The sequence below is a fragment of the Petromyzon marinus genome, chromosome 30 (genome assembly GCF_048934315.1).
Source record: "Petromyzon marinus isolate PM22_M1 ecotype Great Lakes invasive population chromosome 30, UKy_Petmar_22M1.pri1.0, whole genome shotgun sequence".
NCBI lineage: Eukaryota > Metazoa > Chordata > Hyperoartia > Petromyzontiformes > Petromyzontidae > Petromyzon > Petromyzon marinus.
The window spans coordinates 9887336-9943314 of NC_133696.1; the positions used below are offsets into that span (position 1 = coordinate 9887336).

Sequence of the window (55979 nt, forward strand, 5' to 3'; positions counted from 1 at the left end):
CTCAACTATTTCACCAGCACGGAAACCCACACGTGGACCCATAAACTTGGAGCTGGGAAGCAACCACCCACTGCAGAGCGGCCGATTTTGGGAGCGAGGAGGCAGCGGCGTCGGGCAGTCAATAGTGGAATAAATCACGCGTGACGGACCAAGACTTTTTACATCCACGCAGCGTCTTACCACGGTACCGCCAGCCCTTTTAGTGTTTCTGCGCAACAAATCGGTACCGTTCACAGCATCGTGAAATTAACCATGTATTTGAACAGTAGTCAAAGTTGTACAATAACAGCTGTTCCTCGCCTTCCAGATTATAACACCGTCAACACCAGCAGCCACTCGGCACTGGCAAGAAGGGGAAATGCCTGGGCCGGACGTGCTGTGGAACCGCGCACCTGTAGAGTCAGCAAGGCCCACTCGCCCATCCTACAGGACGCAGGCCACTGTTCTAGTTCTACAAGACACCTACAGAAATGTCACGCAACACCTCAGCATTCACATACAGGTAGCAATGAAAAAATACAGGAAGACATCGGCTATACCGAAAGTGAAGTATGTCATTTTAGGTACATTAATAATAAAAATAATAGTTTTGGTTACACATCTAACTAACGTGACACGGCGGACTACGGTAAAAAATGAGAAGCCACGCGGCGGCGGCGAAGGCCGTCCTGGCGACGTTGCCGAGAGGCCGCGGCCCACGCAGCGGCACGGGTTGCTGGCTCCCGTTTACTCTTAGTACCGGAGGGATGGCCTCGAGTCGTCCCGTTTCCTTTAATCGTCGAAAAGTTAATTTCTGCTCACGTGTGAGCATCGAGGCTAAAATGGTGCTCATCTCCCATTTACAGCCCCCGAGCCAGTAGTGGAAACTCCACATTCCTATGGCGGGGCCGAGTCCACCCATAGCACAACCACTGTTGACTTCCCCACGATGCGGTACTCATTTTAATCGCCCCCGGGGGGGGGGGATGATGGACTTAGTAGGCACCCCCCCCCAATCGAGATTTGAACTCGGAACCTTCGATTGCGAGCCGCTGGCGCGCTCGACCGCCGAGCCACCCGTTTGCCAGTTTTCCTCGTACGGGCTCTGTGGCGCCAAGTCTGGCACTGTCGATCAGTCTCAATTCCACAAGTCCCTGCTGGGGAGCGAGTGACGACTTGCCCCGATGCTGTGACAGGTATAATAATAATGATGATGACCCAAACAGAAGCGATCAAGTGTCCAGAGGGTGCTCCAAGACGGAGCCACGCGCTATTGGGCTGTATCTGGGGACGTGTGTGTCGCTGAGAAGTGCGTCAACTGTGTCGTGTCACTGTGCTAAGTAGGTGTCACTTTGTAAATATCACTGTGTGCCCAAGTGGCACTGTGGGTTTCGGCATCACTGTCGAGGTGTAACTGTGTGCCTAGGTGTCTGTTTGTGTTACTGTGTACGTGTCTATGTGTTGCTGTGTCTGAAACTCTGGGTGTCTCTGGGTGCTACCATCTACTGTTGCTGTGCTTAGGTGTCAATGTGCTCAGGTGTCGCCGTTGTCTAGGTGTCGCGGTCTCATTTGTCGCCGTGTCCCGAGTGTCGCTGTGTTAAGTTCTCAGGAAGTGCCGCTTTCTCTTGCGTTGCTCCCGTGTGCTATGATCGTTGCTATGAGGCCCTGGGGGGCGGGGACTGGTGAAGCCACGCGGGGGGGCCGAAGGGAGTGCGTTCGTTTTGGGGGAGGGGGGCTGCCATCAACTGCTGTCGGGCGAAGGGGGGGCACGGACACTGCCGGGGGACTGGGGGGGGCCCCCAGCATGCTTCCTCAGGCTGTCCAGGTATTCCTGCTGAGATGCAGCCATTACCGAGGCCAGAATGTCATCATCTTCCCAGTCCGTGAGACCTGCGCAGTGTCAACAAAAACAAAGATCCCCTGTATAGCCTTGAACAGACTGTGGGGGCAAGTACTGTTAGCGAGTAGCTATGGAGGCCGGAACGGTACACGAGGGGTGGGTTGCCAGCCTGTGTCTCCCGAGTGGCGATGTTTACACACTTCACCAGATACTTATTTGAGGCCGAGTCGTTCAATGGAAGGCCGAAGACCGGTTCAGATAAATCTGCACTGGTGTTGGCCATGAGCGAGAATGGAACTCGGGTTGCCGGGCTCGTAGTGCAGTGCGCTAACCACTCCCCAGCTGCGCAGTGTCAATATGCATGCACACGCATCCCCAACACACATCCACGTACACACAACAGAGATGTACAGAAACGTGCAGGTGGGTACACAGCACTGACATGTTACACAGCTCCCACGTACATTACACAGCTCCCACGTACATTACACAGCTCCCACGTACATTACACTCACTTCAGACATCACTTGCACACATTCAACACAGCACTGATACCATCGCACACAATCACCCCCTCACATCCACAGTACTCCCAGTACACACTTCACTTGCGCATCTCCAACACACAGCTACACTTCACCAATGTACAATTGCCACACACCACCCACATGCAGCCCCCACACATCGTACGCATTTAAGCCGCTTACATTACTACAGCGCCAACAAATGATTACCATGTTTTGTACAAATGACGTGTCAACTAAAACTATAAACTTTTTTCTTTTATCAGGGAAGGTCCATTGAGCTATATAGCTCTTATTTAGAACCGACCTGGCCACAGATGGTAGCTCAACGAAGTGGCTTATCATGGAGAAATTTAGAGCCAAATACTTTTAATGCATGTTTCTAAATGTGGAGGGAGGGAAAAACTGGAGGACCCGGAGAAATATCCACGCGACCACGGGGAGAACACGCAAACTCCAAATATACAGGCGTCAGGGTTGGGATTTAACCCACAACCTGTATACCGGGCGAGGTACTGAACATCTCGCCACCGTGATACAAGCCTGACATGTGCAGCAGGCGAGGGGGTCGGGGGGGGCAGGTGAGAGCAAGGGAGATGTCGGGCTCACCGAACGCCGTCGGCGACATCTGCTGCATGACGGTGCGTGAGTCGAGGGGCTGGCTCGCGGCCCCGTGGAGGCCTGTGAAGGCCTGGCTGCTCGAGGGCTGTGGGGAGTACACGTGGGAGCTTGTGCCTGCACACGCGACGGACACGAGCGTCGTTATGGCAACTCCCGTGCGCCACACGCGACATGGTTGCTTCTGCGCAAAGCGAGCGGCCACGTTACTGTCTAGGAACGGAGATGGCGCGTGGAGAAGCGACACACGGGGGCGCGTTCACAGCTCGAATCCGGCAGGCTGTCCTCGTTAATACCGTGGCGGTGTGTATTAACCATGAATACTAAGCGCCGCCTGCTTCCAGACTGTGTTGTCTCATCCACAGTTCACCACATTGCAGGTCACAACACAACTCGCCCACCCACCTACCCACCCACTCACAAATCCTTTCACTCATTCAAGCATCCACCAATGCACTCACCATAATGCAGGTCACAACCCTTCTCTTTATGGGTCTTCCCTGGCACTGCTGCACTTCAGAATTCTCTCCCATCGTCACTTTCCCAAGCTCTTCAAATAATAACTTTGCTCAATTTAAGAGATGCGTTAACTCTTTATCTATTACAACTTGTATAATAGTGCTGTTTGTTGCTGGCCACTTGATAGTTTTTGGCTTTTGAGCCTGTGCTCAGCAAGTGTATAAAAAACACATGGGGGGGGGGTAAGGAGCTCACCGGCAGTCGGGGAGGGAGGCTTGGAGTAGATGGATGGGCCGGGAGAGGGAGGTTTAGGGCCCACGGAGGAGGGCCCTCCCCTGGGCCCCGGCTCGCTGCCCGTGGCCTCCGGGGGGTCAGGGGAGCTGCAGAGCGCGACGCGGGGCCGGGGCGAGCGGCCCCCACTCTCCTCCGCAGGGCCCCCGCCCCCCACCCCAGCAGCGGCTGCTGTGGCCGAGCTGCAGGTGGCGGTGGCTTTCCTGGGCTGTGTACGCAGCACACGACGTCGCACGAGACGTCGCACCACGCATTGTACAGGCATCGCAAACGCACATCAACACAAAGGCCAAGTTCCATCGTATAGCCTTAGACTATTGAGGCAAGTGCTGTTAGCGAGCGCCTCTGAAGGCCAGCACGGGACATGAGGGGGTGGGTGGCTAACACCACGCCGGGTCGCCTTTGTCTCCCAAGTGGCGATGTTTACGCATCACACCAGGTACTCATTTGAGGCCAAGTCGACCTAAGGAAGGCCCAGAACCGGTTCAGATCATCGTCGCTGATATTGGGCATGAGCGGAACTGAACTCGGGTTGCCGGGTTCGTAGTGCAGCGCGCGAATCGCTGCGCTACCGCTCCCCACACTTAACACAGCACACACACTAACACAGCATACACGCCTGCGTGGTGGTGATGGTACGAGTGGACACCTGTGTGGCAGTGTGAGTGGAAGCACCTGTGTGGCTTGCTTCTCGTGTTCGCGCAGCCACTGCAGGTAAGACTCCCTGGCCACCTGCTCCTCAATGGCCTCGTTGGTCGCCTCCCAGTCGGTTGCCCGCTTCTTGTCCTCCAACATCTGCTGCTCGATCCAAGACTCCTCCGACGTTTTGATGGCGCTCTGCATGAGCGTCTTATCTGCATTCTATGGTGTGCACCGCCACAAACCCAAACACCCGACCACACGATCACACCACACAACCAACCACGACGGCAGGACAAACACCACCACATGCCACCCGCACCACCCATTACACCACAAGATGGCACAGCCACACGACAGAGCCATCAAAAATAACACCGACACACAACGCATTACCGCACAAACTCTGCACCAACACAAAGAAACTCGTGTACAGTCAGACTTTTGAGACCCATGCTGTTATAAACCACATTTTTGCGGCCCGTTTAGTATGTTTTCCTTCTACCACACCTCTGATTAGCACGACTGGCTACGTACGGTGCGAAAGAAGTTCCAAGTACATAGGAAATTGCAGACCTACGAGGAGTAGCGTGGCCAGAATGAGATTGCACTACGTTGCTAGCAGCTTGATGTGCGGTGCTTTTGGGCCTGAACTCGGCAACAGTGTTTTTATTAAGTTTCTCAGCTTGGTCTGCGTGTGGAGCATTTCTCCTCAAGCTTTCGCCATGCACCAACTGTATTACTGGCATCCTGAATTGCAGCAGTGCGTGGCGAAAGCCTGAGCAAAGAAATTGTCAACTCACAGCCCAACAAACAGAAGACCCCATTTCAAGTGTCAAGTTTATTTGTTTTAACCACGCGGTGAAAACTCGAGACCAGGAGGAGTCACTTGCGAGAGAGACCTGGGTCATCAAAATTACAAAGAGCAATAACATGAAAATATTCAGACGACTCAACAAATCGAACCTTGTGCGTAAACAAGTTTTTTTTTTCCATATAAATTTCCCGTCACAAGCGTTGGCTCGGAAAAAGCACTTTTAAGAACCGTTCACAGTGAATTCAAGTTGAAGAGATGGCGGCCTACCCCAGGTTTGAAGGAGGGCAGGCCCAGCCCCACACCGATGGTGGCCTTGTTGGGGTTCACGACCGAGTTGTAGTGCGCGTTTTGGTGATAGCTCACACGGATCGGCTCGTTGTCTGTCCTGTAAATGCTGTGGAACGTGTTGATTGGTTCTGTGGCAGGAAACACGATAGGCGTTTGGCAGTGAGAAAACGTGTACAACGCATCAAGTGCGCTCCAGCAGGCTCAGCTTTGCGATATATATTAAAATGTTTCACCAGGAACATCCCTCGAGGTGTAAAAACGTGTGCCCAAGGGTGTCCCACCAGAGTGTTAAGTGGGCGTACAAGGCAAACACGTGAGGACACGTGTATATACAAAATACACACAAACGCTTGCACATACACACGTGTGTATATATACACACGCACACATGTAGTACAGTAGTCCCTTAACAGTGACATTGGTTAACGTTTCACCTCTTAAAGAACCCCATGGTTTCGAGTAACGTTAAGGAACGAAACAGTAAGACTTCTCCACAAATCTGGCTGTCGCATGATGAAGCTAATTGTAATTACTGGCGAAACGTCGTACTCAGTTTGTAAATGTTGTGGCTTGGCTCTCCAACACACTGGTGTGCTGTACTAGTGACGAATTGGCATGTCCTATTTACGTGACAACCCTTACTAGTTGGCTGTGTCGGGTGGTGGCAATTTTTTTACGACACATTTATATATTTACGCGATCTAACCCAAAAACCTCTATTATGCAAGTTGTATTTGTTTAACCAGGTGGCAACTCCAGAGAGCAGGACGAGGCTCATTTGCAAGAGGGAACTGGGTCATCAAATGAGAGCCAGGCACTGGTAATCATTTCCTGTGGAAGTTTAGTAATGAACGTCGGATGGGCTCGACCTGCCAACCGACTTGCCCGTGTACACTGCTGCTGGGTGGGCACAGGCGACAGAGGGGCAATGCAGGGATCTTGGCCCCATTGTTTGACTGCTGCGCCGAGAGGTAGAAACGAACCCACGACCTCCAGATTGTCCCATTTGGTAACCATGCCACCGCTGTGGCACATTCCTCCGTTTCTCAATTCCAAATCTAAAATGCGTTATGTCCATCGCTCTAGATGTTTCTATGTGCGCGGTATTAACCGTTTTTGTTTTTTATCGGTTTTCATTTTTCATTTGAATACCGGTCATGCAGAAACAACACTTTTGACGACCCTGCAGGCAACAATGTAAAAACAAGTCCAACAAGGAAGCGGACAGGTTTGGGAGCAGCACCTGTGCTGTACTGGTACACCTCGAATGTGCGGTTGTACATCTCCGCCATGGCTTGCATCTCGATGTGGTTGCCATGGCAGTGGTTCATGCGCTTTCTGTTCACGTACGTCGTAAAGTCTTCCGTGACATAGTTGGAGAAATAGTCTGCGTTTTTCATCTGAAATGAACAAATGTCACGGTTTATGGGAGTTCATAGTATTACAAAAGATAAAACAATTTTTTTTTTACGGTGTCCTTTGTTTTGGTGCGAAAATCCAGGAATGGAAGAGTTGCAGGTGCGAGGCACTCACCAGGTAATCCATACAGTGCTTGCGCACGACATCGTGCATGTCCTGGTCCCCATACACTTGGTCTGCTGCTCGACACAACAGGCACACACGATACGTGCACATGCGGCACGCACACCCATACCACATGCACACGCGCCACACGAGACACGCATCACACGCACATGTCATGCGCACACGACACGCACAAAAAGACACGTATACGCAACATGCACGACACACGAATATAGACGCCACGCGCACACACGACATACATGCGACACACGCAAACAGAATATCCACAGACACAATTAGCACAATGCATCACGTACGATACACACACGATGCACACAGTGGCAACAGACATGACCATGGCTGATATCCCAAAAAAAAAAACCGTGGAATCATGCCCAATCACTGCGTGCCGCAAATTTCAGCAGTGAAGCGATGTGGACCACATCTTGTGCTTCAAGTATTGTGCCCAACACACACCTACTCAGAAACGTGTTCCACTAATTCAACTGTCAAATCAAACCGGCGACCTCTGGCTTGCAAGTCCAGTGCGTTAACCGTTGCACTGCCACCGCTCACTTCGTTTGTCAATTGATGCTTCCAAATACGAAGGCGGCCCCATCGGCATCGTCCAACGTCTCACCACGTCCAGCTCCCTTCAAGCATATTTATCTCTGGCTCTACAGTCCATAAACTCCCGACCACATCAAGTTCCTCGGCATCACTCTTGAACCCCACCTTATCCTTCCGACAGCCACACCAACCGCATTCTTAAGATCTGGCCACCTCAGGGCCCTTCCATCGATTGAGTCCACTCGTCCCTCCGAAAAAAACCAATATCCTCGTCCGCACCTTAGTCAGGTTTCATCGACTGTTGCCACTCCGTCCTTGTTCGATCCTCGTCGAGTAACCTCAACGCCAAAAGTAGCATAACAATGTCGCCCCCGTTGTCCTCCAAGACCTGTCATCCTCGGCTAGATTCCTTCACTTGGGCTCCGCTCCCTACTCCACTGACTTCCCATCATCGTCAACAGCAAGGTAAGCTACAACATCGCCCGCCTGTGACACTGCCGCTCTACTTATGGTTGTCTACCGTATCTCTCTCCGCTACCGTCACCCTGCACTACACCCCACGGTAGAACTCTCCGCAGCAACTGCGTTACTCGCAACCTCCTCCCTCTCTACGCCAAGGACCCGGACCATCATTGCTGGGCGTCGTTTCCCCATGGAAGCCCCCTCCGTCTGGAACGCCATCTCGCTGCAGATGCACATTCACAGCGGCACTCAATCTCCGCCGAATTTTAAGAGACACTTAGAGCCTCACCTCTCTCGCCAAGCTTTTGATTTACGCCGAGCTTGGCTCTGTGCGGCAGCCACAGTCATTTATGTCCGTGAAATAGTGTGCACTATAAATAGCATTTTATTTTAAAAATGTTACAATTGTATTTTCGTTGCTTGACATTTCGATATGTGCGGCTGCCTGGCAATCGTTTTTTTTTTCACGTGGTTACTGGTACAGTAACACTCCGCTTTATGTCGGGATGCGTTCTTGAAGGTGTGACGAATATTGAAACAATGTAAATAGAAGCAATTTAGAAGTTAGGTGGAGGCAAACACTTAGGCGACGGATATAAGACAAGATTAATGCTGTCAGCGATGTGTGGGTTGAGGCGACGCAAACCAGGAAGTGGCATTAATACATTGACGACGTATTTGCAAAATTACGTAAAAGGGGGAGAAGTAAATGGGGGTATGACTATAATCTTTTATTTATTTTACAGCCCCAACCTATACTTTTGACTCTTAGTTCACCGTGACCCAGGCTAAAATCAAGTGAACCACTGGGCAGCAGCAGAGGACCCTTCTGGACAGAGTTGATGTTAAAAAAAAACAGGAGCCAGACTGAAGATCCAAGCGCCAAAGAACCTGCCTGAGGGCGAATCCGGCGGCAGTGGGTGACCTTAAACCACACCAGGACTCCCCAAGGGGGGCGATGTGGATCACATCTGATGCACGAGTGGCGATGATGACACAACAATCCACTCTGCAGCCGTGCGGACATACTTCACACAATGGAACGCATCGTGAACATAGTCGCCCTTTATAGTGACCTTTCGGCGAGACAAAAGTCAATTCCGCATCTGATGATGTACCTAACTGAATCTCTCATCTCGACCTACCAATGTCGAGTTGCTATTCCATACAGCAGAAGACTACACAAAAGCAATGTCCCCTTCGCATATTCGTTTCTCCGCGTGAAAAAAAACGAACAAAAGTGTTTCTTACACAAACCATCAGCCACAACAAGGCCTTCTCCAAGCTTAGAGCTCAACAAGACAAGCAAACTCTGGACCGGTTTAATCAGCGGGCAAGCTTGCTTGAATCCATGCTGGTTAACTGCCAGATCTTAAGAGGCAAGGAAGAACCCTCTCCCGACATTATGGGGTGCCTGGCAAATGAAGCCGCTCATGTCTGGCGAATGCTCTGCCACTTACCAACAGCACGGAAGAGGCAGGCTCCGTCTTCTGACATGCGCTTGATGATGAAACCCTGATTCTCCTTCAGCACGTTCTCAAACCACGCCTCGCCCTGCACGCGCGCGCACACGGGAGTGGGGACTCGTCAAGACTCCCCGCCCACCCCCAACTGTGACCCGGTGCAAAGTAAGGGAAGCTGGCTGGGAAGCTGCGATGTTACGGTCGCGCAAGACAGATCGCGAGTGGAGCCCCTTCAACGTTGAAGCAGCTGCACACTGGGTTTGGCGACGCGGCCCAGCAGTTGCACGCTCACCGCTTATGGCAGTGGTTCACGCTTCGGATCCAGCAGACCACCCTGGTTAATAATGCGGTGTGTAATGTGTAATGCTACGTGCCGTCTCCTTCACCTCACAGTGAACGTTAATACCCCGTGACGTCGTTCGGAATGAGCAGGCCATCGTGTGTCGCTGTCATGATCCATTTAAAAAAAAAATTCCACCTCAAACTACTCAATTAGGCAAAATACAATGCAATTGCTGCCCCCTACTGGACGACAATTGCCCACTTGCTTGCCGGTGCCGAGTAGTCACCTTGTGCCGGCATAGGGACAGCTGTCAATGGGGGTCACCTTCGAATCGTTTGCGATGGGATGTGATCAAAAGGGCGCTTTGAGTTGGCAAAGGCATTTAAGCAAGCGCTACTCAGATCACTATTTCAGGTTAGCAAACCCAAACGCAGCCAAACACCTGTTACTCGTCAACAGCGGCCCTCAACCTCGTATGTGTGGCTACCCCCAACCAAGCCAACTTGATAATTGGGTTCCATTTCTATAGAGTCGGTGTTTCTCCCATTTCTATTTGCTTCATCGTTGTACCTTTTTTATGTTACCGTATATTGTCCGCTTTGTTCCCCAGGTCACTCTTGAAAATGAGAGACTATCGTGGTCTCTGAGTGCTCACCTGGTTAAACAAAATATCACTTGACACTTCAGTGACAAGAGACACGCGTGTGCAAGCGTACGGCATAGCCTGCGCCGATGACACCGCACGACCAGCCAAATGCCAGGGCAAGCACGACTCACACCTTGATTTGACGAGCAAGGCGACGTGAAAGCCATCTGTGCACACACAAAGACAAAGATCCACCGTATAGCCTTGACATAGTGTTTGGGCAAGTGCTGTTAACGAGCACTTATGAGAAGGCCGACACGGCACACTATGGGGTCGGTGGCCAGCACCACGCCCGACCGCCTTTGTCTCTCTAGTGGCGATGTGCCATCCGTGCACGTGCACACAAACACGCACGCACCCTGTACCTACAACCCTTCAGCCCCCGGGCGGCCCCATCCTTCCAGGAATGAGGCGGCTCTATAAATAAAAGGAGGCTTTGCGCGCAGTCGACGAGCACAGGGCCGAAAAGGCACAACACGTCCAGCGGGGCCAGCGACAGCGAAAAAAGGGCACAGTCAAAAAAGCCGCGATGGAACATTGCTTCAAGGTGGACGTTAAAGGTCTCGTGGCATCGTTCGAAGGAGACGTGGCCATCCGTGTGCCGCAGCGTCACGATCTAAATTTGTCCCAATTCGAGAGGGCACTCCACCCCAAATTATGCAACTGGGAACGCAACGCGATCATCGCCCCCTGCTGCGCAAACTTAGCAAGACCCTCCTAGGATAAAAACAAAGTCGAAGTCTCGGTGAGGGTTGCTTTTCTCGCCGAACAATAACAGAAAATCAACACCGTGGCACACGAAGCGATGGCCAGTGTCTCCGAGAGGAAACATCGCCTTCGTGAGCACCGCGACCTCGAAAGGACTTCGTCAATGTGCCGAATGAACACACGTGTCCATGTAAACAACCGTGTCTCCCCCACCGCGACACCACCAACGAAACCACATCAACGAGCCGGACAAACTCGCCACACTACTAAACCAAACAACCACTCAACTTCCATGACCAGCCCCACGCTGCCACACCATAAACATGACACCAAGGACAATACCACCACCACGTAAACCACAACCACCCATGCCACTGCCAGATACCACACCCACACAGCACAACTCCATCACATACCAAAGAAAAAGATCCACCGTGTGGCCTTAACAAAGTGTTAAGGCAAGTGCTGTTAGCCAGCACCTATGAAGGCCGGGACAGCACACCAGGTGGTGGCAAGCACCACGCTCGGGCGCTTTTGTCTAGAGGCCATCCATTGAGTAGGTCGCAAAAATCTGTCAAAACTTGACCCCTCCACCCCTCCCTCCCTGTACTCACGCTGACTTCTGACACCTCCCCCCACCTCCCCCGAATCCTATAGAACGGCCGATATTTAATCGACGCAGAAACGATCAAGGATTAATAATATTCACGTGTTTATGCAAACAGACAGTCCACCGCCGGACCATCTAACTCATTTGAAGGCCAATGTAGACAAATTATTATCGAGGCTTCACCACCCCTCCGTTTCCTATGAGTACATTGTCAGTAGACCCCCCATACACAAGCGTACGCGTTTGGGTTACCCCCCCTCCTCCATGTGTACGGACTAAATGGATGGGCCCTACCCAGTGGAGATGTTTACACACCGCACCAGGTACTCATTTAAGGCCGAGTCGAACTAGGGGAGGCCCGGGACCGCTTTAGATCTTCACCGTCAGCATTTATTGTCCGTGAGAGGGCATCGAACTCGGTCCGCCGGTTTGGTAGCGCACTTCTAGCACCAATCACTGCGCCACCGCTCCCCACATCACACAACAGCAGCCGCCATTCGCCACTGCATGGCGGTGATGCCACCACGGCGGTTGTGCCAGGCTAGGTGCACGCCGAGGCCGCGTGAAGCGTCAAGGGCTCGCCGACAGGTCACGCGACAGACCCAGGTGCCATGGGTTGACCCGACTGAGATGACCGGCAGATGAACCAGCTGTGCCCCCTACTGTTGGCACACATCGCACACCACACACCTGCTCCCCACTCGGCGCGTCCTGTTGTTGCTGCTGCTGTTGTTGTTGGGTGGGCCCGGCCCCGGCTTCATGTTCATCTTCACTGTTACATCCTCCTCCACCTCCTCTATCTCCTCCACCTCCTCCGACCACCCCGGGGCCTCGCTCCTCGCTACGCGGGGAGGCCGAGGCTCTCTGGCCCACAGCCCCCGGGCCCACTGGACCTCCGCCAACGCCTCCTACACCTCCTCCAACTCCACCACCTCCTCCTCCTCCCCCGTGGTGGTGGCTGCTGGCCCTGTGGCTCTTGCGGGAGGACCTGTGAGGGGATGCGCGGTGCCTCCTCTTGCTGTGGCTGGGGCCGCACTCCAGGCTCTCGGCGTCCTCGTAGGCGGCGCGGGCCTCTCGGGGCCCTACCCCGGGGACACCGGCCACCCCGGGAACCCCCGACACCCCGGACACCCCGGACACTCCGGAGACCCCCACTACCACGACGCCGCCGCGATCTCGGTCCACGCGGTCCCCGCGGTCTCGGTCCCCCCCGCGCTCGTCCCGCGCGGCCGGGCCGGCCCACGAGCCCGCGGGGCCCCGGGGCCGCGCGCCCCGCGCCTCGGGCCCTGCGGGGAGGCGGAGGCCGTGCGGGAGCTCGGCGCCATCGCGCTCAGCCTCCTCCTTCTCGGGCTTCTTCTTGGGCAGGATCGTCATGGCGAGACGTGGCCGCCGCCGCCGCCTTCACCCCGTGCTTCCCTGCTTCTTCCGACGCCCTGATGCCCCCCCTCTGAATGCTCGCGCTACCCGCCGTGTTGCCCTGCCGCTTCTTCTTCTTGCTTCACTTCTGCTTCAGATTCCGCCGCCTCCTGCTGCCCCCGATCGCCACGGCCCTGCTCAGCCTCCTCCTCCTCGTCCCTTCTCTCGCGACGACGACCCCCAACCACCCCCCACCACCCCCCACGTTTGCGTCTCCTCCTGCTGCTTCCCCCGATCGCCCCCCCCTCCCTTTTACACCCCCCCCCCCCGTTTCTCCTGACAACAGCCCCCGGCACCCCACCCCCCTCAGCCTGTCCTGCTCCCCCCCCCGCGAGTCTCCCGAGGGCCGCCGCTACCGCCGCCGCCGCCTCCGCTGCTTCGTCGCCGCTTCCCCGACGCTTCCCCGATCACGGCCCCCTCAAAACATGGCGGGGTGCGCGCATGCGCACGGGCTCCCTATGACGAGCGCGCGCCAGGGGGGAGGGGAATTGGGGGAATGAGGGGCTGGGGGGGGGGTAAAGAGCCCCCGCAGCCACCTCACCCCCGCCTGACCCCCCCCTTACCTCAGCCCCCACCCGCCTCACCTCGCCCCCCCCGCATCGCCTCGCCCCCCCCCGCCTCACCTGTGCATTCGTCATCGCACGCCGGTATGGCTGACGTCACGTCCACGATTACAGCAAAAGTGAATTTCCACATGGCACGATGTGTTTGTTTTTACGTAAGATTTTAATTAGACAACACGTTTAATAAACGTATTTTAAATATCCTCAATTATCGACAAGATATAAAATAACTTAATTCATCATCTTAATTATTAACATTGAATACTTTTCAAGAACTAAAACTATGACGATGTTGCACGTATTAAAATAACTCGTACATTACTAGTCTTTTGTCCGTCCCAAGGACGGCTGTATTGCAGTAAAATGTGAAACTTGCAAGCGAAAAGCAGACCGCGACGTGAGATATTCATTGCATCAATGCGTGTGCAATTTGTAAGGGTGCGGTGACACAGACCTATTTCATTTCAAGGTTATAATCCCTTGTTTATCACGACATCCTTTTTACTTTGATGTCTCAACAGCGTTACGGAGATCACGTGACGTGAGGGGTCGGTCTTTGTAGTGAGGGTTGTGAGTTGACGCCGAGAAGAGGGGAGGAGGAGCCTCGCCCCCCCCATGTGGAGTGACGTCACCCGCTAATTAATATTAATGAGAGGGGGTGTCCATTTGGAGGACGTCACCTGTTCATGATTATTAATTAGGGGCGCTGTTCGATGTGGAGTGACGTCACCCGCTAATGCTTATTAATGAGGGGCGGGTCCATGTGGATGACGTCACATGTTCATTATCATTAATGAGGGGGGCTGTTCGATGTGGGGTGACGTCACGCGCGTTACACACTGACATTCTTGGGTAAATAATACTGGTAGTAAAAGTAGTGGACTGGAAGCCCAACCGGGATTAATTCACAGGAGGCAGGGGATTAATTGTGTATGTCTGTGGATGTCTGTCCACGTGGGAGGGGTGGGGCTGGGTGGAGAGGAGAGGGTAGGGAGGGGCTGGGTGGGGAGGGGCTGGGAGGGGAGGGTGGGGAGGGGCTGGGAGGGGAGGGTTGGGCTGGGTGGGAGGGGTGGGGAGGGTGGGGAGGGGCTGGTCACCCCGTGGTGCCCTTATAAAACTCAACGTTTAACCTACTCACGCCGGCTTGTGCCCGCTCTCACGGTCGGGCATATTTGCGGAATACACCACGTGGTGCCGCCGTTGACCCTGGCCATTGACCGAGCGACCCAACGTTCCTACCAGCTCCCTCTGCAGGAGAATGTATTTAAAATGCAGGGGGGGGGGTAATCCAATGGCCAGGATTTTCAGGTAGGGGGCGCAACCCCCCAAATAGGAGTTGTTAGTAAGGACTAACAGCTCCTATTTGCGTGTGCGGCGATGGCACAGCCATCGATCGAGGGTCGAATTCGAACCGCGTTGTGTGATCGGCATCGCGCTCGCTGAAGGTAAATGCCTTCAGGGAAGTCGTGTACTGTATACGCAACTACACACAATTCTGTGAGTAACTGCTTTTCCGTTACTTGTTGCCAATTATGGACTCAGACTATTGTCCTATCATGTCATAGCGTCCCTGGCACATAATAATATGCTATACAGTGGCAGTGGGTGTCGCAAAATGCCGATTTATCTCTATATATATAAAAAGGGAAATTTGTGATTGTGTCCGTTCAAAATGTTTAGCGTACTCCGCGACGTGCAACAAACTTGAAATTTGGCATGTGGGTACTTTCCAGACTGTACACCATGCAAAAATTATTTTAAAAAATACACTTTTGGAATTTTTTTGTGGGGGGGGAGGGGTGCGCAATAATGCATATATTTTGCACGGTAAAGTAAGCGGTGACGTCACAATTCTGTCATGTCACCCGCATGCGGCAGCGTTACGAAGTGTGCCTGCTGACGTCACGCATCTCTCCCCAACCCTTCGCGTAGGCCGTGTATCCCGCACAAATGCGCGGCTGGGGGGGGGGGAATAGGTAACAAACGTTTAATTAACCATGTGGCTAGCTCCCATACTGTACACAATGTAAAACGTATAAATAAAGACTTTTGTATTTTGTGGGGGGGGGGGGAATTGCCATGAAGTGTGTGGCGTCAACCCACATACAGGACTGGCGAGAAATCTACAAACTTCGATTCCTTTGCGCGATTAAAATAATCGAATCTTGGCGCGCGTTGGGTTTTAGTTTATTTTTAATTAATGAGGTAATGATGAAAGTTTTATTTTCATTTGTATATGTTATGTTTTTAATTTTTGAGATTTTTTAAAATATATTTTACCCTCGGGCAACGCCGGGTACTTCCCGCTAGTTACTAATAAACTCCAATGATCCGATCTAAATTAGGGATTTCGATCGGATCATTGGGGGGGGGGGCAGGTGCCACCCCCCCCCCCTTACGCAATATGGAGTCACGTCAGCCGTTCATGATTATTAATGAGAGGGGGATGTCCATTTTGAGGACGGCACCTGCTAATGAATATTAATTAGGGGGGCTGGTCGATGCAACGTGACGTCACGAGCGTTAAGGACATTCCTGAGTGATTATAGTAGGTATCCTTGATCGTTTCCGCGTGGATTAAATATCGGCCGTTCTATAGGATTCGGGGGGGTGCGTCAAGCGTACGCAGATCATACACTGGGAGTGTCGTGCTGCCAGCTATGGCTGCAAGTTTGGTCGTACGTGTTATGTATGTCGTTTATTGTTGAATTTAAATCACAGTTCATATGATTACTATAGTACATTGTTTTGAGGGCTTTGTTTTGGTGATTCGAAGACATATGGTTAATCTAAATTGGCTTATGGATGTTGTTGTTGTTGACTTGCACCACATTGGGATTTTTTGCACACAGCGTTTTAATGTTTTTTGAAGATTTGTTGGCTTATTCCAGGATGTTTCTATTGCGCGTCGTCGCTTTGGGATGTTCTGTGTTCATATTTTGTTTGTTTTTCATTTCAGTTTTCATTTATTTGGTATAGCCCTGTGAGCCATTCGGCTCTTGAATCGGGTGCAACCGCAACAAACAAAAAAACATGAACAAGAAAACATCTTAAAGTGACTATGTGACTGTACAAACAGAAAATACAGGAAAAAAACAGCAAAATATTCTTGAAAAAGCACCGTACACCAACGCTGTGTGCAAAAATCCCAGTGGGATGCAAGTCAAACAACAACAACAACCACAAGACAACTTAGATTAAGGCCATCAGTCTAACTCCGTACTACAACAAACATGGCCAAACCAAAAAAACATTTTCGACATCACCAAAATAAAGCCATAAAAGCAATGTAACAGTGATCATAGTTAACTGTGACCGAGTTTTCACAATAAACGACATAAACAACATGTACCACCAAACCCTGCAGCCATATCTGGCTGCATGAGTCACTCCACAACAACAGGAGCATCAGTCGGAGTATCAAATTTTTCAATGCACCTTTAAGATCAGCACACTAAATCAAAATACAGATCATACTTTGCAGCGGTTGCACCCGACTTAGGAGCCGCATGGCTCACAGGGCTATACCTAATAAATGCAACTTGAAAGATGTGGGGGGTTTAAATTTTGATTTAAAGCTTTCGTGACTGCAGTAATTCATATTCTTAGCTCTTTCGGTAAAGTTACGTTTAAGGGAAACAATAAAATTATAAAAAATATATAAAACAATAAAAATTCTCACGTTTCGACCATAACACAAACGATCGTCATCCGGTGTGTTATGGTCGAAACGTCGTGATAATTTTTATTGTTTTCTATATATTTTATTATATTATTGTTTCCCTTCAACGTGACTTTACCGAAAGAGCTAAGAATAAGTTGTGGGGGGTGTAAAAAGTCCGCGTGCGTACAGGGAGGTGGGAGAGGGGGGTCAACGGATGACCCCTTCGGTGATCCGAGGGTAAGAAATACCCACGTGATCCGAAGGTGACGAGTGTTACGATGACGTCACGAGGAAAAGGCAAGAGAAGGCGGGGCGAGAGAGAGGCAACGCCCAGGGAGATAGAGGTGACGTCACCGGTCGAGGCGGGGCGATCGGGGCGCTTCTTGGAGGGCATCGGAGCCGGGTGTGGAGGCGTGCGGCGTGAGCTCGCGCGATAATACAGAAAAGTGCGGCCTCTCGGACTCTCGTCTGGCGGGACCCTTTACATATGTATACAGTACGCTGAAAATAAATTACAATAATTCACCACCTCATCCGTGCGGCGTGACGTCATCAACTCCTCTCCTCAGAACCCCCCCCCCCCCCGCGTCTCCTGACGTCACTCCCTCTCTTCACTTGCTCACCCTAAATTTTGATTTAAAGCTTTCGTGACTGCAGGGATTCATATTCTTGGTTCTTTCGGTAAAGTCACGTAGAAGATAATTTTATTGTTTCTGTGTTTTTATTATTTTATTGTTTACCTTGTACGTGACTTTACCGAAAGAACCAAAGAGTATGGATTCCTGCAGTCACGAAAGCTTCAAATCAAGATAACTCACACTAGTATCACGTGACGCCATCATCCCTCTCAACTCTCCAGTATGGTGTGACGTCATCACCCCTTTCCACCTCACCACCGCAGGTATCTGACGTCACCACCCCACATGCTCCGTCCGCGTCTCGTGACGTCATCACTCCTTCCATCTCACCACCGCAGGTCTCGTTACGTCACCATCACCATCGGACCCGTTCCGCGTTTCGTGACGTCGCCACCCCTCCACCTCACCACCGCAGGTCTCGTGACGTCACCACCCCGCCTGGTCCCTTCGCGTCTCGTGACGTCATCATCCCCTCTATTCACAAACCTCAGCCCAACAGCCGCCGTTCGTCACTAAGTGGTGATGACGTCACAACGGAACCTGGTGCCAGGCCCGATGCCCTTTGAAGCCACGTGAGGAGGTCACGGGACATAACCCAGCAGCTGCCATGGGGGGTTGACCGACTGAGATGACTGGCAGACTGCACCACCTGTGCCCCCCCTATTGTGCCAACTCGCTGTATATTAACCGCCCGGCGCTCCGCTCGTTGTTGTGAGCGTCGCTCCTCTGCCCTCCGTTGTTGTTGGAGGGCGACTGCCTCCAACTGTCCAGTAGCAGCAGCGTCCTTCACGAGCCTCCTCCATAAAGGTTGACACGGCTGGTACCGGTCTTCGGCAAGTCCGCTTAGCTCCACATCCTTTTTATTTATTTACACGCTTTTATTTAACTCACGCTCTCTGTTGTTGTCGTTGTATCCTCAAATCTTGTAACTCGATTTTAATTCACTTCCCAATGTGGTATCGACTGCAAACTTGACAATCTTATAACATTTTGATTTAAAGCTTTCGTGACTGCAGGGATTCATATTCTTGGTTCTTTCGGTAAAGTCACGTAGAAGGGAAACAATAAAATATAAAACATCTATGTTCGGAAAAGATGGACTCGTCCATCTGAATAACTGATAAATCGCTCTCCGTGGTGCTAACGTTAAAAAACGCCACTTTTTTCAAATTTTCTTGCTGTGGTTTTCACACCTGATGATTGCTTGTGTTGCAGTCGAAACGTCGTGATAATTTTATTGTTTTATATTTTTATCATTTTGTTTCCCTTCTATGTGACTTTACCGAAAGAACCAATAATTTGACATACTTATGTCATACTGATGACTACATATTCTATCATAAAAAAAAACATGCATTTTAAAACATTCTTTTTTATATGTTATGTTTCGGCTTGGGTCTAATTTTCCACGCTCAACTGACGTTGGCTGTAAATCACCAGTCCTTTACGTTATGGCAAGCTTCGGGGCCACTTCCTGGAGTCGTGGAGTTCTGCCATTACTCGTACGGTACATTTCATTAAAGCGTATTTTAAAAAAAAAGTTATATTACTTACTAGCTGTACTACCCAACTTCGCCCGGGACTTGGATCCACCACGCCCGGCCGCCTTTGTCTCCCCAATGGCGATGTTCACGCACCACAGCAGTTAGTCGTTTGAGGCTGAGTCGACCTAGGGGAGGCCCAGGACCGATTAAAATAATCGGCACCGGTGGTGGCCGTGAGCGGGAATCGAACTCGGGTCGCCGGGTTCGTAGTGCAGCGCGCTAACCGCTACACTACAATGCGTTGCGCTTCCACATGCGCGGGTCACATGACAGATATGACGTCACAGCTCACTTGCCGTGCAAAAAAATAAATGCATTATTGAGCTCCCCCCCCCCCCCAAAAAATGTTTTTTTCTAATTTTTGCATGGTGTACAGTCTAGAAAGTACCCACATGGCAAATTTCCAGTTTGTTGCATGTCGGGAAAGTACGCTAAACATTTTGAACAGACACATTCACAACTTTGCCTTTTATATATATGGAGATTACCGCATCAGCTTCCATCTCTTCTCTAGCCCCGTGTCGTGCCCGTTGAGCCGCCTCTGTCCGGTCAAACAGGTGCTGCTTGGTCATGCGGGCTCCATTGCCCACCCAACGCAGCCTCACCTGCCGAAGCAGCTCACTGGGAAATGTCTTCACATCTGGCGTTACAAAGGTCCCCCGTACAACCTTCACAGACTGTTGGGGCAAGGGCTGTTAGCGAGTAGCATCTATTAAGGCCGGAACGGCGCACGAGGGGGTGTGGGTGGCCAGCACCACGCCCGACCGCCTTTGTCTCCCTTACACACCGCACCAGGTACTAATTTGAGGCTGAGTCGACCTAGCGGAGGCCCATGACCGGTTCAGATAATCGTCACCGGTGTTTGCCGTGAGTAGGAATCGAACCCGGGTCGCCGGGCTCGTAGCGGAGTGCCCCAAACCGCGACACGATGGCGTTACAGACAAAAACAATGACACGAACAAGCGTACTGCATATTCCATGGGTCTTTCGGTAAAACCACGTAGATAGAAAAATAATAAAAAATATCACGACGTTTCGATCGCAACACAAGCAATCGTCTTCAGGTGAGAGAGATTGCTTGTGTTGCGATCGAAACGTCGTGATATATATTTTTAATCTACGTGGCTTTACCGAAAGACCCATAGGATATGTATTCCTGCAGTCACGAAAGCTTTAAGGGGCCGTCCATAAATGACGTCACGCGATTTAGGACGATTTTTGACCGCCACCCCCTCGTCACACGGCGTCACAAAAAGTCAGACCCCCCTCAAATGACGTCACAAAGCTCTGCCCCCCCCCCCCAATTAAAACATGCTTCAAATCGCATTAAACTATTGCCATTGTAGTGCGTATTTAATGTGGCGCTGCACTCTGATGTTGTAGGAGAAAACATTAAGTCTTTAATTAAGTAGAACGTGTTGTCTATATTTATTTAAAGTTGCGCATTTTGATGTGACGTCACATTTCTCAAACCCCTCCCCCCCTCGTCACACATCGTCACAAATGTCTGACCCCCCCCCCCCCTAGGTGCGTGACGTCATTTATGGACGGCCCCTAAGTCAAGCGTATTGCAGTCCATAGAATCGCGTCTTTCACAATGACGTTTTCATGGAGCGCTTCACAAGTAATAAAGAGATTAGAAAATAAAATTGTTGGGCTGTGTAAGATCGGCTGTAGTTGTTAGGCAGTGCAAGATAGGCTGTAGTTATCAGGCTGTGTTAAGTTAGGCTGTCGTCAGGAGTCTACGTTAGGCTGTAGTTGTCAGGCTAAGTTAGGCTGTAGTTGTCAGGCTAAGTTAGGCTGTAGTTGTCAGGCTAAGTTAGGCTGTAGTTGTCAGGCTAAGTTTGGCTGTAGTCAGGCTAAGTTTGGCTGTTAGGCTAAGTTAGGCTGTAGTTGTCAGGCTAAGTTAGGCTGTAGATGTCAGGCTAAGTTAGGCTGTAGTTGTCAGGCTAAGTTAGGCTGTAGTTGTCAGGCTAAGTTAGGCTGTAGTTGTCAGGCTAAGTTAGGCTGTAGTTGTCAGGCTAAGTTTGGCTGTTAGGCTAAGTTAGGCTGTAGTTGTCAGGCTAAGTTAGGCTGTAGATGTCAGGCTAAGTTAGGCTGTAGTTGTCAGGCTAAGTTAGGCTGTAGTTGTCAGGCTAAGTTAGGCTGTAGTTGTCAGGCTAAGTTAGGCTGTAGTTGTCAGGCTAAGTTTGGCTGTAGTCAGGCTAAGTTTGGCTGTTAGGCTAAGTTAGGCTGTAGTTGTCAGGCTAAGTTAGGCTGTAGTTGTCAGGCTAAGTTAGGCTGTAGTTGTTAGGCCAAGTTAGGCTGTAGTTGTCAGGCTAAGTTAAGCTGTAGTTGTTAGGCTAAGTTTGGCTGTTAGGCTAAGTTAGGCTGTAGTTGTCAGGCTAAGTTAGGCTGTAGTTGTCAGGCTAAGTTAGGCTGTTAGGCTAAGTTAGGCTGTAGTTGTCAGGCTAAGTTAGGCTGTTAGGCTAAGTTAGGCTGTAGTTGTATGGCTGTTGTTGTCGTCTCTCGGCGCAAGTCACGCCCCGGTTTCCACGGCGACGGGAAGCGCGGCCAGAGACGAGAACCTCAGAGCGGCCACCCGTGCGAGTTCCCGTGAGAGAACCCCCGTGAGTTAAACCCCTGTGAGAGTGAACCCCTGTGAGAGTGAACCTCGTGTGAGTTAAACCCCTGTGAGAACCCCCGTGAGTTGAACCCCTGTGAGAGTGAACCCGTGTGAGTTAAACCCCTGTGAGAGTGAACCCCTGTGAGAGTGAACCTCGTGTGAGTTAAACCCCTGTGAGAACCCCCGTGAGTTGAACCCCTGTGAGAGTGAACCCCGTGTGAGTTAAACCCCTGTGAGAGTGAACCCCGTGTGAGTTAAACCCCTGTGAGAGTGAACCCCGTGTGAGTTAAATCCCTGTGAGAGTGAACCCGTGTGAGTTAAACCCCTGTGAGAGTGAACCCCGTGTGAGTTAAACCCCTGTGAGTGAACCCCGTGTGAGTTGAACCCCTGTGAGAGTGAACCCCGTGTGAGTTAAACCCCTGAGAGTGAACCCCGTGTGAGTTAAATCCCTGAGAGTGAACCCCGTGTGAGTTAAACCCCTGTGAGAGTGAACCCCGTGTGAGTTAAACCCCTGTGAGAGTGAACCCCGTGAGTTAAATCCCTGTGAGAGTGAACCCGTGTGAGTTAAACCCCTGTGAGAGTGAACCCGTGTGAGTTAAACCCCTGTGAGAGTGAACCCCGTGAGTTAAACCCCTGTGCGAGTGAACCCCGTGTGAGTTGAACCCCTGTGCGAGTGAACCCCGTGTGAGTTAAATCCCTGTGAGAGTGAACCCGTGTGAGTTAAACCCCTGTGAGAGTGAACCCGTGTGAGTTAAACCCCTGTGAGAGTGAACCCCGTGTGAGTTAAACCCCTGTGAGAGTGAACCCCGTGTGAGTTAAACCCCTGTGAGAGTGAACCCCGTGTGAGTTAAACCCCTGTGAGAGTGAACCCCGTGTGAGTTAAACCCCTGTGAGAGTGAACCCCGTGTGAGTTAAACCCCTGTGAGAGTGAACCCCGTGTGAGTTAAACCCCTGTGAGAGTGAACCCCGTGTGAGTTAAACCCCTGTGAGTGAACCCGTGTGAGTTAAACCCCTGAGAGTGAACCCCGTGTGAGTTGAACCCCTGTGAGTGAACCCCGTGTGAGTTGAACCCCTGTGAGAGTGAACCCCGTGTGAGTTAAATCCCTGTGAGAGTGAACCCGTGTGAGTTAAACCCCTGTGAGAGTGAACCCGTGTGAGTTAAACCCCTGTGAGAGTGAACCCCGTGTGAGTTAAACCCCTGTGCGAGTGAACCCCGTGTGAGTTGAACCCCTGTGAGAGTGAACCCCGTGTGAGTTAAACCCCTGTGAGAGTGAACCCCGTGAGTTAAACCCCTGAGAGTGAACCCCGTGTGAGATTGAACCTGAGAGAGAACCCCTTTCAGAGCGAACCCGTGTGTGTATATCCCTGTGAGTGAACCCCTGATAGTGAATCCTTGTGAGGGGACCCCTATGAGAGTGAAGCCTTGTGAGGGGACCCCCTGAGAGTGATCCCATGTGTATCCCCGAGTGAACCCCTGTGAGAGTGAACCCCTGTGAGAGTGAACCCCTCAGAGAGTGACTGCCTTGCTGAGATCTGGTGTCTTCACAGACTCACAGAGGAGCCAGCCACGGTGCATGTGACTGGAGTCAGATGGTGAGTGCCTCTGGGCCACTTTGGATTCCTCTTTTTTTTTTGTACAGCACGGCGAGCAGTCGCCTCAGCATCACTTCTCAGAATATTGATTTATCCCGGATAAATCCGATGATTTACGAAGCTCTTTTCACAGATGTCCATGGCGACTTCTTCTCGTGATCTTTGCCCCTTGATTTCTCCCCCCAATGTTGAGGACTAAGACACTTGCCAGGTCGTTTGGTCTCATACAGTGTTCAACCACCACGCTCACCTCCACACCGCAGGTCACAATAAGACAAAGATCCCCCGTATAACCTGAATAGACTGTTGGGGCAAGTACCTATGAAGGCCGGAACGGTACACGAGGGGGTGGGTGGCCAGCACCTCGTCCGGCCGCCTTTGTCTCCTTAGTGGCGATGTTTTTACGCACCGCACCAGGTACTCATTTGAGGCTGAGTCGACCTAGGGGAGGCCCGGGACCGGTTCAGATAATCGTCACTGGTGTTGGCTGTGAGCCGGAATCGAACCCGGGTCGCCAGGTTCATAGCGCAGCGCGCTAACCGCTACACTACCGCTCCCCATACACTTGCTCACCAACACACTGATGTACTACTCAACCACGCACTCGGCTCACCACACTCCATGCTACAACGCTTCTCTTTCGGTTTTTCTTCCCTCGCACTGCTCCACTTTGGAATTCCCTCACCCCATCATTGTCTCTTCCCCGCCTCCACCCCCAAGCTCTTAAGAATAATAACCTGGTTACAGTTTTTGTCAAGTGTGAATTACATATCCATTACAAACTTTTGATAACACTGCTGTTTGTTGCTGGCCGCTTGACGTTGTTGGCCTTTTGTTTGTTTTGGCTCAACATCTGTTAAAACAACTGACGGCCTTCCAAATTCCACTCGCAGCTCTCAGCTTCGATGTACATACTGCTGTACGTTGAACTTCTTTCGCACCGTACGTCGCCGACCGCGCTAAACGGAGGTGCGGCGGAATGACAACAAACTTAAGCACGCACCAAAAAAAAAGCACTTCTGAAGCAAACGAGTTTTTCCAATCTCGACGATTTCAGAGTGCACAGCGGCCTCACGTTGGCTTCCCCCATCGTCTCCTTCGCAGCCTCCCAAGGGACGAGGCAACAAGGGTCGGAGCAAGAGCCGGTCGAGCAGCAGCAGGAAGAGGAGCAGCGGCAGCCGCAGGAGCGCATCGCGTCCCCGGCAGGGCGACCCATCATCATCTTCATCATCCCTGCTGAGCCCCGCCTCGCTACTCAACCTGCACTACATCGCGCATGGGGTGCAAGACGGCCTCAACATGCGCGGCTTCGCGTGGCCCCAAGGCCCCGGTGCCAAGAAGGGGGCTCGCAAGGGCAGGAGGAAGAAGAAAAAGTAGCAGCAGCGACGGCGATAACACGACGGTGTTTACGCGCGAGTGCAATAGCCGTGTTTATTTGCAGACACAGTAACAACGGAACTGTACTCGTCAAGATCCTCATGACGCGAGACACTGTCGACGGGAAGTATTTCCGATTTTTACGCAATCATCGTGATAATTAAACATTTTGGGCAAATTGATACCCTCCCCCTCCTACCCCAAATCGCACCTTTGCGCATTGTGGCGCGTTTGATTCTTGCCCGTAAACAGAGGCGTTGGTATTTAGTGGTTGTACGCAAATGGGACCGGAATCGCTCCAACACGGCTCTGGTGTACACACGTCGCGGTTCATGTCATTGTCCTTTTCTTTTTAGGGGCGAACCAATAAAGCCAGCGTCCCTTTGCCTCGAGCGCGCTGGATGTGCAACACATTAACCGTGTGTGCTGTGAAGGGCCACTGCCCGAAACGTCGCCTAATCCAGTACAGTATACACTTTTCATATTCAGGACCACGGCGCTATTGACGAGTCCATTATCAAGCGTTTGCAATGCGAAATCCCCGAGCGTCGAAACGCAACCCACCCACATCCCTGGCGCGCCTTGTGACAAGAGCTGCGTGCGCCGTCACGGCGGCCAAGGCGACCTGCGGCCAGGACTCGGGCCCACACGCCATTCCCGTGGCACGCAGATGTCTGCCTACGTCGTTTAAATCGCGACCCAAGCTTTGGAACTCGCGTCTCTGGTTGCAAAAACGCCCGCGCAATCGCGATTCTGTCGCAACGCAAAGCAAGCCGAGTTGCCGAAGGTGCGCGCCCGACCCGCCCGCCCAGCACTGCACCCACTGCGACCCCACGGATTCACCGTCACACGCCAAGCCGCGCCACATTCGCAAGGGGCCACACCGCTTTCCCCGAGTGTGTGCGCAGGGCGATGTCATCCTACAGGGAGATGCGAATGTAATTTTCACGGTGGAGGGTTTTTGTGCAGTGAATTACTGCAGGAGGCACAGAGCTTAGCTTAGGTGTCAAATATATACCAGATGTGGGGGTCTAGCAGAAGCGCTGGGTATATTGTTCGGTGCGTTGGGCCACGATTTTGGAGGTGTAGAAATATGCAATTTGCTGGTCATTGAAACGAGCCCGGTGGCTCAGAGCGTGGCTCGCAATCTGAATGTTGTTGAGTTCACATTGTGGTTGGGGGCGGCGGGTTGACTCGGCCCATCATCCGTTCCGGGTCTGTAAAACATCAACAACTGTGTTGCGAAGTCTACCAGTGGTTATCCTACGGAGAGACTCGCCTCCATCGTGGTAAACGTGGAACTTCCACCACCGGCTCTGTAGGGCTGTAAACGGTGGACGAGTACCAATGCCTCAATTGAGCTGCATGAACTCTCCACTGGTAATCGTTAGTGTAGAACGCATTATGCCAAGGTGCACACGCATGACACAGAACCTCTAAGCGGGAGTTATGAGGCGCGCCCCCGAGTGACAGAATGTGAATGTAATTTGGCACTGGAAGCAAACCGGCGGATAACGCGTTACCAAAGCGCTGCGGATTGCTGCCCCTGCACACGTGGATGTTTGAAAGGGGCTCCACTTTCATCCCGGGAAGCTAGGACTAGACCTGGGTTTTCAAGCTTCAGTGTTGGAGCGCGTCCGTGTCAGGGGCGCCCAGAAGCATATCCCAATTATGAAAAATTACTCTGAAACCTACTCAACTGGGAAATACGGCGCGACTTTGCCCGACACTGCGAAAACACGATAGGACCCTCCGGAGGAAGTCTCGAGGCCCTCAGTGAGGCTTTTCTGGGTAAACAAAGTGTCACAATTGATACGCTGCAATTATTCCACTGCATCCGGCAGTTTCCGCGCGTTAAACAGAGTGGACTCGGGCGATTTAAATCCACTACGGATCGTGCGGAGCTGCAGCCACGGGGCTGTGGTAATGTTGGGGAGGTGGCGGCGATTCCCTCGTGTGCGCGCGCAACAGATGGCGAACAGTGGACTCACGCAGGACCCTGCTGCACGGACAAGGCTACAGCTGGCTATTGGCTGACGAGGAGAGATGCGCGCAATTGCGCGCTCACGCCACTGCTTGGCAGAATGGCCTCCGCTCGAGGCAATTCTCGAATGGTATTGATCTGCTTGTCCACGCCGATCAGGCGTGTTTGGAAGAGGTGGGCGTAACCACAATTTACCCCAACACACGCGACCTGCCAAAATCGACTGTGGTGCGCCTATTTATACTGCTGGCCAGATTGAAACGGCCAGGGAGGGATAAGAGAAACTTGTCCCATTGTATCACCTGTCGCACCAACCGCGAGACTGCATGGAAATGGCGACCTCTGGATTGCAATTCCAGCGTGCGGCTAACCAACGTGCAAGGTGCGATTTGATGGGACGGAGGGGGGGGGGGCGGAGGTGATAGTGGGGTGGTGATGGGAATATAGGGGGTGATGTGATGGGGTAGGGAGATGGGGGGTGATGTGATGGGAGGGTGCGTGTTTCCCTCGGTGCTGCTCGTCACTTCGGGGACCGCTGCGCTCAGTGACTGGACATTGCCGCCAGCAGTCGGGCCGAGAGCCTGGATCGTGGTCGAGCGCGAGGGTGCTTGGGAATAGCAGGTGCTGTAGTGTCGGGGCTGGCGAGAAGATGGCAGTACAGCAATGGATTATTGAATCCATCTGGGTGGAGCTTTGAGTGTGATCCACTCCTCTGTGCTGGCTTTTCTCCAGGTTCTCTGTTTACCTCTCACAAGAAGCCAAACCTCGCACTGCTGGAATTAACCAAACATCCTAATGTAGCAGGATCCTGCAGAAATTGTGTCTTGAGACTCTGCGAAGCTTCCCAAGCTAATATGCATCAGTATAATGATTTCAAAGTGCGTATCCCACAGTAAGGCAAGATAATTCACTTGCTATGTGTGTAATAATTCTTATTGTTACTATCAGTTATGTGTCAATCTATTATTGCACAAAGGCCTCCGGTCGTACCTCCGATTAGCACGGTTGGCTACGTAAGGTGCCAAGGTTCAACATACATACATAGTTTGTTGTCCTTCTCCGCACCTCTGATTAGCACGGTTGGCTACGTTCGGTGCGAAAGAAGTGCAGCACACATACATACTTAGTTTGTTGTCCTTTGCCCGCACCTCCGGTTACCACAGCTGTCTACGTACGGTGCGAAAGAAGTTTTACATACGTACACACTGGAAATGTGACAAATCGCACCTTGTGTAACGTCGGCAGACACTGACCCTTTTGGCAGGGGAGAAGGGCGACTTGATTTGCCCTTAGCTTGCATTGACAGAAGAGTCAATTCGCTTCTCAATGCGAAACACAGCGCTAGCACTGAAACGGAGACGCACGCTAAGGCGACACTACTCTCTACGACAACATGCGCACGTCGCTGTGCTCCATCTAACCGCGAAATCGTGAACACACCCGGTCAGGCATTTTCACTTTGTGAAAACGTTCGATGATAAAATATTTTTTCCACTACTAAGCATTGCTGCATATTCGTAATAGTCCCTGAAAATGTGATGAAATGTCGCTGTTTGAGTGAGAATAGGAATGATAATTATTGTATTTGTATAAAGCGTCGTTACGGGTGCACATCGCGTCAGGACGTCGCAGAATCGGTAACGCGAAGGCGCGGGGAAACCCCAGACGAGAAAGGAAGGCAGCCAGAATTGACAATTGCCTAAGCTCTGTGGTCCTATATTGGGTTGTTTCAACAACTCCATGAATGAGTGTTGAGATAATAAACACATTCATTTAACTTGGTTCAAATGTGTCTGGTGATGTCCGGCCACCCACTTTGTCCTGGCAGTAAAGATGAAGGGGTTTTCATTCAACACATATTCAATAGTGTTCCACACACACACACGTCTTCTGTCCTGGCAAATAAAAAAAAACACACAAACCTCTCTATTGTACTAGCACAGTAGGCGTCAGTGGTGCCCCGGTGGGGACGAGGCTGCGTGAGGAAGGTGGTTACACTAAGCTGAATGATTGTAACCACCACCAGGGGGCTCATGATTACGGTCGCCGACGCAGCACACCGTGCCGAGGAGGTCGCTCCGCTGCCCGGCCTGGCGTTAGCTCCACCTCTTGGTCTGCGTCAATATCTAGAGACGACACCACACGTCACTCTTCCCATCATCGTCAGCCACGATCTATCCACTGCTGGATGAAAGCCTCACCTTGGGGAGGGCTGCCAGCTCTCGCGATGTGGCAACCCAACAATCCACCCAGCACATGCACACGAACCTCAGTGGACGTTCTCTCGGCCACGTTCCATTCCCCGGCACATAGGAAGAAAATGGCTGTATTTATAAAATGTCCTTTGTAACAACTCCTAGGTTGAAAATGTGATGTTGGTAACCAATATTTTATATATTGACTTAAAGCTTTCGTGACTGCAGGAATTCATATTCATTGGGTCTTTCGGTAAAGCCACGTAGATAGAAAAAAATCATAAAAATATCACGATGTTTCGATCGCAACACAAGCAATCGTCATCAGGTGAAAAAGTAGCGGGAGAGCTGCTGAGGCAGGATGTTATAAAGGTTTGACATGGGTGTAGCCCAAGGGTCATAAGCGAAGTGGGCGGGGCTAGTGATGAAATTTGCATGTCAATGTGAGATCAGGTAAATCGGAGAGCTACCTCCACGACGACGAAGCTGCGGAGGTGGCCATTGTCTTGTGAGAGATTAGCATGTCACTGTAAGACGAAGCTGCGGAGGTGGCCATTGTATTGTGAGAGATTAGCATGTCACTGTAAGACGGAGCTGCGGAGGTGGCCATTGTCTTGTGAGAGATTAGCATGTCACTGTAAGACGAAGCTGCGGAGGTGGCCATTGTATTGTGAGAGATTAGCATGTCACTGTAAGACGAAGCTGTGGAGGTGGCCACTGTATTGTGAGAGATTAGCATGTCACTGTAAGACGAAGCTGCGGAGGTGGCCATTGTATTGTGAGAGATTAGCATGTCACTGTAAGACGGAGCTGCGGAGGTGGCCATTGTCTTGTGAGAGATTAGCATGTCACTGTAAGACGAAGCTGCGGAGGTGGCCATTGTATTGTGAGAGATTAGCATGTCACTGTAAGACGAAGCTGTGGAGGTGGCCACTGTATTGTGAGAGATTAGCATGTCACTGTAAGACGAAGCTGTGGAGGTGGCCATTGTATTGTGAGAGATTAGCATGTCACTGTAAGACGAAGCTGTGGAGGTGGCCATTGTATTGTGAGAGATTAGCATGTCACTGTAAGACGGAGCTGCGGAGGTGGCCATTGTCTTGTGAGAGATTAGCATGTCACTGTAAGACGAAGCTGCGGAGGTGGCCATTGTATTGTGAGAGATTAGCATGTCACTGTAAGACGAAGCTGTGGAGGTGGCCACTGTATTGTGAGAGATTAGCATGTCACTGTAAGACGAAGCTGCGGAGGTGGCCATTGTATTGTGAGAGATTAGCATGTCACTGTAAGACGGAGCTGCGGAGGTGGCCATTGTCTTGTGAGAGATTAGCATGTCACTGTAAGACGAAGCTGCGGAGGTGGCCATTGTATTGTGAGAGATTAGCATGTCACTGTAAGACGAAGCTGTGGAGGTGGCCACTGTATTGTGAGAGATTAGCATGTCACTGTAAGACGAAGCTGTGGAGGTGGCCATTGTATTGTGAGAGATTAGCATGTCACTGTAAGACGAAGCTGTGGAGGTGGCCATTGTCTTGTGAGAGATTAGCATGTCACTGTAAGACGAAGATGCGGAGGTGGCCACTGTATTGTCAGATATTAGCATGTCACTGTAAGACAGAGCTGCGGAGGTGGCCATTGTATTGTGAGAGATTATCATGTCACTGTAAGACGAAGCTGTGGAGGTGGCCATTGTCTTGTGAGAGATTAGCATGTCAATGTAAGATCGTAGAGCCACCGCCACACATCGAGGAAAACGAGCAAAGGTGGCTGTGTTAGTGAGACATTTAACCTGTTAATGTAAAGACATTTAACTTGTTAATGTAACACCAGAGAGTCGAAAATAACTACTAATATCGGCAGGTAAGATGGAAACGTCACAGCCAGTTATGACTTAAACTGGTTAATAACGTCCTTCCAAGTGACCCAAAAAGATCACCAGCGTCTCTGTGGAGAATGTAACAAAATTACTTCACAGGCGACATCCTCCTGCTCCACCCGTCTGTCCCGCCAGGTAGACAGACCGATCAGACGCATAGCATTCTGGGAGTGCATTATTTAGGAGCATTGGTTCAACGTGAGCAGTGGTAGCAATGCTGTTATAAGTGTTTAAATTAGGGTTTAATATGTCTCCTTGTGAAATAAACGACGCTGACCAACATCTGCATCCAATGTGCCCGCACCTCTGATTAGTACGGTTGGCTATGTATAGTACAAAAGAAGTTAAACGTATATACAGACATTAGGCCTAACATTGCGTCAGTCACACGGACAAGGCTGGCATCAAAGGTCAGCAGCCAAAGTGAGTGATGCTCATGTTTACGGCCCTGAGCCAAGTGTCCGTGGAATTTACACATTCCTATGATGGGGGAAAGTCCATCCACAGGACACAATTACCGTTGATCTTCTTGGCAAAGTGGTACTCAATTTACAATCCCAGAGGGATGATGGTCTGAGTCAACCCCCCCCAGGATATGAACTAGCAACCTTTCGATTATGATCCACCTGATCGGGTTCAAGGATAAAACATCTATTGCACTCCAGCGACTGCGTGTGTGTGTGATGCACGTGGATCCTTAGTAGTGGGGAGTGGTAGCGTAGCGATTAGCGCATTGCGCTACAAACCCAGCGAACAGAGTTCGATTCCCGCCCAAGGCCAACACCAGTGACGATTATCTGAACCGGTCCTGGGCCTCCCCTAGGTCTACTCAGCCTCAAATTAGTACCTGGTGCAGTGTGTAAACATTGCCACTTGGGACACCCACTCCCCCGTGCACCGTACTGGCCTTCATAGGTGCTCGCTAACAGCTCTAACCCCTACAGTCTGTTAAGACCATATGGGCCGATCTATGACACGTGCATGTGCTGCCCACCTGTAATAGTTTGGCTTGAAAGGCCCATTCTTGCTCATCCCCAGATACTTGGCTTGGTCGTCTGTGAGCTCTGTGAGATGAGCATCAAATGTTGGCAGGTGCAGACTCGCCACGTACTCGTCTGTGACACGGACACAGGTTATACACACAGTCTGTTAAAGCACCAACAATAACGTGCTTCCAATAGAGACCGATTTTCTCTTCACATGATCAGGCCACATATTGCAACGTCTGGAAATATATCGGGGACTAATGTGGAACGGTGGAAGCGTGTTTGGGGATTGTTGCAGAGGTTCGCGGTGCAAATTCGGCAGGCCGCCCTGGTAAATAACTTCAGTGTTAACCATAAAATACTCCGCACCCTCTGCTTCATTCGCAGTGGACGTTCAAGATCTCTTGACATCATCGAAGAAGAGTAGGTCATTGTGTGCCAACCTCAGGGTCCAAATTTGAAAAAAAAAATTACCTGCAAATTACTTAATTGGGATGAACATAGCAATCATTGCCTCCTACTACGAAAATTTAGCAGCACCCTCCTGAAAAAGAGAGTGTTGAGACTCAGTGAGGCTTTCCCGGCTAAAAAAACATTAAATAACATTAATGTCTAGACGACACAGTCTTTTGTTCACAATGCGGTGCCCTGGCAACAGAGTTAAATTCCCGCTCATGGCCAACATCGGTAGCAAATATGTGAATCAGTCTTGGGCCTCCCCTCGGTTGACTCAGCCATATATGAGCACCTGGTGCGATATGTAACAATGTGTAAACATCACCAGTCGGGAAACAAAGGTGGCTGGGCATGGTGCTGGCCACCCACCCCATCATAGGTGCACTATACCGGCCCTCATATGTGCTCACAAACAACACTTGTGCGTTTCTGTGCGTACAATATTTTGTAGAACAGAGTATGCAAGTAAGGGCATCCTTTGGGGCATAGCGCGATGGGCGAGCCTTGAGCGTTTTGTTCTGATCCTCCCAGATATCATAACGTTTTTGAACTGTCTTTGGGATTCTGAAGCTCTTTGTCAGCTTCCCTCACTCATGTCTGAGCGTGTCCCATAGGTGCCGGTCTAATGGGAGTTCTGGAGTTCATTTGCGAAGAAGTAGAACCGTGTTAACGGCCACCATACGAACGGCTGTGCAGCGCGTAACAAACCTAACAGTATTATGAACGCTGCGAATGTCAAAGAGTGAAAAAGAATGCACAGCAGGGATGAAGTGAATGTCTCACCCATCTTCTTAGGCAGCAAATACACATCCTGTTTGTAGCGTCCGTCTGGAGCATTGTACAGTTCAATTAGAGCCAGCGCCTGTCACACACACGCGCAAAGACAAAGATCCCCTGTATAGCCTGAACAGACCGTTGGGGCAAGTGCTGTTAGGGAGCACCGATGAAGACCGGCATGGCACACGAGGGCGTGGGTGGCCAGCGCCATGCCCGACCACCTTTGTCTCCCAAGTAGCAATGTTTACACACCACATCAGGTACTCATTTGAGGCTGAGTCGACCTAGGGGAGGCCCAGGACCGGTTCAGATAATCGTCACTGGTGTTGGCAGTGAGCGGGAATAGAACTCGGTTTGCTGGGTTCGTAGCGCAACGCGCTAATCGCTAAACTACCGCGACTGCCTCCAACTGCCCAGTCGCGTCCTTCACGAGCCTTCTCCATAAAGGTCGACACCGCTGATACCGGTCTTCTGCAAGTCCGCTCAGCTCCACATCCTTCTTTACCGCATCAGCTCCATCTCTTCTCTAGCCTCGTGTCATATCCGTTTAGCCCCCTCTATCCGGCCAAACAGGTGTTGCTTGGGCATGCGGTGGCTGGGCATGCGAGCTACATGACCCACCAAACACAACCTCACCTGCAGAAGGAGCTCACTGGGAATGTGTTCAGATCTGGCGTTACAGAGATCCCCCGTATAGCCTTAACAGACTGTTGGGGCAAGTGCTGTTAGCGAACACTTATTAAGGCCGGAACGGCACACGAGGGGGTGGGTGGCCAGCACCACGCCCGGCCGCCTTTGTCTCCCTCACACACATTTGAGGCCGAGTCAATCTAGGGGGGGCCAAGGACTGGTTCAGATAATTGTCACTGGTGTTGGCCGTGAGCGGGAATCGAACTCGGGTCGCCGGGTTCGTTGCGCAGCGTAGCGCTAACCGTTACACACGCGTGCACACACAAGCACACATGCACACATGCAAGTATTGGGATCTCATATCATCACACGTTTTTTACGTTTAGCATATGCATACGCACACTTTCCAGAAAAAGAGCATGACTTCTGGTACAATCAGCACAAGTCTGACGTGAGTGTGTTGGTGTGTGTGAGTGGGAGTCTGCGTGTGTGGTTGGTGCGTGTGTGTGAGTGGAGAGTATGTGCGAGTTGTGCGAGTGGCATCATGAGTAGTATTATGAGTGATGAGTGGTATCATGAGTGTCAATGGTATAATAAGTGTGAGTGATATTGTGCGAGTGGTATTGTGAGAGTGGTGAATAGTATCGTGAGTGGTATCGAGGGTGAGTGTGAGTGATACCGTGAGCGGTGACTGAGTTTGCATCGTAAGTGTGAGTGGCATCCTGAGTGTGAGTGGTATCGTCAGTATGAGTGGTGAGTGTGTCTGGCATTGTATGAGTGGTATCACGACTGAGTGTGCGTGGTCAGTGACTGGTATCGATAGTATGAGTGGTATGGTGAGTGGCGAGTTGTACTACCAAGCACCGACGCTCACTGCGTGCCAGCTCACCTGTGTGGTGGCTGTGATGGACAGCACAAACGAGGGCACACTCGAGCTGCTACGGTTCAGGAGACGGCCCTAAAAACGTTCAGCAAAAACAGCAAAAAGCAAAGGAATTGCTTTAAAAAAATGAATCAAGCACCAGCAAAGGAGCAAATGCAGAGAGCAAAATAAAAAAGAAAGCAACAATACGCAGAGACATCAGCGAGGTGCACCCTGAAAGTACGGTCACTGAGCATCATGTCCATTAGGTGAATAAGAACGACATCCCATTATTTTGGTCAACTTCAGCAGCAGGCCACGATGCCAAACAGTGTCATGGGCGGCACCAGAGAGGTCAATCATTGCTGTGCCGATTTCTGTTGACGCTGGAAACCAGCCTCTATGAGGGTGGTGAAGGTAAAGGTCTGTTTTGCAGCAGCTAAGGCTAGTTTGACAACCGATCGTTTGGGGGTCGATAATGAGGAAAGCCTGGCAAACATGGCACGTTCCCTCAGCTTGGAGGTGGAGGGCATGAAGAATGGTGATGACTTTGGCCTGCGTCCATTCTTTCGGGAGTTGGCCTGTCCTGTGTATGACAGTGAAGAGCGGCGTGTAAGCCAGTGTTGTCTATATAGTCCCAGATTATGTAGAAACGCAGGACATAGACCATCATGTCCCTTGTTGGATCTTGTTGCCCTGAGGGTCTCAAGAGCCAGAAAAGCCTCACCGAGTCTCAAGACTCTTCTTCACGAGGGTCCTCCAAAGTGTTTGCAGTAGGGGCCGATGATTTATTGCTCTGCGTGTTTCCCAATTGAGTAATTTGTGGCGTGTAAAATTTGGACCGTGGCACCTGCACAAAATTTCCCACTCTTGAAAATGACGTCAGCCACTGTGAATAGTTATTGGCCACTGTGAGTGAAACTGATGGCACGTGGTATTTTATGGTTCATACACTGCAGTATTAACCAGGGAAACCTTTGGATTTGAACACCCACGAACCCCTGCATCAAAACTGTTCAACCACCACACTGGAGGTCACAACAACACACCTACTCATTTACTCTCTGTCCCACTCACCAACTCACTCAACCATTCACTCACCCACTCACATCTTCTTAGGCAGCCTGCTGGGCCGTGTCACAGATGTGGTTGTGTGTAATCCTTTATTGTCCTATACCTTGTGTCATAATTTATCTGATGCGATTGCTTTAATTAAAGATGGACCAGGATGATGATGAAAAATGTGTGTGAGAGCGGATTGGAATAATATAGGAAGTCGAACGTGATAACGAAACGTGGCAAAGTCCCCAAGACATTTTTAACGAGTGCGTAGAACCCACTATGGTGAATGCATGAGGCACGTGCAGACTGACAAGTAAAATGAAACAAAAGATGAAAAGTGCGCAAAAAAAGCAAAGAATGACGCATGCTGGGAATGACACCGAGACACAGGATGAACATACAGATCTGAGAAAATGCACAGGTTATAAACATCATGGCTTAATAACAGGAAGGGGACTTGGGCAGGCCACGTCACGGCAAGAAGACGAATTACGGAATGGCAGAGGATGTCCACCACGCAGATGGAGCGATGAAATCAACTCGTGTGCAGGAGCTAAATGGAGTGCGCATAGGCCATGGATGATAAAGACGATCGTGAGAGATGGTGACAGCTTGAGGAGGCCTTCATCCAGCAGTGGATTGATCATGGCCGTACCTCGGCCAGCAGAACGAGGCGCTTTCCATCGGGCCAAGTCACATGGTCCACGTGAGCTCGCACTCGCTCCCACGTGAGATCAGGACTGCGCAGACTCGCCTGCTCAAACGCACGCACACACACAGACGCATACATCAGCAAGAAAGTGCGTGTGTCGGTGTGTGTCAGCTTGTGCAAACAAGCATTCCTGTATGTGTCAGCATGTTTCAGCGAGCGTGTTCCAGCGTGCGTGTCACTGCGTGTCAGTGAGAGGGTGCCTGTGTGTCAGCGTGTCTGTCAGCGCGTGAGCATGTCAGGGTGTCAGCGTGCATCCGCGAGTGTCTCACTGTGTGTTAGCGAGCATGTGTCAGCGTGTCAGTGCATGACGGTGTGTCTGTGGCAGCGTGTGAGCATGACAGCGTGTGTCGGCGTGTGTGTTAGCGGGGGAGCGTGTGTCAGCATGTCAGCAGGAGCGAGCGCGTGTCAGCGTGTCGGCATGAGTTAACGTGTCACAGCAAGCGATTGTGTGCCAGTATGCGCCAGCGCATATCAGGGAGCAAGCGAGTGTCTGTCAGCGTTTGCGTGCCAGCGTGTGTCAGCTCGCACTCACCACGTCGATCTCCGTGTTGGAGTGGCCCATGTTGCACACGATGCAGCCGTTCTTCAGCCGGTCCAGGTGCTCTCGCGTCACCACGTTCTTGTTGCCTGTGAACGGCGCGAGTGAGTTCGGAACGGGGGCCCTCGTGGCGGCGTGTGCCGCCGGGCCCAACGCAGCTCACCTGTGCAGGTGATGATGATGTCTGCTTGACGCACGACCTCCGTGAGTTTCACAATCCGGTAGCCCTCTAAGCTGCATTCCCACAACGCACAACATGTGGTCTTTCATTATTTTCATTTCGTCCTTTAAAACAGTTGGTGAGCAAAGGCTCAAAGGCCCAATATGTCAAACAGTCAGCCACAAATAGCACTATCGAAGTAAGAAAAGGTTTCTTGAATTGAGCAAGGGTACTAATAAGAGCTTTGGGAAAGGAGACGATGGGAGGGAATTACAAAGTGTAGCAGTGCGAGGGAAGGAGCAGAAAGAGAAGTGTTGTGACCTGCAGTGTGGTGACTGGTTGGGTGAATGGGTGGAATGTGGGGGTGAGTGAGTGGGTGAGTGAGTGGGAGACTGAGTGGGTCAGTGCATTGGTGAGTGGGATAGTGAGTGGGTGAGTAGGTGTGTTTTTGCAACCTGCAGTGTGTTGGTTGAACAGTTTGGATGAGATAAAACGAGTCCTATATAGTCAGTGATTTCCTACTAAATTGAGCAGAGGCATTTTTGCTCATCTCCTGTTTAGGGTCCTGCAGAGACAGAAATGGAAATGACACATTCCTGTGACGGTGGCGAGTCCATCCAAAGAACAACTACTGTCGATCTTCCCAACAAAGTGGTACTAATTTTATTGACTCTGTAGAGATGATGGACTGAGTCGACCCCAATCAGGATCTGAACTCATAACCTTCCGCTCACTCTCCAGCTGAGCCACGCAGTATTCTTGTTTATATGGAGACACAAACGTGTGCTGTCTGTGTATTTTGTTGACTACGTGAAGTGATTTAACGCATAGCCATCGCAGCCAACATTAACGATAGCACAGTAATGTTTTTTGCGAAAGCACTGCCACTCTGTGAATGTATCGGTGCAGAGGACCGAACCACTTGACATGTTTACCAGGCCTGCAGGGCACATATTGGATCCATCTCCGTTACGTAAACCACGGCACCCAGCGCTTTCAGCGCCGCACAGCACCCCTTGCCCACCTGCACGCAAAAAGATGAAGCGCTGTCAGCGAGCACCTCCGAAGGCGAACGAGGCGTGGACTGGCCAACACCATGCGCACTGATGTTCATTACACACCGCACTGGTACTTATTTAAGGGCGAATAGCCTGCGTAAACCACGGAATGATTCAGATATTCGTCACCGACATTGGCTGAGAGCAGAAATCAAACCGATTGACTGCCCGACTGCTGATGAGGCATGGAATATTGAAGTGAATCCAAAGTTTGCCATTATGGTAACTTTGGGTGAACCACACAACAAGCAGCGAATAACATTTGCACTTGCCCACAACACTCGCATTTAGATATTTTTTTTCTTAAACACATTTTTTCTAAAGACAGCCCCAAAGCCCTAAAACATCAAGCGGCCGGCAACAAACAGCATAATCAAAGTTGTGATGAGAGTTGCAACAACTTGGGGGAAAAGAGACGATGCGAGGGAATAATCAGAAAGGGAAGTGTCGAGACCCACAGTGTGTTGAGTTAGTGGGTGCATAGATCAGTGAGTGGCTAAGCGAGTGAGTGGTTGAGCGAGTTGCTATGCCCTGCAGTGTTGGTGGTGGTTAAACACAAGTGTGGATGACATTAAGCATTCGGTGTGTGGCAGACCCGAGTCCTCAACACGGGTGCAGGAATCAACGAGTGAAGTTCACGAGAACGGTAACCACGGCAGTTGCATTTGCAGAAGAGCGACACGGAGGCGACGGACCACCGGTAAGCGAGCGATAGGAGTGAATCAATGGGTGCTGGATCATCCATCACCCTGACTGCTGTTCTACTCTGGATTCTATTGAGTGCAGTTTAGGTAGGAACTTGGTGCTCGACCCCAGATAAGTTTGTATCAGACACAAGAGCTCACCTCTCCATATCCGCACACCACCACCTGCTTACTGCCAAACATGATGTCTGTTGTCCGTTTGAGACTGCACAAGACACGTGAGGTTGGGCGACATTAATATTTTTTTTTATAACCGGATGGGATTTTCACACAAAGTAGAGACAAAGGTGTATACGTATGTGCAGTGACGTCACTAGGGTTGGCGTCACCCAGTGCGGTAACTCACGGTGTCACCCTCCCCATGGACCTCCTCCCGTACCAGACCATAAAGAATCCTTAAGTAATGTTTTTTGTACTAATGTTACTCGTAAATCGTAATTCCCGTATATCACTGAATGTAATGGCAATAGTAGTGACATAAACAACTAGCAAAATTCAAATTACACCTTCAAATTACAATATCATACGTACAGCCTAAGTGTACTTTTACATAGTTTCTTCATGTGGTTAAAGTAAATATTCGGTAAGAAAACAATAGAATTCAAAGTAAAAAAAACCGTTAAAACATTTAAGAACTACATTAATCAGATATATATTTGCAAGGCAGTGATGCTTTTAAAGAAAATAAAAAATGACTAAAATAAAAAAATTATTTTAAGATTTTAAGTTATATTTCTAAACATGTATCAAGAAACATAGCGTTTCCCCCCACTTCATGTTTTAAATTGTCAATTTCTTTATTTAGTTATCAAAGAGTTATATATTCAATAATAATTGTTCTACATGTAAGTGTATTATCAATTTTAATCATAAAATAACATGTGAAATAATTGTAAATTGCTTAAATGTAATATTTCTTAGATGATATGAATACTAACAAAATTATTTCGTACAATCTTTCTACGTTGAATGACAACATTATTAGTTACAACATTAGTAACTGAGTGGAAACCTTTTTTTATTTCTCTCCTTTTCCTTTAATTACTACCTCATTCTCAAAATAGTTATTGATATAGGTTCACAAATACTAATTACCACAATATTGTAGCTAAAACACCAGAAAATGAGACAAAATCAGCGACTATAAAAACGCCAGCAGCGACAAAAACAACAGCGCGTGCTAGTGGCGCGTGCAGACGAAACCACGTGACTTGAAGCGTAGTTGGGTAACAATGACAGCTCTGACCGGAGCGCATTAGAAGGTTCAAAAAGTAAGTTAGCACAGAGTTTTAGCCTTGTAGGTATATCGATACAGTACATGTAAGCTGGGCTTAAGAAAAATGTTTTTGTTGTTAAAACTACGGCGATATTTTTATTAAAAAAAAAATTCTGCTGAAACACTGCACACAAATGTTATAGACAGTCATTTTGGTGTCACCCCCTTTGATGGTGTCACCCGGTGCGATTCGCACCGGGTGACACCAACTGTTAGGCCTGTTTTCGATATATGTGGCCTGTTTTCGATTGCTAGGTATATGTACGTGAGTGTCAATGTTTATATGTTGATGTGTGTCTTTGTCTTTCTATGGGGAACAGTAGTGTAGCGGTTTGCGTTTGATTCCCACTCACGGTCAACACCAGGTGACGATTTTCTGAACTGGTCCCGGACCTCCCCGAGGTCGACTCAGCCTTAAATAAGTGCCTGGTTCGGTGTGTAAACATCGCCACGAGGGAGACAAAGGTGGAGGGTGTGGTGCTGGCCACCCAACCCTCTTGTGCTGTGCCAGCCTTCATTAGGTGCTCGTGAACAGCACTTGCCCCTACAGTCTGTTAGCACGGTTGGCTACGTACGGTGCGAAAAAAGTTCAACATGCTTAATAATACGTGTATTCTTTAGGCATATTTCTTTGACGTTTGCTATGTATGTGTGTATGGATATTTACGCGCAGTAAAACCTTTTCATTTGTGGAATTTTTCACGAAATTAGATTATTCGCAATTTCATATTTGTATACTGGTTTCCAGATGTTGCATCTTTTCCCCTTGACTATTTGCGATTTGCGCAACGTTGCATCATGGCGGAGGGGTGCTGGTGCAGTTGTACATTGTGGCCCCCATGTGGGTGCACCCAAGCCATTGTGTAACACACTCACTCGCCGCGCTCACGCACGGCGCAAATGTGCAGTAGACGCAGCATTGGCGTGTGCATCTAGCCGTCCACTCGTTGAGGTGCCATATGGACGCCTAGGTGGCGTGTCGTTAACGTTCAAGTGACCCCGACGTTATGCGTTGAGGTAAATTAAACTTCCAAATGTTCAGGCAAAATGTATTAATTTGTTGCATGTATTATATTTTGTTGTATTATTTGTGTTATTATCTATTTGTATCATCGTACAATTTAATTAAGTATACGGATGCTATTTATGTGCAGAGGATGAATATTTTGAAACATTTTTATTTTCTCTTGTATGTTGTCGGACACGAGAATCTAACCCCCTTTTTCCTATATAAATATACCGTGTCTATAATTCGCGAATTCTTTCTCCAGTTTTTCAACAACGAGGCCTTACCGTATTTACCATATTTGTCATTACGTATTTGCTACGTATGCATCCCTTGACACCCTGGACACCGTTGCAAATGAGCCGTTCCACCTCAAGGGATATTTTCCAGGTTAGAGATATATATATACAAATACATAGAACGCACAACACGCGTTAACATTTATCAGTGTGAGTTGCGCTCAGAGTCCCTACGCACCCATCAAGAATGGACTCCCGGCAGCTGTACAGGTTATCAAACTTCTGCTTGGTGACCGAATCATTAACATTGACAGCTGGCACGCACAGCTTGCCGGCCTTGGACAGCTGGTACAGCCTGCACACAAACACACAGCAACCACCACAAGGAGCATTTAACAATCGCGTGCAATGCCACGGTAGCATTCAGCCAAGTTCAAGATGGCGTTAGGGGCAACGTCGTTCTATGGAGCGGCAACGTGGCCCAGTGGTAGTGCTTTAACCAGCCTGTAGTAGAGATTTGTGGTTTGAATGCGGAAGGCTACTCTGGTTAACACTTAGGATCAAGTTGTCATCGTGCACGAAGATGCTGGCGCCACCACACCTCCCTTGCTACCGACGCTTTCTACCCAACGCCAGATCTCGCAGCCGCTGCACAGTAGAATCGCAGCAATCTCCAATATCTACCCAAACCATAACGCACCTGCCGTCCACTGCACTCGTTAACAATCCTGTGACGTCATGCGAATAAGAGTAGGCTGTTGTGCGCCGGCGTCAAGGTCCAAAATTGCCAAATTTGAAGAATTACACTGCAAATTACTCAATTGGGATGACACAGAGAAGAGCGATCATCGCTCTTGACTGGCAGAATAATGTCCAATTGCAGGTTGCTGCAGTCACCTTGTGCGGCAAAGGGACAAACTGCAATCAGGGGGGAGCGGCCCTAGGCAGAAAAAATACTTAAGAGAAACACAGAGCAATCATCGTCCCCTACCAGATAAAAACTTAACAGGACCCTCCTGAAATTGAGTCTCGAGGCTTGGGCGAGGCTTTCCTGAATAAAACACGCGTAGCAGTCGTGATGGTGACAATCTGTGCTATGTTTTAGGAAGGCGGCTCTCAGCCTGTGGAGAAAATTGCACATTGCTATTGCAGAGGCAAGTCTGCCAATAGGACGGCCACCATTGATCTTCCTCACAAAGTGGTACTCGTTTTTATCTAACATGGAGGGATGATGGAATGAGTCAACCCCCAAACAGGATTATACATCGTAACCTTCCGATTGCGAGTCACTCGTTCTACCACTGAGCCAGGCGGCTAAAACACAGCACAGTAGAGGGGCACAGGTAGTGCATCGTCCAGTCATCTCAGTCATTCAACCCATAGCACCTGGGTCTGTCCCAGGAACCCCTGCCAGCGGGCATTCGACACTTAACGTGGCCTGAAATTGCAAATAGCCTGGCACAAGCGCTGTGTTGACATCACCGCCACTTAGTGGCGAATGGCGGTTGCTGTTGTTGTGTATGAAGCACCTGTGCACGCCCGTGACACTCTCCTCCACGATGCCCCGCACAGTGCGGAACATTGACGGGTACTGCTTGTACATCCAGTGGGTGAGGTCCCCGCCGTCATCCAGGATCTGTCGGCACAGGCGTCACCATCTCACCGTCACCGCGCGGTAAAACACGCAAAAACCATCGCTGTCACACCCAACGACTTGGCGAGTTCCTGCTCAAATGAGCATTTGAGGCGGAACTCATCTCCTGTCCACTGCCCTCAGCCAGTGGTGAAAATTGCACATTTCTATTGCAGAGGCAAGTCTGCCCATTGACCTTCCTCACAAAGTGTTACTCGTTTTGATCGACCATGGAGGGATGATGGAATGAGTCAACCCCCCAAACAAGATTTGATGTCGCAACCTTCTGATAGTGAGGCACTCGTTCTACCGTTGAGCCAGCTGACAACACACACCAGTATACTGATGTGATGCCTAGCGTCACTGCTGTTACCAAGCTACTGACAGTTTGTAATGCACCAACTGCTCACACATGGCTACACTAATACACACTCAGCCAATGCCGTGTACAGATGACGACCCTTTCAGGGAGGGAACAGGTGCCTTGGTGTGTGTGCAGTATGTGGTGTGTGCGTATGCCCTGGTGGTCCCCATTTTTAATAAGGGCGCCCACACTGATTGTAACAACTACCGGGGCATCTTCCTTCACAGTGTTCCGGGATAGGTGTTTGAAAGGATTTTTCAACTTCGCCTTGCCAAGCACGGTGATGTGGTTTAAGGCCAGGGTGGTTTTGCATGGACCCCATATTCTATGTCCATCTGTTACAGTAGAGGTATAGGGAATTTCAACAGGATCTACATCTCTGCTTTATTGACTTGGTCAAGGCCTATGATACCATCAATAGACCTGGACTATGTGTGCGTATGGGGAATGTTTTGGTTGTGTGTTTGGGATGTGTGAGGTTTGTGTGCTGCATGTGTGGGGTGTATGTGTGAAATGTGTTGGGTGTGTACGTGGGGTGCGTGTGTTGGGCATGTGTGTGGGGAGTGTGTGTGTAGAATGTGTGGGGTGTGTGTGTGAAATGTGTGGAGTGTGTGTGAAATGTGTGTGTGGAATGTGTGGGGTGTGTGTGCGGGATGTTTGGGATGTGTGTGCGGCATGCATGGGGGTGTGGGTGGGGAGCGGTAGTGTAGCGGTTAGCTCACTGTGCTACAAACCTGGCGACCCGGGTTTGATTCCCGCTCACGGCCAACACCAGTGACGATTATCTGAACCAGTCCTGGCCCTCCCCTAAGTCGACTCAGCCTCAAATGAGTACCTGGTGCAGTGTGTAAACATCGCCACTGGGGAGACAAAGGCGGTCGGGCGTGGTGTTGGCCACCCACCCCCTCGTGTGCCATGCCGGCCTTCATAGGTGCTTGCCCCAACGGTCTGTTAAGGCTATACGGGGGATCTTTGTCTTTATTTTGTCTTTCTGTGTGGAGTGTGTGTGTGCGGCATGTGTCGTGGTGTGGGTGTGGTGCGTTGGAGACCATGTTCGGTTGCCAGCCCTCTACGTTAATGCAGCGGTCGATACACCACCAGAAGTCATCCTCTGCCTCTCCCTTCCAAGCAAACACCGAGAAGCCTGCAAGAGAAGAACATGCTGAGTCACTCTGGTGTGCTCTTCATTCGGATTCTGAGAGTACCCAACTCTGTTCCCCCACTCACTACCTTTTAAAATAAGAAGTTGCCATGCCAATGCCATTAAGGCTGTATTTGTGTTGTATAAAATAAACATTTGTAGATTGTTATGGTACAATATTCCTAAAAGTTTGTGTTTTGTTCATAAACATGTCAGAACTATCAATCAACCTAAAAAAAAAACCTCGTCTGATTATTTCTATACTTTTTTTTATGGAGACTTACTTTGTACAACCGACTCTTTCACCAAGTGTTTTTGCATCAAATAATAATAATAAAAATCTACGTGTTTATACACGCCGCACCCTTCACTGTGGATGTAAAGTTCTCTTGACGTCATTCAAAATGAGTACCCCACAGCAGCAATCATCGTTGCCTAATGGCAGGGTAATGCCAACAGGGTGCAAGGTGATTCGGGCAAAGAGCGAAACATGCACACAAAAGAAGCATGGAGAGATGCACGCACACAAAAAAAAAGGAGCACGTGGATTAGAGAAACGTACACAGGTTAATGAGATCATTAAAAACTGTGAAGCAAAATGGGCTCCGGCAGGACAAGTTACTCACAGGGGTGACGGTCGATAAAATAACAACTAAATCGTTTAGTGTGCAGGCGCTGGATGGATTGTTGCATCGTGGGAAGTGGCAGCGGCTTGCAGAGACCTTCATCCAGCAGTGGATTGACCATGGCTGACGATGATGATGATGATGATGAAAGGGAATAGTATAAGATTACACCCAAGCTCACAGTGGCCACTGGCGAGCAGGCCATCTGGCTTTTGCTAGCAGAGTGATGATGATGGAGCCCGTGGGGTTGAGGACAGAGGAATCGATTAATGTTGGAACAGGGAGGGAATTCTCCCAATTTGTATTACTGTTATTCTTACGTGTATTCACCCAGAAACGCCCGAGTGTCAAGACTCTCTTTGAGGAGTGTGCCGCGACATGTATCACCAGTCAAATAATTGTGCGGCTAATTTTTCAGCATTGGTATACAGTGAAACTTTGGATTGCGAGCAACTTGGTCTGCGAGTGTTTTGCAAGACGAGCAAATATTGTAAAATAAAAAATAATTTGATAAACGAGCAATGTCTTGCAATACGAGCAGTACGTACAGTATACGCTTTGTCTGCCGAGCGTCACGTGATCACAACTGAGCCAATGGTTCTTCTCTCTCTCGCTGCGGGATTGTGGGTAATCATCTCCAATGCTCGGTCTCAGTTGGCGTGCCTCACTCTTATAGTCAACATCCGTGCGAGCGTATACTGTTTACTATAGTGGTGTGACCACGTGTGTGTGCGTAAAGCATTTTTTTATTGTGTCCAAGTGTAGTGACTGTTCTTTTGTAACTGTACTGCAAGTGAAAGTCGTCCAACACAATAACCCTCCTCTCCTCTCTCTCGTCTCCCTCACACCAGCCACGATTAAATGTAACTAATAAATTTGATTACTTTAAATAATAAAAATATAAAAGGTATTTTGTATTAATAATTTTTATATGAATACAGTATTTTTTGGGTTGTGGAACGAATCATCTGAGTTTCCATTATTTCTTATGGGGAAATTCGCTTTGATATACAAGTGCTTTGGATTACGAGCACGTTTCCGGAACAAATTATGCTCGCAATCCAAGGTTTCACTCTTTTTATTTTATCTACGGGAGGAACCAGAGAACCCGGAGGAAACCGATGCAGAACAGAAATGCATGCAAGCTGGGAGCGGAATCCAGGCACTTTATGCTGTGAAGCATGAGCGTCAGCCACTGCCACCTCCTGTGGTGATGCCACGGTGGCAGTGAGATGTTAACTACCTCGCCTGGAAAACAGGAGGTCATGGGTTCGATCCCAACCCTGATGCTTGTATATTTGGAGTTTGCATCTTCTCCCCGTGGTCATGTGTATTTTCTCTGGGTCCTCCGGTTATAAACGTGCATTTATAAACGTGCGTTTAGAGTATTTAGCTGCTAGAAATTCCCACATAAGCCACTTCGTTGAGCTATCATTTGTGATATCCAGGTCGCTTCTGAAAAAGAGCTATATGTGGGCCTTACCTGGTAAAATATAAATTGTTTAATAGTTTAGTCGAGTAGTATGGGAGAGTGGGATTTGCTCGCATTCCCACCGGACTCCGCAAGCGCAGCCGCCACTTCATCGTGTGTGGAGAAGATGTTGCAGGCTGCCCAGCGACACTGCGCCCCGAGGGCACACAGAGTCTCTATCAGCACCTGCGCATACACACGACGCGGTGTTAGTGTCTCACGCGACACAACATTAGCATCGTACATGACATTGCATTAGCATCACAAACCAAACTCTTTTAAGTACAAAAGTAAAGGTGTGGCCCTTAATTGCTTGCTCACGCCATTGACGAAAGAACTTGCCGTGCTCTTCCACGTTGATCGGATGCATTGAAAGTGAGCATACCCATACTAAACGCAAACTGCTGGGTGGACAGAGGTGATGGTGAGCTGATAAACTTATCCCCCCATTGTTTCAACTGCCATGGCCAGGCAGAGCTGTCCGGTGGCAGAAGGTTATGTCAGGCAGAGCCGTCCGGTGAATCATGGCGACCGCCCCGGGCCCCGCGTTTCGACGTCACGGTATCAGATGTAATACTTCCAGTTTAGTTTTAAAGGGTCGAAGGGGCCCACACCTGCCTATGGACGGCCCTGTGGCCAGGAGATTTAAATCGAGCCAACTACTCTGGTCCAGTGTCCTGACCGTTGCACTACTGTGGTAGCTCCCGAGCGACCTAACTGACCGTGGCAAACGTCTCCACTAGAGTAATTAGTGAATCTATAAAGCACAATTTTTCATGAAGGAACTCATTTAAACCAGTAACCAAATGCTCTTTTTGTAGGAGAGGGGTTTCATTCCAGAGCAGGACATTTGATGGAAGGTTTGGTTTTCAATTTTGGTTCATGCAATTACTGGTTTACTCGGTTTTGACATTTTTTTGGTTCGACCCCCTGCTGCTGCTAACTGTTCCACACCACTGTGGCAGCGCCCATCAGAATCGGAATATACCACAAAACCAAAGACTCGACCACGGCCGACCTGGGGCCCACGGATGCCGTGTAGTTCACGCGAGCTTGACGGCGAGGGTGTGGGCTCACCGCCGCCTGCGCCGTGATGTGTGTGCAGCCGACCACCTTGGCTCCAGCCAGGGGCTTGTCCCCCTGGGCTCGCTTCCTCAGCGCCATCAGAGCCGGCATCTCTGCAATGGTGCATTCATTCATTCATTTTCATTGGGTGGCAGGATGGCGGAAGCACCATGGTAACACTTGCAGCACGCAGCAAGAAGCACTAACCACTACGCCACTGACTCGGCCGCCTTTTTGCATGGAATTTTTATGTCCTCTCCTTGTTCTGCATGGGGTTTTCTCCTCCAAGTTTCTCCCATAGCTAAAAAGCATCGATACAATGTAACTGGTATTTGACAAAACAGCCAAATGTTGAAAAATTACCTACAAATTACTCAATTAGAATTACACACGGCGAATCATCGCCCCTCCCCCCTCCCCTATTGGCAGCTAAATACTCACTTGCTGACCAGGTTCTGAGTTCACCTTGTGCCCACCGGGGCAGCTGCCATTGTGGGGGTGCCCTTTATTGTGTGCAAAGCGCTGAAACGTCCGGGCATGAAGGAGGGCGGCTCCATCAAACACAAATCACCGTTGTCGCTCTCGCTACGATTATCATTCCCTACCTTGCTCGGCAATCTCAATCTCTCTGCGGCCGAACTCGGCTTGCTTGATGTTCTTCACACAGAAGTCTGAGCTGCTCTTGGAGTTCGACTGTCGCTTCTCCCTCGGGGAAACCTCATCCTCGCTCTCTGAGAAAGACGCTGCAAATACAAGAACCAGCAATGAATCAGTCAACGCAGATGTTTCATCATTAATATTATCATGCTTTACCTGACACACGTCATAGATTTTTGGGTTAGGCCACGTAATGATCTGGGCAATTTTGTTTATCACGAAACACTCCACCACGCAACACAGCCAAACAAATTAAATTATCACGTGTAGAAGCGTTTCATATGCCAAATTTTGTTTCAATTCACCAAGTTAAAAAACAATTATCACAGTCATATTATGCAGTGTGATACGCTACGTTTACTTCAAACTGCACCAAGCAACCTCAGAAGCCAGGAAATCAGAATAACCGTGCTAATGACCTTGGGTTCTTAAACAGGCATCATGACATCATGGTTAATACCTGGCTTGAATCCGATTGGTTGTTCCTGTGATGCCATGACACCTATTTAGGAAGCCGGGCCCAGTTGCAGTAAACCATGGTCACCGTTGGGAGCGGGGATTCGCTGATCGAACTCTGCAGGCCATCCTGGTTAATACTGTGAGTGGGTGTATTCACCTTTTCCTGTTCTGGAATGTCTGTAAGTTGCAAAGTGGGTCCCTTTTACCACTGAATCTCGGAATGCTGTTGTTTTTAAAGGAATTAGACTCGTCGCAGAGAATTGTAGCGTCAAAACTGTACTCTATGATATCTGGCGCCAAACTGAGCCACACGCACTCCCGCATGGCCTTGTGAGAGCCTCGATGCCGATAAAATAATAAATAAAAATTCTTCCGATTTTATTCCGATTCCGGAATATGAAGAAAAACTGAAGACGTACACGTATATCGTCGTAAAATACTACGTGCCGCTGTCTGCTCCACTCGCAGTGAACTGAACGCTTGTGGTCGGCATCATTAAACACAAAACTCCACGTCCATTCATTCGCTGCCGTACGACTCGTGTGTCTCGCTGTGCGGAAGTCACCGGAGCTGTAGCTGTCTGCCGAAGACTGCGAGATGGAGCGCGAGAACGCGGCCACTCCCGTCTTCATGGGCCGCTTGCTCAGCTCCTGCAGTTGGTCCGCGAACTGGATCTTCTAAAAACAGAAATGACGGGCACGCGTAAGCAGTGAGGCAGGGACGCAGCTCATCCTGACGTGGTGCGACGACGCCGAGGTGTGCGCGAGTTACCTCGGAGCACAAGGGGAGAGGGGGTGGCAGAATTATGCACAAGTGCCGCTTGCGGACTGCACGCCACTATTTTTGATTATTTTACCAGGTAATGCTCACCGAACTATATCGCTCTTTTTTTATAACGACGTGACCACAAATAATAGCTCAACGAAGTGGCGTATTACGTGGCAATTTATAGCAACCAGGTACTCTAAACGCATGTTTCTAAATGTGGAGGGGAAACCCGGAGGACCCAGAGAAAAATTCACACGACTACGGGGAGAACGTTTGCTGCTTGTGAGCTGCTAAACACGTTGGCCGGGTGGTTCACGTATCAAATCACAACAATCATTGCAGAATAATCCCCTTGTTACGTAATCCCTCACGACACAAAGACCCCCCTCCCCACCCCGTAATAGCCTTAACATACTTTTTAGGACAAGTGCTGTTAGCGAGCACCTATGAAGGCCGGCACGACACACTAGGGGGTGGCCAGCACCACGCCCGGCCGCCTTTGTATCCCCAGTTGGCGATGTTTTACACACCGCATCAGATACTCATTTGGGGCTGAGTCGACCTAGGGAAGGCCCAGGAGCGGTTCAGATAATTGTCACCGATGTTGGCCGTGAGCGGGAATCGAACTCGGGTGGCCCGCTTCGCAACACAACGCGCTAACCGCTCCACCACCGCTCCCCCTCGCTCCACACACACACAAAGACAAAGATCCCCCGTGTAGCCTTAACAGACTGTTGGGCCAAGTGCTGTTTGCGAGCAGCACCTATGAAGGCCGGCACGGCACGCGATGTGGTGGGTGGCCAGCACCACGCCCGGCCGCCTTTGTCTCCCCGAGTGGCGTTGTTTACACACCGCACCGGGTACTCGTTTGAGGAGGCACAAGACCGGATCAAATAAACGTCACTGGTTTTGGTGGCCGTGAGCGGAAATCTAACTCTGGCCGCCAGGTTCGTGGAGTGCAACTCGCTAACCACTGCGCGCCACCACGAACCGCTTACACCACCGCTCGGCCACACGAGACAACCACACAGGGCAGGGGTGGGGGGGACGAACGTCTCGCTGCGCCTGCGAGGACGAACGTCTCGCTGCGTCTGCGAGTCCGCTGCGAGGCCTTAGAGCCTGGCCAGGCTCATTGACCACGGGCACTTCGCGACCCACCCCCGTCCCATCTCCGGGCCTTCGCGTCTCGCCATCCCCCGCATCTCCCTCGCCGCCTTCTCTGCCGCCGTTACCTTGGGCCGCGCTTTGGCCTGAGCGGCTGCCCGCGCCGCCGCCGCTGCTGCCGGCGTCGCCGCCGCCTCCTCCTCCTCCCCCTGCTGCTGCTGTCCCTCGTCCGCCATCTTGAGCAGGGATGAGGCCGCCGTCGTCGTTGAACTTTGACCCCCCCCGAAGGCCGCCGACCTTTGACCTCCCCCCGAAGGCCCCCGCACGCCCCACGTGCGAGTTCCAAAAGACGAAGATCCCCCTCCGTGTACTCTTTGGTTCTTTCGGTAAAGTCACGTAGGTATATAATAAAATAAATTAAATCACGACGTTTCGATTGCAACACAAGCAATCATCATAATTTATTTTATATTTTCTACCTACTACGTGACCTTACCGAGAGAACCAAAGAGTATGGATCCCTGCAGTCACGAAAACTTCAAATCGAGATACCCCCCCCCCCCTCGTGTAGCCTGCAACGGACTGCTGGGGCAAGTGGTGTTAGCGGGTAGCGTCTGTGATGTTAAAGGTGCAAAGATCACCCGTGTAGCCCGCAACAGACTGCTGGGGCAAGTGCTGTTAGCGAGTAGCGTCTGTGATGTTAAAGGTGCAAAGGCAAAGATCACCCGTGTAGCCTGCAACAGACTGCTGGGGAAAGTGCTGTTAGCGAGTAGCGTCTGTGATGTTAAAGGTGCAAAGACAAAGATGACCCGTGTAGCCTGCAACAGACTGCTGGGGCAAGTGCTGTTAGCGGGTAGCGCCTGTGATGTTAAAGGTGCAAAGACAAAGATCACCCGTGTAGCCTGCAACGGACTGCCGGGGCAAGTGCTGTTAGCGAGTAGCGCCTGTGATGTTAAAGGTGCAAAGGCAAAGATCACCCGTGTAGCCTGCAACGGACTGCTGGGGCAAGTGCTGTTAGCGGGTAGCGTCTGTGATGTTAAAGGTGCAAAGATAAAGATCACCCGTGTAGCCTGCAACAGACTGCTGGGGCAAGTGCTGTTAGCGAGTAGCGCCTGTGATGTTAAAGGTGCAAAGACAAAGACCACCCGTGTAGCCTGCAACAGACTGCTGGGGCAAGTGCTGTTAGCGAGCACCTATGAAGGCCGGAAGGGTACACGAAGGGGTGGGTTGGCCAGCACCTTGCCCGAAGTCAGACAAACACTACCTAGTGAAAGACCCAACTCAGAAGATCCCCTGGGTATCTTTTTCTTAATCTTCCACGAAGTTGCTCATGGTCCACCCCTACCGAAACTGCATCCGCTTGCACAAACCATGGCGGAAGATGCGGATACCTGATGCACAAATGGGAAATATTTCAAAAAAACCTCTCCAGTAGTGTTAGCGACTGTGGTCATCCAGAACATACCGTATCAACATATAAGGGGCCGTCCATAAATGACGTCACGCGCTTTTTGACGATTTTTGACCGCCCCCCCCCCCATCGTCACACGGCGTCACAAAAAGTCAGACCCCCCCTCAAATATGACGTCACAAAGCTCTGCCCCCCACCTCCCCCTCAAATAAAACATGCTTCAAATCGCTTTAAAATGTTGTCATTGTAGTGCGTACTTAATGTACCGCTGCACTCTGATGTTGTAGGAGAAAGCATTTATTAAAAAGTCTATTTAATTAAGTAGAACGTGTTGTCTATATTTATTTGAAGTTGCGAATTTTGATGTGACGTCACATTTCCCAAACCCCCCCCCCCACCCTCATCACACATCGTCACAAATGTCTGACCCGCGCCCCTAGGTGCGTGACGTCATTTATGGACGGCCGCTAACGACGCAATGCCCGATCCACAAACGGACGAATTGGCGGTAGGCCGGTGCAGCGTAACAGACCGGTCCTCATAAAACACTTTGAAATGGAAATTTGAATTAGTAAACCTGTTTATCAGTCTTTCATTGACCCTGTCGCCAAGTTAGACGCGATTCGAAGGTGTATTCAGTATACGGAGACTTGTTTAAAAAAGGTCAATATTGACTATTGACTATTGACTTGGGTTCGAGAGATGCGATTTTTTGGGTCGACTTGTAAGGCGAGCGCCTGGAGCAACAGCAGCAGCTTTCTTGCGTTGCCTTACGAGCCTCAGGTGGGACTGGGGCATCATCTTCGTCGTCATCTTGACCCGCCCATGATAGCATGGCAAGTCGGGATCGTTAGGGTTATGTCAATGGAAACAATAAATGAGGTCAAAATATAAAACTCGTGGAAAAACCAAAGGCTTTTTTAAGGACAAGGTTTTCCAATAAAGGCAGAATTGTTCATGAACGGTCAGTGCTCGTGTTTCCCTAACCTAACCCTCGCCATCCGACCAAGTCTAGGGCACGAGTCAAAGCGCTGAGCCAAACGTCATCATGCTGGGTGCTATAATTCAACAGACTGTGAAGCTTCGTGTTCAGCTGCTCATAACTTTCGTCTTCCGACTGCTTCGACATCACGAGAACTGATTTTGACGCACTACCCCGCAAGATTTTCTGACCGGGGTTGCGAATCGCGGGGAAATAAATAAATAAAGTGGGAAAACATTTGCTTTTTTAAATATTACATACACCTTTGTACCGCCAATATGTCCAAATGCGAAGGAGACATCAGAGCAATACACTCGCGACTGCCCGAATTCATATTCTTGGTTCTTTTAGTAAAGTCACGTCGATGGAAAATAAAAAAAAATTAAAATAAAAAAACCACGATGCTTCGATCGCAACACAAGCGGTCTTCATCAGGCCTTCATCAGGTGACTTTACCGAAAGAACCAAGAATGTGAAATTGTCGTTGTTGCTCTGCATCTACATCAGCTGAACGAAAGAAGAAGACGCCCTGGTGCGGTGGTCGTTAGGGCAGCCGCTCTGGGACCGACCCAGGAGCGTAACGAGTGTGGAGGCAGGCGTGCCTTTGCCCAGGGGGGGAGCCAAGGGGGGGTGGCCAAATGTACGAGTTAGGGCCCCCTTGACAACCACCTAGAGATATGTTTTCAGCAACAGTGGAAACGAACAACACATTCCTGTGGAGGGAGCTGGAAGGAACGTTGGGTTGCTCGGTCAATGGCCAGGGTCAACGGCGGCGTGGTGTATTCCGCAAATATGCCCGACCGTGAGGGCGGGCATATTTGTGAGTAGGTTAAACGTTGAGTTTTATAAGGGCACCACGGGGTGACCAGCACCTACCCACCCAGCCCCACCCCTCCCACCCCCCACCCAGCCCCTCCCCACCCAGCCCCACCCCTCCCACCCAGCCCCACCCCACGCTCCCCACCCAGCCCCTCCCCACCCTCCCCACCCTCCCCTCCCCACCCAGCCCCACCCTCCCCTCCCCTCCCCACCCAGCCCCACCCTCCCAACCCAGCCCCTACCCACCCTCCCCACCCAGCCCCTCCCTCCCCACCCAGCAAGCTCCCCACCCTGCTTCTCTCCACCCAGCCCCATCCCTCCCATTTTTGGATGCACGACGGACGGACACAATAACCCCCTGTGGGCTGGTGTAACCAGGAGGTTCCTACCAGTATAATGTAGTTACTCCGCCACTGGGTCGAACCGTGACCTTGTGCACCCATGTGCTGCCACTAGGGCTAGGGGTCGGCAACCTTGCGGCTCTGGAGCCGCATGCGGCTCTTGAAGGACTGCAGTGCGGCTCTTGAATTTCGAACAAATATGGCTCTTCTTGCTATTTTGGTTGCTGACCCCTGACCATGGTAGTCCAGTTAATCATGGAAGTCAAATTGCTTAATTTGAAACCATCTTCTCGGTTGAAATTGTGTCTGTGTTTGTAGATCTGAATTGCCTCGTGAACAAATCTCTGATAAAAACCCGTGGGTTTGCAAAGAACCTTGGTATCGGAGAAAATTATATCGTGATCACCCACAGCGTTGTAACAGTGATCAGCCACGGCAGAAGAATTCGTTTTGCCATGTTTCAAATCTGATTTGTGCTCGCGAATTCGGTCAGAGACATGTCGCTTTGCCTCCCCGATATAGCAATCACCGCAGGTACAACTCAATTTGTAAACCCCGGGGTACTGTAAGTCAGGAATGACATCCTTCACGGATGGGATCAGATCACGAATTTTGTGTACTGTATTGAACCGGACCTGGATCTTGTGTTTGTTTAGAATTTTGGAAATCTTTTTAGTAACGCCTGCTATATATGGTAGTGTGATGGTTTTGACCGGAGTATCAAGTGGTTGTTTCTGTATGGAGGGAGAAACAGCTTGGCGGATGGTACGGTCAGAGTAACCATTCCTTTTGAGGGCCAGATGTACATGTTTTAATTCACTGGTCAGGTGGTGTTGGTCCGAAATGCAATGAGCCCTATGGTATAAAGTTTTGATTAGAGAATTCTTTTGGGCTGGGTGGTGGTGGGAATCAGGTTTCAAGTAGGAATCTGTGTGGATGGGTTTCCTGTAGACAGAATGCCCCAATGAGCCATCAGGTCTCCTCTCAAACAGAACATCTAAGAATGGTAGCTTGCCATCTTTCTCCACTTCCATGGTGAATTTGATGGCGGGATGTCTGGCATTGATGTGGTGTAGGAAAAGGTTCAGAGCTGGGAGGCCATGTGGCCAAATGATGAAAGTGTCATCCACATATCTCTTCCACAGGGAAGGTCTGAGGGTGGAAGTCTGGATGGCGTCTGATTCAAATTTCTCAATGAAAATATTGGCTATCACTGGTGACAAGGGGGATCCCATGGGGGTACCCTCATTTTGTTTGTAGAAGGAGCCATTCCAAGTAAAGTAGGTATTGTTGAGGCAGTGCCTAACCAGTGCAGGTGTGTCGGGGTCTAGTCCATGTTGGACCAAATTTTCAATTATTTCAATGGTATCAGGTACTGGAACCTTGGTGAACAAAGAGACCACATCGAAGCTGACAAGGATATCGTCAGGGGACAGTACAACGTCTTTGACCATAGAGACCAATTGGGCTGAGTTAAGTACTGCTGAGGCGGTCTT

The 55979-nt window shown here is 50.3% G+C and overlaps 2 protein-coding genes and 1 long non-coding RNA gene across 4 annotated transcripts; 1 reads left to right on the top strand and 2 right to left on the bottom strand.

Moving 5' to 3' along the window:
* Nucleotides 1-241: 241 nt before the first annotated feature.
* OTUD5 (OTU deubiquitinase 5) lies at nt 242-13329 on the bottom strand. Its single transcript, XM_032963538.2, has 9 exons — nt 12412-13329; nt 9472-9565; nt 6989-7053; nt 6699-6855; nt 5435-5583; nt 4387-4572; nt 3676-3919; nt 2953-3078; nt 242-1869 (listed from the first exon to the last, which is right to left on the bottom strand). The coding sequence occupies exons 1-9, from the start codon at nt 13093-13095 to the stop codon at nt 1721-1723; spliced, it is 1854 nt and encodes a 617-aa protein (XP_032819429.1). The 5' UTR covers nt 13096-13329; the 3' UTR covers nt 242-1720.
* Nucleotides 13330-18032: 4703 nt separating this feature from the next.
* On the top strand, nt 18033-24906 carry LOC116947598 (uncharacterized). 2 transcript variants are annotated; one of them, XR_012945679.1, is made up of 4 exons: nt 18033-18265; nt 21074-22155; nt 23700-23744; nt 24802-24906. It is a non-coding gene; the product is annotated as an uncharacterized LOC116947598 (long non-coding RNA). The 2 variants fall into 2 exon arrangements; XR_004403693.2 differs by lacking the exon at nt 24802-24906 and adding an exon at nt 24008-24061.
* Nucleotides 24907-25149: 243 nt separating this feature from the next.
* On the bottom strand, nt 25150-51198 carry LOC116947597 (S-adenosylhomocysteine hydrolase-like protein 1). The gene is made up of 17 exons (XM_032963539.2): nt 51059-51198; nt 49624-49735; nt 48548-48685; nt 47955-48055; nt 46961-47063; nt 44689-44783; nt 43172-43278; nt 41881-41997; nt 39263-39326; nt 38295-38383; nt 37363-37433; nt 37194-37288; nt 36605-36703; nt 34915-34983; nt 33402-33480; nt 32171-32291; nt 25150-29231 (listed from the first exon to the last, which is right to left on the bottom strand). The coding sequence occupies exons 1-17, from the start codon at nt 51164-51166 to the stop codon at nt 29225-29227; spliced, it is 1575 nt and encodes a 524-aa protein (XP_032819430.1). The 5' UTR covers nt 51167-51198; the 3' UTR covers nt 25150-29224.
* Between the last annotated feature and the right edge of the window lie 4781 nt (nt 51199-55979).

Bases quoted from the DNA above. Each gene is read 5' to 3' on its own strand.
- OTUD5 (XM_032963538.2), bottom strand. From the start codon at position 13,095: ATGACGATCCTGCCCAAGAAGAAGCCCGAGAAGGAGGAGGCTGAGCGC. The intron at 3,920-4,386 runs GTGCTTCCACTC...CTGCGTACACAG, and splicing joins ACGAGAAGCAAGCCACACAG to CCCAGGAAAGCCACCGCCAC. The intron at 3,079-3,675 runs GTGAGCTCCTTA...TCGCGTGTGCAG, and splicing joins GCCTCCCTCCCCGACTGCCG to GCACAAGCTCCCACGTGTAC.
- LOC116947597 (XM_032963539.2), bottom strand. From the start codon at position 51,166: ATGGCGGACGAGGGACAGCAGCAGCAGGGGGAGGAGGAGGAGGCGGCG. The intron at 48,686-49,623 runs GTGACTTCCGCA...TTGTATTTGCAG, and splicing joins GGCAGACAGCTACAGCTCCG to CGTCTTTCTCAGAGAGCGAG. The intron at 41,998-43,171 runs GTGCTTCATACA...GTTTGTGTGCAG, and splicing joins AGTGTCACGGGCGTGCACAG to GCTGTACCAGCTGTCCAAGG.